Source organism: Desmodus rotundus, chromosome 4 (genome assembly GCF_022682495.2).
Source record: "Desmodus rotundus isolate HL8 chromosome 4, HLdesRot8A.1, whole genome shotgun sequence".
In the NCBI taxonomy this organism is placed as follows: domain Eukaryota; kingdom Metazoa; phylum Chordata; class Mammalia; order Chiroptera; family Phyllostomidae; genus Desmodus; species Desmodus rotundus.
The window spans coordinates 181,299,461-181,362,596 of NC_071390.1; the positions used below are offsets into that span (position 1 = coordinate 181,299,461).

Genomic DNA, 63,136 nt, shown 5'->3' on the forward strand with positions numbered 1-63,136 from the left:
AGAGTGCGGCCGGCCTGGGAGGCAGCAAACGTTCCACACGGGTTATCCCACCCATGGACGACCCAAAACGAGACACGTGGCTCCACTCCAAAAACGAAGCAACTGGAAATGCTGTCGCCGATGAAATGAGATCCACAGCCTCTGTGAGGGTAGCAAGTAATTCTGCTCGTGAGAGACCCCAGGTGGACAGAGACGGGAGCGCCCTTGCTCTGCGTGTACAGAGGCCCTGGGTAGGACTGGGAGTATATGAAGCAGAGTGACCAAGAGCCTCCGTTCCAGTAACTGAGCCCCTGAATAGACTGTGGAGTCTCCCTGCAGCTCAGCAGGGCACTCACTACGGGGACAGCCAAGCTGTGAAAAGCCAGAGAGAAAGAGGGAGTAATGTTATCCAAGCAAGGAAGCATGCGTTCCAATGGAGACTTCCAGTGCCAGTGGAAACGAGCCTCATGATGAGGCAGACAGAGGCCCTCTGGGGGACTGTCACCAACAGACCTCACTCAAGGATGAGACAAAAGGAACTCCCCTGGGATGGAACGTGACCCTCAGGGGCGGCAGGGAGATGGGGAACAGGTGAAAAGCAGAGGAAACCGGACTGTGGGAACCTAGGCAAGGCTGTCAGTATGGTTTTGTTTCTGTTCAGGGAGTGACAGCAAGCACAGCACTGGGAGTGGATGGGGGTGGGGTGGGGTGGGGGGTGGAGTCAAAGCACCTGAGGCCCCGGGAGGCTGCACACAGCAAGCCCCATGCTGTGGTCGCTAGAGCCACCTCCCACCTGAGCTTCCTGGAGCTGAGTTGCTGCTTGAGTTCAGATTGTGAAGAATTCGCTGAGTTACGCACTTTTTCTTTGTGCGTTTTCTGCATTGTAGTTCAATAAAAGTTAGTAAAATTGATAATTAAAATCCCCAAATGTTTCTAAATCAACCAATATACACTTGGGTGGCAGGACTAAGCGAGTAGAAGTTGGAAATTATTTGAAGTGAAGATGAAGAACACACACTGCAGGCGAGGACGGGCACAGAGGGAAGAGCAATGCCCCTGACGTGGGCATTAGGAAGAAAAGGTTGGAAACTGACACTGAGGACCCATCTTAAAGAACAGACTAAAGCCAAAGGGAAAACAGAAGGCAAAATGACAGGGACAACTCACACAATAGAGAGGAAACAAAGATAAATGGAGCCAAAATTAGTTCTTTGAAAATGCTAACAGAAGTCAACAAACACTTGCCCTGACTGGTGTGGCTCAGGGGGTTGGGCTGCCCTGCAAGTGGAAAGATCACCGGTTCGATTCCCGGTCAGGGCACACGCCTGGTTGTGGGCCAGGTCCCCGGTTAGGGGTATACGAGAGGCAGCTGGTTGATGTGTCTCTCCCTCCCTTGCCCTCTCTCTAAAAGTAAAGGAAGAAAATATTTTTAAAAGTCAATAGACACTGGACAAGACTGTTCAAGAAAAAAGAGAGAAGGCGCGATGACCACCAGTGAAACGAAACACAGACGGCGGGCAGGTCTCACCAACGCTGCGCGCCGAGGGCTGCACGCTGCGCGAGAGGACACCCCAGACCCAGACGCAGTGCACGGACTCCCACAAACACACAACCTCCTTGAGCTGGCCCGGGAGAACAGGAACACTGAGCAGTTACGAATCCCCCAAAGCAATTAAATCCCTTGCTAAAAACCTTCCCACCAAAAATCCCTTCTAGGTCCAGGTGGTGTCACCTACGAATTCTACCACACATTTCACGAATGATCCCCATCTCCCAGCGGTGAGAACGAGAAGCACCTGCTCTTGTGAAGCCCACACTGCCCCCGAAGAGAGGGGCCCACAGCCAGGTCCCCGTGGGCTCAGGAGCAAAAAAACATGTAGCTCATCTGGACACGCACTGGGCTGCCTCACCCCGGGTCGGATTTACTCCTGGAAGCTAGTGTGGGTTTAACATTCTAAAAATGAACGCGATTCACCACATTAGCGAAATAAAGTAGAAAGTCAAACGATAACCTCACCAGTGACAGGAAAGCCACTCGATGAAGTCTAACGCCTCTCCTGACAAAAAGCCGTCAGCAGAACGCCTGCAGTGCACACCACACTTCCGAAACACCGCAACCGACCCAGACATCAGGAGAGACAAAGGCCGCTGTGGCCGCTGTCTCCGCTCCACACTGTGCCGGTGTCCAGGCCGCGCAGCCAGAGAAACAAACATTCAGAGTCGGGGAAACCTACAGCCAAGCCAACAGAGTTACCAGGTGAGTTCAGCGAGGCCACTACTCAAGTCACAGACAAAAGCCAATCGCAGTTCTCACACCAGCGACAGGCACTTAGGAGGTGAAGTGCAAACTTCCTGCGGCAGCACCCCAAATTGTCACCTGAGAATAACCTCAGTCCCTGAGGCCAGGGCACATCCCAGTAAGTGGGGGTGTGGGCCAGGCTCACAGACCGGAAGAGCCAGTGTCACACAGATGCCAACTTTACCCGCGTGGTTGATTTTGCATGTGGGAACTGATAATGCTTTCGAAGCTGGCACAGCCCTCACAGGCTAACGGGCGTTCGGTGCTGCCCCAGCGCCCCAGCCTCAGGGGCCTAAGGGGGCATTTGTCTTGCCAGCGCTCAGGGGCGGCCTCCCACGGGGACCAGCCTCCGGTCAGCAGCTCTGCTGTGATGGGTCCTCAGCACCCAGCTGGTGGAGGGGAGTGGGGCTGAAGGCTGTCGAGAAGGTTGTGCTGGGGGCCAGGCCTGGACTGGCCTTTCTCGTGGGAGGCCGGTGGGGAGACTGTTAGCTGCACAAGAAGAGAAGGAGGGGGACTGAAGACAGCCCCCCACCTGGGACTGCCATTTCTAGTTGCTGGTGTCCACTTGTCTCTTCCACCACACAGAAAAGTCACCCTCCACCCGCATGCCCCGTCACTGTGTCCACACCATAGCCCAGGGCCTTGGGTGGTCCGCTCTCTTAAACCTGTGAACTCAGCCCGTCCCCACCATGACCAAAGTCTACTGGAGGGGACAGGGTCGCAACCCTGGCAGCACGAGGACAGGTGAGAGGACGCAGCAGTCAGAAGGACCCCGCAAGTGGGTGTCCTGGGGCTTCTGCCTTGAGCCGTCTTGACTAGGCTGGTTTTTGCTATCCAGGGGAATCTTCTGGCCCACCCCCTCCAGCCCCTGGTTCTGCCTCCTGGTTCTTCCTTGTCTGTGGCTCCCTATGGTCATAGGTGAAGTGGGTGTGAGACAGTGTGTCCTGGTCACTCCAGACCTTCTCAGGGGTCATCTCCGTCCAGAAGCACTGGGCTCCTCACTCTGTGGGCACCTCCCTCCTCACTGCAGTCATCCCATTCATCTACCTCTGTGAAGAGCCAGCCAGTCCTGGCCTGGACGCCACCCCCTGCCTGCCCAGCACCTGCACCGGAGGCTCACTGGAGGCCTGCACTGGAGGCCCCTGGGCTCCCGTCACAACTGCCCTGTTCCCTTGCCACCTGCCACCTGACAGGTAAGGTGGTGTGATACTTCGTAATGATGCACAGATCAACAAATACATGTACGCCACATGGTAGCCACACTGTGCAGCAAAGGAGTGGGTGCAGGCAGAGGAAGCGGTAGAGGCGCACTTCCCAAGCAGCGCCTGGGAGATTGGCTTAGCCTGTCACAAGGTGCTTTGTTTCAGTGAAAGAAAACCACTCAGAATAGAAGCTGTCAGGGGCACTGCTTTTAGCAAGGGTAAGTGTTGTTTTGTGAAACTTTCCTCATGCGTGTGCACACACTGTGTGCAAAGGTTGAAGCAGCCACTGCCACACAGAACAGGGCAGAGATCAGGGCCTGGCTCCAGGTGCAGCGACAGGTCAGAGTTGCTGGCCTGGGACCAGGCACCCACCAGAAGCCAGGCCACAGCTGAGGGCAGGGCGGGCCTGAGTTTCACCCCTGGAAAGCTGGGACCCGTGACCCGCGTTTACGCAGATTCCTCTGGCTGCAGGCTTCCCACTCTGGAAATTTATGCTACGCAACTATTCGTACAAGGATACAGTGATATTGTTCAAAAATGTTCACTGTAAGGTTGTTTGAAATAGTATAAAACTGACAAAAAAACTCCAAAGGTTTACCAGATGAAAATATCAAAAGGCTATGCAGTCATCTTTAGAGAGTGTGGCTGTGCCCCTAAATATGTCGACTGAGAAAGCCCCGTTTTTGTGAGAAGACAAAGCACAGCAGCCACACCGAGCAGGGGCTGCACTCCTGGTGGCTGTCTTTGGGAGACAGCATGGGGGAACGCCGCACCCTCCACTGTGATCTTCCGTATCAGAGTCTGCATGATGTGTGACTTTGTGGTACACTTGTAATCAGGAAAAGCAACTGTTACAGATTGAAACATCAGATCAAACACACATCTTGGAGCCTAAGTGTAACAAGAACAATTATTTGTAACCAAATTTAAACCAAACAGGTTAAACTGATGTACTTTATAGAAAGAACAAAAGGCATTCTTTTAAGCTACTGCAATAGCAATCAATTCTAAACCTACTTTCCTCTCACCCTCTGAACTGGATAGGACCCCGAACTCCATCACCTTCTTAAGGAGCTTGTATTGTACTGAAGAAATCTATTCAACACAGTTTCATTTTCAGGAACACAGACAGCAAACTTACAGGTAGGCCCATCTACAGTTAAGAAAGTCATATGAGGTATTCAAAACCAAACTCGAATTGTACTGGCACTACTCAGAAATCCTGTGAGCTCTTTAGGCACCACGAATGACCAAAAATTGAGTCTGAAATTTAAAAGGAAACACTGTGATCAATATTCAGATGCTACAGATTTCAACTTACATGTTTTGAAAGTAAAACTGTACGGCAAGGAACTTTACAAATCAAGCATTCGTCCTTTTTACCTATAAAAGAAAAGCAAATGTTATATTATTGCGAGGAATGCTTTTAAATATACAGGATTATGGCACCTTCAAACAGTGGCAGAGACTGTGGGTATGGATATAGTTGAAAAGATTCATACTATAATTCCTTTCAGGATTCATACTAAGATTCCTTTTTTTCTGTTTTGCAAATATGCCTCCAAACAGTGACCATAGATCAGTAATACTTACACTTGTCTATCCCAGATATTTCTTATAATTTTATACCCATATCTTAATTTGCAAATAGCTCCTCCCACCCCACCTAACAGATAAAATAAGTTTGGCTCTACGCTCTCAGCCTCACTTCTGCAACACCAGGGACAGCTCACGTCGACTCTCTAAGCACGCACTGAGCTCCTGCTCCCTGTACTGCAGCGCCAGCCCCTAAGGATGACAGGTCCATGTGCCCCACCTGCTGGCAGCGAGCTAACGCTCTGCCCCCCTCCGGTCTTTGCTCCAAATCCTATTGCACCATGTTCCCCCCTGAAATTCCGGCTCCCCCTGCACGTGGCTGGCGCTAACACCCGCCGGCACCTCCTCGCCTGCATGTGGAGCCCGGGCGCGGGTGTCATCTGGCACAAGGGCCCCAGCGCGGCCAGCAGGCCTGTGGTCCCGGCCCCACACCACCTCCTCCGCCAGCTTTGCTTCCTCGCCCAACGCGCGAGGGCCCTGCGTCCCTTGTGCCCAGGGCTGCACACCCGGCACAAATCCAGCTGTCGTGTCCCCTGGCCTGATCCCCACGCTGAGAGACCCAGGCCAGCCACCGCCCAGCTGAGACGTGGATCCCAAAGCCACGGGCTCTGCAGCTGTGCAGGCACGCCCCATTCTTCCTGGGTGTCTGTCCCCTCATTCCCCCCTCAGGGTTCGCACAGACTGAGAAAGGCGGGGCCCCCGTTGTGGCCAGTGTCAGAGGTCCCCTTCCTCTCTGTCCCCGCACGGCCCGCTCCCCACCCCCAGGCCCCCGGCGCTCCTCCCACCTCTGCTCAGGCACCCGTCGCAGTACACGTGGCCGCAGCTGGTCAGGCTGAAGCGCGCTGTCCGTGAGGGCGGCTGGAAACAGCGATTACAGAACACCCAGCTAGCCATGGTGCGCGCCCGCCGCTCCTCTGTGACGCCCCTGAGACGCCCACGTGATGCCCACACGAGGCCGCCAAAGGGCCTCCAGGAGTCCTCCCCGGCGCGGGAGTCTGCGCCTGCGCACATGGGAGCGCAGCCCGGCGCCTGCGCACCAGAGCACACGCCGCTCCCGCCAAAACCTGGCAGCCACAGTGCCCGCGGGCGAACGCACGGCGTGAGGTCGCTGTGTCCCCGCGGGCTGCTTCGGCTCCACGTCTGAGGGAAGGAAAACACACCGAGGACCTGCCATCCTCATTCCATCGCTGTGGGCCCGGTGAGTCTCCTGTGGGGCAGTGCGTCGCAGTCCAGGCCCCGGAGAGTGTGCCCCGTCGAGTGTGCCCCGTCAGCGGCCGGGCTCCGGGAGGCAGCCGCGGAGTCAGGTGAGGCTGCCACCGCCAGGACACGGGGCACACTGGCCTGGGTGGGCCCCGTGGCCCTGCCTCCGTCTGTCCGTAACTGTGGGTGGCCTGGCAGACCGGGAGGGGACTCGGGGTGCCCGGAGGGCCTGCGGGGGGTGGGGAGCTGGGGTTGGTGACCCAGCCTGAGGACCAGGTGGGCGGCCCCGGGCTGCCTCCTCCGATGTGCTCGTGGTAGGGCCGGAGCCGGGCGGGGCTCGGGCCCACACCGTGTCCGTCTCGGCCTCGGGGCACCGGGGAGGCGGCCTGCGGGCTGAGGGAGCTCCGGGCGGGGCGCGGGCGGGGAGGTGCCGGGCGTGGGGGGGGGTGGCGACGACGCGCGCGCTTCCGGCCGCGGCTGGAAACGGGAGCGCGCTGCCGGTTCTGTGCCGACTGCGCGTCACGGTGGCCACGCTTTCCGTGTGACGGGCTGCATGCAGGTCAGGGCCGATTTCACCGCTTTTTAAACCCTGCTCCCTCGGCCCCAGAAAGCCTCGCCGCGCGCACGTGGCCGACGCTCTGCTTCCGTAGGACTGTTGCTGCTCCTGCGGCCGCCGCCCCGCTAGGTGGGGACCCCGAGGGGGGCCGTCCGTGTGCGCGTGCGCAGGGACGGTGAGTGGGACCAGAGCAGCGCTTTCCGGCCTGCGGGTCCCGCAGGGCGCCCGCGCCGCGCTCGCACCGGGACAGCGTGGGCGCGGCGGGGCTCAGCATCGGGGTGCGGAGGGGAACACGCGCGCGGGGAGAGCGTGGGCATTCCCCAGCCGGGGGTCCCAGAGGGGAAATGGCTTTTCCATCGAAGCTCCGACAACGAGACATGGGACAGAACGACGACACTCAGTGATCTGCGGGGGGACACACTCACGAGTGCGCTTTCGTTTATTGACTCAGCCGTTCTGCTAGTTACAGGTAGTTCCGTGGCCTTGCTGATACCCTAAACGAGCTTCTTAGCGATGAAGAAGTGCTGGAGGTGCTTCATTTGTAGGACTCCGACCGAGATGAGGGTCAGCGTCTGTGCGAAAGCCCAGCGTAACACGTTGCTGTTGGTGTCCTCGCTGGTCGCTCGGAACTTTTCCTCGCGGTCCTGCGCAGGAGAGAAACGGGCAGGGTGGGCTCCTGCAGCGTGGGCGGGAGGGGCAGCGCTGTGGGCGTTCGAGGTGCTCAGCGGGCCCCAGCTGGCGTCTTACACCCAAGTCCCCTCTGGTTTTCTGAGCCAGGCGTGGTGTTAGCACAGACGGGGGAAGAACCAACCCTGCGAACCGTTTCTGTGTTTCGGGCTCAACGTACCGGGTAATTGACCTGTTACCTTGTGCGTTTGTCGCTTTTCAGCAAAGTGAACATTACCCAGTTGTGGTAGATTTTCCTGGTTTGAATTCCTCGGTTACTTTCAGCTAAGCCCTGTGTCAGGCACCTGCCCTCATCCTATTTTTCAGATGAGGAAACTTCAGCCCAGAGATGACACAGGGCTAGTGAGTGGGGGAGCATATCTGAGCCCACGTATGACCGGAACCCACTGAGAGCAGTGACCCCGAAAACAGATAATGTCACGGGAACAAAATGGTGATTTGGGAAGTAAGCATACCGAGCCTCTTCGACTACAGGGGTGTGTTTGGAAGCATTTATTTATTCGTTCCGTAAGCTCACACCCCAATAGTGAATGGGCCACGGCCTCCTGTCCTAGAGGAGCCTGTGGTCCAGTGGGCAGCGTGCAGGGCTGCGCTTTCACCACACCCCCGCGTCCGCACAGCCTGCGTGTCTGGCTCAGGGAGAAAGACCAAGGAACAGGCAGATTATTCTTTTTCTCGGTTCAGGAACTTTGTCTGCAGAATTAGATTCCTGGCAGGAAGAGATAAAATAAGCTGAACAGGCAAACTGACCCTTTGATAGTTTTGTTCTTTGACTATTTGCTCAATTTGCTCAGTTAGATGTTCAAGCTTGAAGCTAACTTCATTAACTTTGTCCTTGGCTTGAGCGATGGCAGCACCGAGGTCGTGTTCTCCAACGCGAATGTCCAAGTGGACCCGCTGTGCAAACAGTGAAGAGGAAGAAACATGTTTTTAAAACGGCTCCCCTCTCTCCTTCATTTTCCCTCTTCGTGGCCTCATCTCCTCTCCCCTTCCCTTCCCCTTTACAAGAGCAGGCCGGCCCTGGTTTTCCGTGTCCCTTGGCCCCTCGCTGCCACTCTGGTCCTTCTGTTGTTCGGCTGTCTTTGCAGGAATGTCCGAAACGGTGACGCCCTGACACGAGAGCACTCACACCGTCCCAAACGTCAGATTCCCTATCAGGCAAGTGTGATTGGTCCTGAGAATCCGATCACTCTCAGGAAAGTTTCTTACACACAGCTGAGTTTCTGATGCTAGAGTACAAATTCTCCTGGTTCATTCTCAGCACATTTACACAATAGCCAGTCACCATCTACCGTGAAGCGTCCTACTTATTGGAATTCCATCATTAGTTCACCCTCAGCCCTCACTTGTTTTCAAGCCTGAATAATCACAGCCCTTTTAACCTTCCCTCACAGTTCTTATTTTTCAAGCCCTTTAATCAACTTTGTGGCGCTCCTTTGAACCTCTTCCAAGCTCTCCAGCTCCCTCTTTGCTTGCTGTGCTGAGAGCTGGGTGCAGGACTTGAATAACTTTCTAACCAGTCTGCGTGGCGTGGCTCTGCATACCAATGTCACGCTCGAACAGTGCTGCCACTGTGTTCATTAACAGGGACGTGGAGGCAGGTACTTACCAGCTTACTCCCTCCGAAGGACACAAGCCTCGTAGAATTAGATTCTAAACAAATGATGTGCTCTCCAGGTGAATGGGAGGTAAAATGGAATGTTCCTTGCGGGCCATACAACTTTGACAACAATACCTAGGATGGAGGATTTCCATAGTTAAAGTTTGTTATTTTCTAGTTTCTGTTCTTAAAAATAAATCTCTCCTATATATCTAGTAAAAATTATGCAATTCCTAAAGAAGATATCAAGTGGCCAATAAATGTGAAAAATATTCAGACTTGCTAATAATAAAAAAAATACAAACCACAGTAGGATATCTCTTGTTTGTTGCCGGGTCAGCAAAGATTTCGAAGTACCCAAGGATAGTATTGAGGAGTACTACCTCCAAACACTGTTTTGGGGTTGCAAATGGAACAACCATGCTGGAGAGCAATTTGGCAATATGTGTTGAAAATTAAAATGTACATAACCATTGACCAGCAAGCAATTCTACCTGCAGATATTTATCCTATAGAAATGTGCAAGTAGATAAAGTTATATGTAAAAGGATATCCAGTGTGATGTTTTTTTGTAATAGCAAAATTGCATTTTTTAAATAATGTTAATACCTTTCAGTTGGGAGTACCGTATTTTTTGGACTATAAGACGCATTAGACCATAAGGTGTACCTAGGTTTTAGAGGAGGAAAATAGGAAAAAAAAAAACAAAACCCCTGCTCCACTGCCCCCTGCCCACAGCGAGCCAGGTAAGCTACATTTGGACTATAAGACGCACCCCCACCCTCACCCCAATTTGGGGAATGCGTCTTATAGTCCAAAAAATGCGGTAATTAAATTAAGGCAAAGCCAAATAAAGACACATTACACGGCAATAAAAGAGAATATTATACCCATTTCTCTACTGAAGGTGTTCCTCATATCCTCTGGTAGAACATCTGTATAGGATCCTCTTTTTTTTTTAATAAGTATCATTTATGAAAGTGTGGATGCACATAACATGTTTCTGTATGCTTACAAGAAGATTCTAAAGAACATATATCAAACTGTTAGTTGGTTATATTTGTTGGGATTTTAAAAACAGGTAAAGGACTTCCAAGTCTGGCATATAAGAGTTTAGAAGTCACTCTGTGGTCCTCTTTCCGCCTGAATCCTCAACGCGGGTGAGGCGCCGCCACGCAGGAGGTGCTGCTTGGAAGCAAGCACCGGGGGCGCCCGGTGAGCCCAGTGCGTGCGCAGGGAGGGTCCGCCTTAGAGGCGTGGAGACTGTGCCACATCTTTAGGCGAGAGAATTATTTCTCTGAAAAAACTTTTGCTGTTGGAATTAAAAAGAAGAGGGGGCTATGGTAGCGTCTGATATCTACACTCTTTTTTTCTTTAATGCAAAATATTATTTTTATTAAAATATTTTACCAAAGACTACATGTTCTAATGGTTCTCTGAAAATGAAACATTTTGAAGATAGGTTTTTAAAATATTTTTTCAACTTTACATATTATAAATATAACTGTGAAACAATAAAATGCACATATTTCAAGAGAAAAAAAAAAGAAGTCACTCTGTCCAAACAGTAAATAAAAAGCTGAACAGAAAGAAATCACTTTTTCTTTGATCTGTCAGAGAATTGAGATCATGGCACACTGCTGCCTCCAAGTAAATAAGCAAATACAAAGAACCCAACTTACGAGAGAAGCAGCTCTGTGGGAACCAGTACTGGGCTCCTTTTACCAAGTCCATTATGTCCAGCTCTTAAGAACCACCATTACAAGGCTCACTATAAAGCTAGAAGACACAGTTTGAGGAGACAGAGCCAGCATCAGAACCCGGTTCAGACTTGCCGGGACATTGGAATTACCAGAGCAGGAATTCAGGAGAACTGTGATTAACACACTAAAGGCTCTAATGGAAAAAGTAGACACAATTCTGGAACAGATGGGCTCTGTAAGCAGAGAGATGGAGATCCTAAGAAGGAATCAAAAAGAAACACTAGAGGTAAAAATGCTGCAGCAGAAACGAATGCCTTCCATGGGCTCCTGGGTAGACTGGACATTGAGGTAAGAATCTCTGAGCTTGAGGGTAGGTCAACAGAAACTTCCCAAACTGAAAAGCAAAGAGAAAAAAGACTGAAAAAATAAATGGGAAAGCATATCTAAGAATCATGGGACAACTAGAGAAGGCGTAACACACACACATAACTGGAATACCAGAAGGAGAAGAAAGACAGAGGAACAGCAGAAAAATATGTATTCATTCATTCATTTCTTTATTTTTAGAGAGAGGAGACGGGAAGGAGAAAGAGAGGGAGAGATACATCAATCGGTTGCCTCTCATGCATCCCCTATTGGGGACCTGACTGGCAACCCAGGCATGTACCTGACTGGGAATTGAACCAGTGACCCGTTGCTTTGCAGGCCTGTGCTCAATCCACTGAGCTACACCAGCCAGGGCAGAAGAAAAACACTTAAAGCAACAACGACTCAACTTCCTCCAAATTCATGTCAGATGCCAAGCCACAGAGCCAGAGAAAACCAAGCAACATAAATGCCAAAAACTACACCTAAGCATTTCATATTGAAACTGGATATCAAAGATAAAATCATGAAAGAAGCCAGAGGAAAAAACTCTTAGCTGTAGAGGAGCAAAAATAAGAATTACATTGCACTTCTCCTCAGCAACCATCAAGCATGAAGAGAGTGGAGTGAAATAGTTTTGGGGAGGGGATAGAGAAACCTTGCCAACATAGAATTCTGTATCCTGCAAAATTCTCCTTCAAAAGTGAAGGAGAAATAGAGATTTTCTCAGACAAACAAAAATTGAGGGAATTTGTCACTGATATACCTGCCATGCAACAAAAGTTAGAAGAGTTTTTCAGAAAGAAAACAATATAGGTCAGAAACTTGAATCTACATAAAGAACAGAAGAGTATTAGAGGAGGAATAAGTAAAAGTACAGTTAAAATTTTTATTTGTCTTTACTGATTTAACACATAATAGTCTGTTCAAAATAACAGCAACAGTGTATTTGATGATTGTACAATAGTTTATGTGTAAGTGAGATGAAGGGCAGCAATGATGCAAGGGATGGGAGGGAAGGATTGGAAATAAGGCACTTGCTGTATCTGTGAAGTGGTAGGATGTTGTTTGAAAGTAGACTTGGATTAGTTGCAAATATATATGGCAAACACTAAAAAAGTTTAAAAAATGAAGCATAACTGATATGCTAAGAAAGGAGATAATGTAGAATCACAAAATACTCTATTCAAACCACAGAAGATAAAGAGTTGGAGACAAAAACAAGGACAGAGAACAAGGGCAGTGAATAGAAAACAGTAACAGATGTGGTAGATGTTAATCCAACTGTATCAATACTTGCTTTGAATATCAATGGACTAAATGCACCAATGAAAAGATAGACTATAAGCTCTGACCAGTGTGGCTCAGTTGGTTGGGCATCATCCTGCAAAGCAAAGGGTCGCCAGTTCAATTCCCAGTCAAAGACACATACCTGGGTTGTGGGTTCGGTTCCCAGTCAGGGCATGTGTGAAAGGCAACTGATTAATATTTCTCTCTCACATTGATGTTTCTCTCCCTCTCTTTTTCCCTCCCTTCCCCCTCTCTCTAAATAAATAAATAAATAATCTTTTTAAAAAAGACTGTCAGAGCAGATAAAAGAAAACAAGACAACTATATACTGTCTACAAGAAACCTACTTTAAATATAGAGACACAGACGGATGAAAAGTTGAGGGTGGGCAAGGGTGTACGTGCTAACTTGAAGCTCATCTCATCCAGAAGGAAGCTAGAGCAGCTTTTCTGACTTCCAAACAAGGGAAGCCCCCGGGATAATGGAGTCGTGTAACATTCATTACACAGTCTGTTTTCCAAGGAGATGAGACAGTCTTTAGCGTGTGTGCACCTAACAAGAGAGCATCACACCATGCGGGGCAGAAACTGCTGGAACTGTGAGGAGAAACGACTCCACTATCATGGTCGGAGACTCCAGCACTCCTCCGTCAGACCCAGCAGGCAGCAGGCCAGCGAGGACGTGGTTGAACTCAACAGCCGCACCAGCCAACCACATGCACCTGGCGCCTGCAGACCACTTCGTCCAGCAGCAGCGGACACGCATCCTTCCCAGGCTCCCACGAGACCTTCACCAAGGCAGACCCCGCTCCGGGCCATAAAGCAGCCGTGACACACTGAATGTAATCAAAACACACAGTTCCCAGAGCAGAATGGAATGCAAGTCGGGCTCAGTGACAGAAAGGTAGCTGGGAAGTCCTGAAATGCCTAGATATTGAAAGCATACTTCTAAATAGCACATGGGTAAAGAAATAAGAAGTTTTAAAATATTTTGAATTAGGAGAGGATTCTGACAAGATGGTGGAGTACAAAGCACCAGAAATATGTCTCCCCGTCTAGACACAACTACAAAGACAGTCTTTTCTACAAATGGTGCTGGAGCAACTGGACATCCACATGCAAAGAAATGAATGTAGACACAGACCTTACACCTTTTACGAAAATTAACTCAAAATGCATCATAGGTATAAATGTAAAACAAAACTATAAAACTAGAAGATTACATAGGAGAAAATCTAGATGACCTTGGGTTTGGTTATGACTTCTTACATACAACACCAAAGGCATGATCCAGGAAAGAAAGAATTGAGAAACTGGACTTCCTTAGAATTTAAAACTTCTGCTCTGCAAAACACACAGTCAAGGGAATAACAAGACAGGTGGAAATATTCGTAAAAGACATCCAAAAAAGTACTGTTACTCAAAGTATACAAAAAACTCTGAAAACCACAGTAAGGAAATGAACAAATCAATTTAAAAATGGGCAAAAGACCTGAATATCCTCATTAATGAAGACATACAGGGGCAAACAAGCATAGGAAAAGGTGCTCCCCATCACATGTCATAAGGGAATTGCAAACTCAAAGTGAGATACCTGTGAGAATGGCAGAAGTCTGAAACAGTGCCAGTGCCAGGTGCGGGTGAGGATGTGGAGCAGCAGGAACTCATCCATTGCTGGTGGTAATCAAAATGGTGCAGTGACTTTGGAAGACATTTTGGTGGTTTCTTATAAAACCAAACTTACTCTCAGCGTATGATCCTGCAAATATGCTATTTATTTACCCAAATAAAATGGAATTTAGGTCCACACAAAATATCTGCGCATGAATGTTTATAGGAGCTTTATTCATAATTGCCAAAATTTAGAAGCGACCAAGATGTCCCTCACTAGACAGACGGACACACACACTGTGACCCATCCAGAAAACAGAATGTTACTCAGCACTAAGAGGACGTGAGCTACCAAGTTACGAAAAGACATGGCGGACACTCGAGGGCTTACTGCTAGGTGAAAGAAGCCAGACTGAAAAGGCTCCACACTGCATGTTTCCACCTATGTGACATCCTGAAAAAGGCAAAATTATGGAGACAGAGAGAAGATCAGTGGTTGTCAAAGGCTAGCAGGAGAGAGGGACGAGTAGGTGAAGCACAGAGGATTTTTAGGGCAATGAAACCACTCTGTGTAACACTATAACGGAAACCCATAGAACGTGCAGCACCACGAGTGAACTTCAGTGTAAGCCTGTGGGGGGTGGTGATGTGTCAGCGCAGCGAATGCACCCCTGGTGCTGCTGGGGGCGGGGGGTCTGTAACAAATGCACCATCGGTTCTGGCAGTGGGGGAGGCGCTGTTTCGGGGGGGTGAAGAGCATACGGCAGCTCTGTACATTCTGCCGAATTTTGCTGTGAACCTAAAACTGCTCTAAAAATAGTCTATTTAATCATTGAAACTCAGGTGTTCATTACACATTGAAAAATTCAATAAATATCCTTTTTTAAGTCTTTCAATTTTGATTTGCAGAAAGTTAAAGGACTATGCCCCATACTAAAATTCCTTTAACAGACTGTTGATTGGGAAATTTTATTAAATAAGACTGCATTCAAGGGTCAGATTTTACAATTTTTAAAAATTTTAAATGAATAACTAAGACCTGTCCTCTGAAAAAATATTTAGTGACTACGTGTTACCTATTAAATTGTTTCTGAGCTTTAGTTTCATATCAAGGCTCTGCATGGCCTACTTCCAGCGTCTGTTTTAGTCAGCACACATGTTTTTAATGCCTACTAGTGTAGTGTATTGGGAAAAAAAGCACGTAAAGTTAAATCTGTATTGCCACTTGCTGACAGTGAGGTCTTGTATGTCATTTAACCTCTCAGAACCACCATTTCTGAGGACATGGAATAGTGGAAAACAGGGCACAGAATGCACGTTTGTGTGGTACATACGTGTTGTTAATATGGTCTACCCTGACTCTCCTACCAGCTTGTTGTTCCCTTGGGCTATCAGTCACATGCAGAGAAATGGACACATGATCAGGGGACAACTTAGAGTGCCCCATGTCCCCAGGCACACTGGCCCAAGGAGTTTCCAATTCCTTTGCTAACTCCCACAGAGACAGACCCAGAGGCTGCTGAGTACTAGAGAAAGCCTCGCCAGGACTGGAAGGGGAGGTGGCCTGTCTGGTCCTCATGCTGTGAGGGGGGGAGTCGTGGTGCCAGCAGAGCAGATGAAACCTGGTCCCTGCAGAATCACTGGGACACCTTGGCCCTGTGGGTCCCCCTGTGGGTCCTCTCTGCCCAGCAGGACCAGCAAACCTCAGTTTGTATTGTTTTCAAACTTTCTCTGTCCAGCATCATCTGGACGAGGCTCTCAGGAGGCAGGCACCTTCTTCGTCTTCGTGCAGTGCCTGTGTTCAGGGGTCCATGCACTAAGAATTTAAAGACTGGTTCATGAGTTCTTACACAGAGATTTTAAAAGTTTGTGGGGTACATGACATGGGAATTTCAGCAAATGAAAACTTTTAGTAACAAAACATAAAAGAATGTTTTACCTCCTCATTATAAGTTGTAACAGTCACAAACAGCCCCAAACCAGGAGCAGATTCAAGGAAATCATGTCTGACCATGTCCCATTGCTGTATCTTGAAAGTCCCTGTTCCAAAAGTATAAAATAAGACACATTGTAAAATAAGTGCAGGAAATAGTTATACACAATTACTGATAATGAGCTTATATTATTCAGTATACCCAAATCACAAAATTTTGCTTTTGAATGGTTTACACCTTAGGTGTTAGGTCACGTAGCAGAATTGGAAAGCTGGAATATGCAGGAAGATAAGAGCTCTTTGCCCTGTCTCACTCTGATCTGTGTGTTACTTCACTGCTCTGAGCCTCAGTTTCCTGTGCAGAAAAGGGGACTGTTCTTGTCCCTCTGAAGTCTCAGAGCTGTGAGGACTGTGGAAGAAGATAAGATAATCCCATGAAAGCTTTCCACCCTGATGTTACTCCACGTGGGTGTGGCCAAGACCTCCTCTAGCACCTCCTCAGTAGTTCTGCCTCCAGTTTCTCCCTCCTGTGACTTATCCTGAGCGCTTCCTGCAAAATTCCTTCCTAAAGCTTAGGTGTATTCATGTCTAACCCTCCCATCGTCTCCAGAGGCTCCTGCTAAAGTTTGGATTGCTGAAAGGGCCCCCACCATCTCCCTTTGGGACCTGATAAGCATCATAGGGCTCACCTTTCTCCTTGTTGCCTCCAGAAGTACAGTTAGAATGAAAAAATAGCTAATGTTTATTGAAAAATATCTAATAGTACCATATGTAGGCCAGGTACTGTGTTAAGCATTTAACATTCATTATCTCATTTATTCTCAAAAACATGTTCTTAGGAAAGCATTTTTATTCATTCATTCATTCACCCAGTCATTTGACATGTACATAATGAGCCCTTTCCTTGGCAGGGGCACTGTTCTAGAAGCTGAGGACAGAAGTGAACAAAATAGACAATGTCTTTGTCCCATGGAGCTTTCCTACAGACAGAAGCAGACAACAAGCAAACACATATATAATGTTGGAGACGTTAAGGCTAAAAGAAGCAGGCAACAGATTGTGCTAGGGGATTCGAGTACCATGTGGGGAGTTAGGAGGGTTCACTGACATTTGAGAAAAGACCTGAAGGAACGGGGGGAAAATACACAATTTTATAATATTTATACTTAAAAATGTCATATATAAAAGTTACCTCTCACATTCAGTGCCAATTATATGCCAAGCACCATTCTAATGAATTTACACATATAATCTGAATTTTGGTGACAACATTATGTAGGTGGATACTGTCTTTATGATGATCTCACATGTGATGAAACTGAAGCACAGAAAAAGTATTGAATAATTTGCAGAAGGTCACATTCCTAGCTTGTGGCAGAGTCAGGGCTCAGACCCGGCAGTGTGTGCCTTTTCCCTCAGCACCATGTGATGTTGTCTCCACTGGGGAAAGGTCCTTCTACACAGGAGCATGTGCAGACATCCTGGGGCAGGAGCATCCTTGGCTGTTTTAGGAACAGCAGAGTGGCTGGGGTGAGGTTAGCAGGGAGAGAATCTTTGATGGGGTTGCAGGCATAGCATGGGCCAGCCCAGGGGGAGCCTACAGGTCTGTAGTAACGATTTGGGGAAGCAATTGGTTGGATGAGTGAAATAATGTGGTTTTCATTTTGAAATTTTAATTGTGTGGAGGAAAAAAAGGAGGAGGATTAAGAGTAGAAGTGGTGAAGCTATAGTTGTAATCGAGGTGGCCATGTGCTAGTAGTGGAGGCTGTAAAAGGTATTAAATTCTGTGTTATTTCTACTTCACAAGTTGTGAACTGAGTATCAGAGAGATAAAGTCACAGCCCAGAGTCACCTAGTAATAAGTTGTAGTGGCAGAATTACCACCGAAGTCACCTGCTTCCAAAGCCCAGAACTATATCCAGTACACAGCGACTCCCTGGGAGGAGAGAGGACAGCCCCTGACAGGGACCTCAGATGGGAGCTGCATCCTTACACTGACAGGGCAGCCTTGGAAAGTGAGGGACTCTTTGAGGGACACCGAGAGAATATTTCTTGGGGCAGAAGGCTGCAACAAACTCTGAAGCCTGCCTTCACCCTGAGTGACTGCAGCCATAAGCATCTTTCGAATGGACCTGGCCTCTTCCCATCAGAAACTTGCTGACTATACTTTTTAGGATGGTCCACCTCAAGGTCTTTTAAAAGTATCATTGATGATTCTGGAAAAGACGGAGCAAGTCTATTCTACTTTATTCCTCCTGCTAATTACAACTAAAAGCTTTGTGCAGCTGTCAGAAGACTCTGAAAGGCAGACAAACAGACTCCCTGGCTAAGGACCCCTTGACTCAGAGCATGACCCAGCAGTGCCTCTTCCTTTGCCCCACACCTGTGTGTCCTCGCCTGGGGGTTGGTGCAGTCTGCAACTGCAGGCCAAAGTGAGATAGAGGAAAAAGGAAGAGAACTCAAGAAACGTCTCTCTAGCCAAAGGGTCTGGAATAGGGTGACCCTGCAGGATGGAACCCTCTAAGTATACCTGCCCTGCTCCAGGTGAAAGACACTGCACCCGTCCCCACTGGACACTTCACATGGGAGACGGGTGGAGCCTGTCGAGATGCCTGCCTTGCACTAAGAGGACAGTTAAGAGGCAGCATTCCTCGTCAACCCTAGAGACCTAAGGGAGGATCATAGACAGGAGGGAGCTGGTGAAAGGGATCTTTTTTGTTTTTTTAAAGATTTTATTTATTTATTTTTACAGAGTGGGCAGGGAGGGCCAAGAGGGATAGAAACCTCAATGTGCAAGAGATGCATCGATCACTTGCCTCTTGCACACCCCCAAATGGGGACCTGGCCTGCAACCCAGGCATGTGCCCTGACTGGGAATTGAACCTGCAACCTTCCAGTTGCCAGGCTGGCACCCAGTCCACTGAGCAACACCAGCCAGGGTTGAAAGGGATCCTTAAGACCATGTCTGAAGTCCTGCACACACTTCTGAGCAGCTTGTGCATGTAACCAACCAGAATCAACATGGAAGAACCTTGGAGTCCCCACCTGTGGTACAGAATACTGCCCAGGTTTCAGGTTGGCCAACATGAGACACGCAAGCAGGGTAGACCAAGACAGTAGTGCAAAGTCTTGGAAAACTAAATTAATATTAGGGTGTGTTCTGAGTATACATGGGTTGACTGCCTACTGAAACAAAATAATTAAATAGGATTCAGAGTCATACATAATACTCAGAATGTCCAGGATACATTACAGAATTACTCACCATACCAAGAACCAGGACTGTCTCATCTTCAATGAGAAAAGACAGTTAACAGACACCAACATCACAATGACATCATGGTTGGGATTATGTGACAAGAAATTTAAACAGCCATAATGAAAGTGCAGCAACTAGAAGTTGGATCATCCTTAAAATAATGAAAAAGTAGGATAGAAAATCTTAGCAAAACCATAGAAAGTATAAAAAGAAAAAAAAAGGACGCATTAGGACAGGAAAAATTCAATATTTGAAATTGAAAACTTACTGAATAGACTCAATAAGAAAATGGAGATGACAGAGAAAAGTCAATGAACTTGAAATTAGATCAATTGAAGTAATCAAATATATTCAATGGAAAGAAAAAAGATGGGGGAAAATGAGCCTCAAACAGAGTCTCAGGAACCTGTGGGGCAGTAATCAAAGGTCTACAGTTTGCAAGTCCGAGAGGAGGAGGACAGTCACGCCTGGAGATGCTGCAGGAGAAGGCCAGGCCCCCGCAGTAAAGGGAGCAGCATGAACCTTCTGGTGTCCCAGTGCATGTGAAAGTTACGTGTACTGACATCCAAGTGTATAATAGCATTACATTTAAAAAGCAGTGTGCCTACCTTAATATACATTATCACTAACCAACGTTAACACCATCTGAGCCTCTAGTGAGTTGTAATCTTTTTCTGGTGAAAAGTTTTACCTTCTATTTCTAAAACATGCGACATCTCTGAAGTAGCAAAGCTCAACAAAGTGAGGTGTGCCTGTATAGGGATAAATAAACATTGGAAGAATTGATGGCTGAAAACTTTAAAAACTTTTTTTAAAGGTTTAAAAATTTTTTTTTAATTTTATTTTTAGAGAAAAGAGAAGGGAGGGAGAAAGAGGGAGAGAAACATCTGTGTGTGGTTGCCTCCTGCGCGCCCCCAACTGGGGACCTGGCCCGCCACCCAGGCATGTGCCCTGACTGGGAATCAAACCGTCAACCCTTTGGTTTGCAGGCTGGTGCTCAATCCACTGAGGCCCACCAGCCAGGGCTGAAAATTTCCTAAATTTTTTAAAAGAAAAAAGCCTATAGATTTAAGAAGCTAAGTGATCCCCCAAATCCATTACCAGATACATCATGATCAAATTTCTGAGAATTAAAGACAAAAAATATATATGTGGAAAGTAGAGCAGAACGGTGCAGTGTTGGCAGAATAGCAATTTGAGTGACAGCAGATTCTCATCAGAACACATGGAAGCTAGAAAGAAGTGGCAAATTTTTTCAAGTGTTGAGAGAAAATTGCCAAACAGAATTTTACATCTACCAAACATATCCTTCAGAATAAAGACAAAATATTCTTAGATTAAGGGAAACTCAGAATTTTTTTTACTAGAATACCTGCTTTAAAATAATGGCTAGAGGAAGTTCTTCAAACAGAAAGAAAAGGATAAGGAAACTTGGAATATCAGAATGAAGAGAACAATGGAAAGGGTGAATATCTTGGGAAACTGCAATAGAGTATTCTCTTTTTAAAAAGTTGTTTGACAGTTTTTAAGTGTTTGATCATTGAAAGCAAAAAAAATACAACATCCAGTGTGATTCTCAAAGTGAACAGACATGATATTTAAAACCATTATTGTAAAGGGTGGGAGGGCACATAGTGGTAAGGTTCTACATTCTGCCAGAAGTGGTAAAATATTGACCCTCCTAGACTGTGATAAGTCAGATATGTGTGTTGTAATCCCAAGAGCAACCACGAATAACAACTGTGCAAAGAGATGAAGCGAAAAACACTACAGATGATGCAAAATGCAATGTTACAAAATGTTCAAGTGACCAGCAGGAAGGCAGGGAGTGGAAAATGGGAGCAGAAACCAGACCTAAATCCTGTATATCAATAATCACATTCTATGTAACTGGTCTAAACAGAGGTTAGACAACGATGGTAGAATAGGTGTTGATCCAATATTGCAGTCTACAAGAAAGTCACTTTGCATGTAATGCTATAGGCAGGTTAAAAGTAAAGTAAAAAGGTCCACCATTCTGACGAGTCAAAAGAAAGCTTGAGTGGCTTTATAGTAATCAGATAAATGAAATGTCAGAGCAAAGAAAATTACCAATGACAAAGATTATCATCATAATTACATACAGATATAGGGGTCAGTCCATTAGGAAGATATGCATCACCATCCTAAAGGCATCAAACAACAGAGATTCAAAACACATGAAGTAAAACAGTGGAAAAGAAAAATGGATGATGGTAGCCGGGGTTTCAGCGCCCCCCGGTAACAGACAGAAACACTAGGCAAAGTCGGCAGGGAAACTGAAGGACAAGCAGCGTGACCAGCAGGACCAACAGCAGAACACATGGAGCACCCCTGGCTCACCCTGGTGGGCACCTTGGCTGAAGCAGCTGAATGTTCTGGGGAAAAGCACACAGCCACCCGCACTGGTGGCTTCCCAGAGATGTGGCCTCCTGGAAGCCTCGGTTGTGTTTTCCCACTCTCCCAACAGCTGGGAGCCCCTCCTGCAGCCCACCCCCACCTCTGACATGGTTACCTTGCCTCCTACAGAGACAGCATCTTTCCGCCAGCCAGTGTGCTAACCTGTGCAACTCACTCCCCCGCCCCCCCACCTGCCTCTGGCTGGAAAGGTTGGGATATCCCTGCTCCGCCAGTGGCCACCCTCCCACTTCTCAGGGACTTGGCTCTTGTCACTCTCCCACACTTGCCCACACCTGGCGCCTATTGTGGTGCCTGCCAGCTGTCGTGGTCGTCATCCCACATCTGTACTCTGAATGTTCTGCGGCACCAGGGACATGCCATGTCTGCTTTCCTAGGCCCTGGGGCCTGGCAGTAAGCTGAGGGCCCTGTAGGCTCCACAGAAGAGGTTCCATAAGGATGTCTGCGGTGAGTGGAAGTGCCCCTCAGTACATGTTCAGGAAGGGTTTGAATGAGTGTCACTGGGCCCATGGTTAAAATGCCAGTGTCCTTGGTGCACTACCTGAATTATCAGACCATCATCCCCAGCCCTAAGCCCCCCACCCCATCCTGGGCCCCTCCATGTCATGCCCCACAGCTACCACCAGATGGCAGAAGAGAAGCACTGCTCAGGCACAGTCTGAGAGCCCACGGTCAGGGTGTGGGTGGAGCAGCGCTGGTACAGAGCAGGGTCAGGCTGCCTCTTCAGGCTTCCCAGGGGTTGGCGACACACCGGCAGGGATTCTGGCTAGAAATAGATACTTGGGCAAGTCACTGAAGTGCATGCCTCAGTTTCCCCATGGGTAAAACTGGAATAGTAAAGTTATATCTCTTAGGGTACAAAAAGTGAGTTAATATTTGACTTGGCACATTGTAAGCACTATGCAAGCACTTGATCAAGAATTCTTGACATTATTGTGGGCTTTCGCTGCAGTGTTTCCTGTCAGTTCCCACTGACTCCCACAAGCCTGCCAAGCTGGTACAACAACCCCCACTGTCACAGAGGAGGAGCCTGCGACCCCAGGGTCTGAGTGACTTCACTGGAACCATCCAGACAATAAAAGGCTGAGCAGGATTAGAACTTAGCTTGGTTCCCTAATCAAAGGCCCCGTGCCCTCACTACAAAGTACACTCACCCCACAGCCGGGGACTGTTGTGTGCTTCAAAACAAGTGTGGATCTTACACAGCTTGCGGGCCAGCCTCCCTACCCAGGGGCCCTTCCTCTGGAGTGTCCATTCAGTGAGAGCTGTGTACCAGAAGGCCAGTTGCCCCAGGCACACAGACGCCCTCTCCCAGCGCTTGGACTTGCCTCTCCTGGTCTCCCTGGGCCTGGTATAGGCGCTGCTCAGGCACTCAGCCCTGCCCTGTGACCTTAATGTGCTTGTCCCTTCTGCTCCTGACCCTGAGTCCTGGAGGCTGGAACCATGGGCCATTTGAGCTGATACTAGAAAAATAAAATGCACTCACTGAAGGAATTTTAGAAAGTAAAAATCCCCTGTAGGAGTTTTCTGTATTCGGTATGATCCTTTCAGACTTTTTTTTCTGTAAAGGATCCGTAAGGATTCTGTAAATGCTTTATAAAAACTGAGGTCATACAGCACGTCCAATCTGTAAGTTTTCCACCCAGTTTTTTGTGACCATCTTCCTATGTCCCTAAACATTGGTCTATAACCTGAATTGAAGTCTGTTCAGAGCTGAAGAAAGGTCCAGAGCTGAGTGCAGAACTTTCTAGACATGAATGGGGTGCCTGCTGTTTGACAAGTGAGTGAAAGAAACAAGGGGTGGGTGGCCCTGCAGTGTGGAGTCAAAGGACCTTTCGTCTGGTTGACCCCTGCAGTGACCTGGGCAGGGAAAGCAATTGCTGTGAACACAGAGTGATCCCTTCTAGAACGCTCTGGGTACCCCCAAGGACCCCTGGTTTCCCTACAACGTGTGAATCTTTCTGAGACCCCATGTAGGGGAGGACAGCAAGGTGTAGTGTGACTGAGAGGCGGTGCATGTACGCATCACGCTTCATACATACCCCGTCAGTGGGTAGCTCAGCCAGTTATCACAGCCAGATCACCCTGGATCCATCATACACGATCAGCACCCCAAACACCCTTCCACTCACAGTCACTCTCCTCCAACTTTTCCAAGGCAGCTACCACTTCGACTTGTGAAGACAGGCTCTTTCTGTCTTTGAACCTCTGGAACTTGTGTAAGTATGTGAGTGCTTATGTTGGTGTCTAACCAGCCTGGATTTGTGAGGCCCCTCTGCTGCAGGCCTCTGCACAGGTGACCAGGTGACTTTTATTTTACATTTGACTATTGATGGGCATTGGGCAGGGTCCAGTGTTTCAGCCATGGCAAATAGTGCCACCAGGAAGGTTCTCATGCCCATGAGCACATGTATGCGTTTCTGCTGGGAATCGGCTGTGTTTCCCTAGGTCCCAAGTGTGCGTGTGTTCAGCTCCCCCAGTGGAAGTCCAGGGCCTGAGCATGCGAAGGTTGCGTGTGCTTGTGCACTTGCTGCTTTCAGTCCTTTTCATTTTGCATTCACTGGTGTGTGTGTGTGTGTCATTGGGCTTTGCTCACATTCCCCTGATGACTCATAAAGCTGAGCCCTTTTCTGTCTGCTTCCTGGCTACTTGGGTCTCTTCTCTAGTGAAGCATCTGCTATTTTTTGCCCAATTTTCTGTCCCAGCCACATGGGATAGTCCTCTGTGCTGGTGTGTTGCGTCACATTCATTCTCAGGTTCTTATCACGTTTTCACTGACAGATGGTTGAAGTGCAGGCACTTCTCCCAAAGCAGCGACATTAGAAACCATGGGTGTTTGCAGGCGAGGGGTTAGGAGACTGAGCAACCTCCCAGGTGCAGAAGCACTTTATGGCCAGGGAGGAACAACAGCCAAGATGTGTGTTCACACGGCCATGGTGGTCACTGTGTGTGCCCCACATCACATGCTTGCTGGGACCTGCAACCTGCCCCTGCGGGAAGCCAGTGAAATGTGAGGGGCAGATGCCCAACTCCTTTGCCTGGAGGGAGGACAAACTCTGTGGGTATCTCATCCAACTGTTTTTTAATGTTTTAAAAAATCTTGGTAAAATATACATAACAAAGTTGAACTTAACCATTTCAAATGTGCAGCTCAGGTGCATCAAGCATAGTCACATTGTTGTGTGGCTGCCGCCATTGTCTTCAGGACTTTTCCATCACCCTAACCAGAAACTTGTCCCCACTGAAGTGTTACCTCCTACCTCCCCCAGCTCCAGGCAAGCTCTAGTCTATTTTTTTCTTTTCTTTTTTAATCTTCTTCACTTGAGGGCATTTTTTCATTACTTTTAGAGAGAGAGGAAGGGAAAGAGAAACATCAATGCAAGAGAGATGCATCAGTTAGCTGCGCCCCATACATGCCTAGACCAGGGATCATACACGCCTGGACTGGGGGTCAAGCCCGCATCCTAGGCCTGTGCTCTGACCAGGAATTGCACTCACAATCTTCCAGCTACGGGCAATGCTCCGACCCACTGAGCCACACCAGCCAGGGCTACTTGTTGTTTTGGGGATTTTCCTGTGGTAGGGATCTCATGTAAGTGGAATCACACAGTATGTGTCTTTAGTGACTGGCTTATTTCACTAGGAATAATGTCCTCAGTGTTCATCCATGTCGAACGAAGTGTCAGAATTCCTTTCTTTTAAGGCTGAATAATGTTTCCTCATATTGTGTTTATCTGTTCATATGTCCATGTCCACTCCTCCTTTTGGCCTCTGTGGGCAGTGCTGCTGTGACATGAGCGTGCCAACATCTGAGGCTTTGCTCTCACTTTTTCTGGGCACCTACTCAGAGCACAAGTGCTGGGTTGTATGTCTGCACTACTATTCTATGTTCCTGAGGGTCCTGGGCTTGGTCTGAGTCTGGGCTTCACCAGAAATCTCACCTCCCCTGGCTTCTTTCCCTCTGGTTCCTGAGAGCACTTTCTTAATGACTCATTTGTACTTGACTCCTTTTCTCGGAGCCGCTCCAGAGAGCACCTGGCTTTAGACACCCTGAGGTGTGGTGTGGTCTTCTGTGAGGGCACAAATGAGGGTGATGAAGGATGACACTCAAATTTAACTTCTGTCTCCTAGTCCCTAATAAATTTTGCTCTGAAGAAAAAAATGGCAGCAACCCAGGTACCTGGCAGAGTGTAAGAGCCATATCTGGGACTTTTGAAAGGGAGCAACCAAGAGCAAACTCATTGGTTCAGAATTCTAATTTTTTTTTTAAGATTTTATCTATTTTTACAGAGGGGAAAGTAAGTAGAAAGAGAGGGAGAGAAACATCAATGTGTGGTTGCCTCTTGCGCAGTACCTACTGGGGAATTGGCCTGCAACCCAGGCATGTGCCCTGACTGGGAACTGGACAGGCCACCCTGTGGTTCACAGGCCAGCACTCAATCCACTGAGCCCCACCAGCCAGGGCAGCATTCTAATTATTTTCTTTTTAATGGTCACTGTGCTCCATGACACCTCTCCGTTTCTCTCAATGCCTGCTGTTTACAAGAGACTAGCAACCTTGTTTTTTTAAAAAAAGTATCTACAAGGACCAGCAAGTAGTTTTAAAACTCAGGCTAGCGCCGGAAGTTACACTGTGGCCTCTTTAGAGTTCCCTCCCTGCTCCTCCTCTCCCTGAAAGACCTCTCTCCCATTTTTAAAAAAAAGGTTTTATTTATTTATTTTTATAGAGAGAGGGGAAGGGAGGGGCAAAGAAAGGGAGGGAAACATCAATGTGTGGTTGCCTCTTACATGTCCCCCTATTGGGGACCTGGCCCACAACCCAGGCATGTGCCCTGACTAGGAATCGAACTGGCTCTCCCTTTTTTTCAGTCAAGACAACCTGGAATTAGTTATTAAAGAACATTACTAAAAGAGTAGAGAGAAACACGATATTTGACTTGAAGCTTCTAAGCAAGTTCTCATTCTAGGTTTGGCCACAGTGCCCAGGCCAGTGCAGTTCTTGGGCACCCAGGTCCTGTTTAATCGTCTCCTTCTCAGCCCCCAGCAGGGGAACGCTGGCTGCTTCTCTGCTTCTCAGGAATTTACTTCATTTGGGGAGGGGGGAGCTTAGGGCAGACACTGGGAGGCCAAGTGACAAAATTGGAGACAGAGTCCAAGAGGGTGGGAACTGATTTGATAAACACCTGAAGCTAGTTACCTCTGTGCCAGGTGTAGCTTTGGGCAGGTGTAGCTTCAATTTACAGATAAGGAAACAGCTCAGTCACCTGCTTTGGGCAACAGAAGGAGGTGCAAAGCATGCCTTGTTGACTCCAAAAGCAGGTTTCTGTCTCCTGTGGCCTATGAGCTGCCTCCGAGGGGGGTGAGAGGAGGCAAGAGGCCAAGCCCTTGAGTTCCTTGGAATCTGTTTTTAGTCCCGATGAGAAAAATTACACTTTCAGGTAGATTTTGTTGTCTGGCTCTGAGGTCAGCCTCTGGAACTTTTTAGAGGGGTGTGTTTCATTGGACGCCACTGGACCTCAGAGCTCTGAAGAGAGAATGAGTAGCTGGTGTGTGCTCTTCCTGGATGAGGGGTATCAGGCACAGTATCAGGTCCCCACAGGTGCCCAGAAAAAGTCTGGCATTCATTGTAAGGGGGACCTAAAAATTAAATATAAGCATATTCTGGATTAGCACTTAACCATGTGTGTTTGACACGTGTGTTCACAATCAAGTGTGCACTAAGGGAAAGTTGGGGATCTCATAGGTGGGGAAGGTTCTTCGATGAATCAGTGAGGTTGCGGGGGCGGTGTGGAGCCCTGTCCTGGTGCAGGTGGCACAGGTGGCCGAGCTCCTGGCCCGCAGCAGTCAGGAGCTTGTCCTCACTGCAAGCAGGGAGCCAGACCATGGTCCCAGCCTCAGACATAGGGCCTTGCAACCTGCAGTGAACACGGCGTGCAGTAAATATGAAATGAAATTTTTTTCAAAAAAGGGACTTTTAAAGGAAATGTTTAAGAATTGTATCTTGTGCACACTATGATATTTGGGCTAATTATTAAAGCCATGAATTGTAGTTCAAGAAAATAATGACAAGAGTAGAGACTTAACGGATGGTCAGTGTGCTCAAATTCCTTTAGGAGAGGCTCACTGGAGTCCAGTGGGAAACACGTCTGGACGTCTTTCTCTTACTGAAGCCAGCAGCGGTGACTTCTGCGTCCTTCTGACTCCAGCAGTTTTCTTGAAGTGTGCTGGACACCCACTTGCCTTCAGTTCATATGTCCATGTCTGTCTTTCCATTCTTTTACTTCCAACCTTTCCTTACATTAATGGTTCATTTGGAAACAGTATACACCTACTTTGTTTTTAAATCCAGCCAACCTTTGTCTTTTCCTTGGAGCTTTGTCCACTTACACTCAGTGGTATGAACTGCTACTGCGCTCACACCTGCTTCCTGCTACTTGTCTTCTGTCTGTCCTCTTTATCCCTCCTTCTTGCCTTTTTTTCTGTTTTTCTCAATTAGCATATTATACATTCTGGGACTTCAGGACCACATTCTCTTTTAAAGAGAAATTTAAACATGTGCACTGACATGTTTCCAAACTGTCCCTATAGCTGCAGTAGGCTTTAGAAGCTGAGCTCTGAACCTACGTAATTGCATGGGGTGGCCTGACTTATGCGGCTCAGTTGGCTGGGCATCAGCCTGCAAAGCGAAAGGTCACTGGTTCAGGGCACATGCCTGGGTTGCGGTTTGGTGCACAAGAGGCGGCCAATCAATATTTCTCTCCCTTTCTTTCTCCTTCCCTTCCCCCCTCTCTAAGTAAATAAATAAAATCTTTAGAAAAACAATTGCACGGGGGTGATGACTACGTAGACCACAGAGTGGAGAGAACCGAGATGGCGGCTTGAGGGGGCAGGTAGAGGTAGGGAAGGACCAGAGCAGGACAAGGGGTAGACTCAATGTTCATGGGGACAAGGACTAAGAGAGGCTCCTGACTGGGGACGAGGGGCTGGGCAGACTGAGGTCTGTCTTTCTCACAGCTAGTGAACACCGTCTGGCAGCATTTGCCTCCTGCCTCAGACCCTCTAGTTGGCCAGGTGATTCTCGGGCTCACTGCCAGTGAGTGTGTCCCAAGCCAAGTCCATCCAGCTGGTGGACCTCCAGGCAGCAGGTGGGCGGGGGGCAAGCTACTCCTATTTCTCTTAACTCCTCCACCATCCTTTCAAATGCAGGCAGAAAAGTTCACAGGTTACTAGAAAAATGACCACCTGACACAGAGCCGCATGCCTGGGGATCAGAATACCCCTGAGAGGAAAGGCTGGGGTCAGAGACACAAGCAAACCCTTAAAGTACACTCTGCGCGTCTGGCTGGGTCCTACGGGCTTGACGAACATTGATTCAGTCATTATCACCACCAAAAGAAACAGGCGTCATTACTAATTTATCCTGTTTTGCAGATGAAGCAGAGTGATTGAGTCGCTTACCCAAGGCCACACAGTTATTAGGTGGCAGGCTGGGACCTGGACCTGGGTGGCCATGTTTGCACTCTGAAGTCCCAAACACAGCCTCTTGCCGCAGTGACTGTGCCAGCAGTGAGGAGGCACCGACACCACCCAGTGCTTCTCTGTGTGTGTTCCTCGCAGTCTTCGCCACCCCAAGGTCCGTCTCACGTTGCAGTCTTTTCCTTTGCCTCCTCTCATGATGCGATATTCGACTTTTTGCAGGGTGGGCATTAGTCTTTGCAGAACTCTCTAGTGTGGCGGCCAGGATACACAGAAGGGAGCTGGGCACCCTCTGTGAGATTGAACTTGCCATACGAGTCCCCTCTCGGCACTGATAGACAGCGACTGGGTTTACATCCTGCCCCTTTCCTTCCCTTTGTTGTATAAAAATCAGGGCATTTAATGTTGACTCTGACTAGAATGTTGCACACTGGATTTTCTATGCAGTTCTGAGGCACCGGCACTTGCTTCTTTCTCAGTGGGCCTGTGAAGCTAGCTCACCATGTGGGGCGACTGGGTGGAGAGTGGGAAGGAGCAGAAGTCACCGTAATGGTGGCAGGTGTTGTGTGAAGCTGGCTCAGGCAGCAGTGTCAGGCTTGCACACGCATGGCCCCTCAGCACCCCAGCCTGCGGGACCTGGACACTCAGAGGGTGCAACAACGTCTGCCTTACTGGACCCGTCTAGAACATTCATCTTTGCAGAATTCAACCACGCTTGGCAGAATGAACGGCATCGGAATCTTTTACTGAAGGAAACCTGACGGCCGGAAAAACAAGTCAAGCCTGGGGTCTGTGGTGTTGCATCTGGGTTTCCTGTTTATGAATTATGCAACTCACTCTAAAGGCCATTTTCATGTTGCGTTTGCATGACTTGATAACCTCTCTCAAGAGGAAACCACACAGCCTGATACCCACTGACAAACAACATATACATTGTGGTTGGCATGAGACCACAGCATGGCTTCCTCAGTTCCACACTCAGAAGAGCACATCGCACCTACCTGTGATCAGTGTGTCACTCGGAATGTCTTCTATGATGCATTTCTCCTCTCGTTCCCCCGTGTGGAAATAAAAAGCAGTTGTAAGTGAAAAACAGAAACTTAAGAGAAATGTTGGCACTTGCATTTCTGTTGCTTTAGCCACCCCTGGGCACTTGCTTTGAAATGGATCAGTTGCAAGTGATGCTGCTTCTTGAGTGTTTGTATTTCACTGGCTAAGATTGTACATTGATTTTTGTGGGACGTGACATGTGGCAGCTGCCCTGGGCAGGTATTGCAGCAAGTCTCAGGGAACAGGACATCTGGGCCTTGGGGCCTTTCGAGTCATGCTGATATCAGAGCGCCAATGGAGTGAAAGACGATGCGGGCCTGGGGCGACCTGCAAAGGGCCAAGCCCAGCAGATGCCCGGCGACCAAACCCACATGGCCGACTGGTCTCCATGGCTTGGCAGGAGGTGGGGAGGAGGAAGTGAAGGCTAATTCCTGGGCGTGAGAAATGAGAGGGAGGTGGGTGTGGAAGTGCGGCCAAGGAGCAAGCAGGTTGCCAAGACTGGGCATGCTGGACTGGGAGGCACTGACAGCCCGGGTTAACCGAGGCCTCGCCTTGAATGAGACTCTCCGATTCCCAGTTTCCTCCTTTTAGAAAAAGGAGTTGAACTCACCCGGTGTGATCCATTGGGTCCTTTTAGTCTAGGCAGCCAACATATTTTTTAAGGCTTTCATTTTTTAATATTTATAGACTCACAAAAAGCTGCAGGAACAGTACAGAGAGGTCCCAGGTGCCCAGCGCCCAGCTGCCCCCAGTGGCAACATTTCTCGAAACCGAGAGGCCATGAAACGGCATCGTGGGAGCAGAGGTGGACATTGCACTCTGTGCGTCTGTAAAGACGGATTCTGTCGAGCAGCTCTGCCATTAGACCTTTCTCAGGGACAGCTTTCTTAAGTTATTTTTTTGTGTGAATAGTCCACACTTTACTATTTCTTTGTAGCCCTGTGATTTTTTGTTGTTGTTGAACACTGGACATTGGAATCCAATGATGTATCTCTGGAAATCACCCTCTCCCCCTTCCCGGGGTTTGCTGTTCTGTGTTATTGCTGTGCAGTTGTCGTTGTCGTAGGTTGTCTCAGTGGAGCACCACCAGAGGGGTAAACCCGAGGCCTTCTGAGTCCTTTCCTGAGATATTCCCTGGGCCTGCAGTCACTTTCTAGTGCTCCCTGGATGTGCGGTTGTTTTCGAATACCTTCCTGTGAATGTTTGGCTCTGAAAGGGATAAAAGTGAGAAATTAAGGGGGAAGGGGAAGGGTGCCAACTTTTTAAATCTTCTGCAAGTCACTTCAGCTGGAGCAGGCGGGGCTTGCAGGGGGTTGGGGGGAGGCTGGAGGTGCAGCAACAACGGCTGCTCCCCCTTTGTCTACATCTCTGTGATTAGGAGCAGCAACCACCATCAGCTCACAGGTCCCTAATACTTGGAACACAGGGTTCTGTTTGCCCACCTTGGTTCCTGCGAGCTGTGTGTGGGCTGCTCCAGACGCATGTGCCCAGCTGCAGCCCCTGGGCTGAGTGGGGGATGGGTAGCTGCTGCTCTACTAGGAGCTGATGTTGACCCTCCTAGTCTTCCTCAGAAGTTGCAAGCCTTCCACAGACTCCAGAGTCCCAAATAGTTCTGTCAGATAGAGCGGGCAGTTGTCTAGGTGGACACAGGTGCTCCCTGCTCCGTCATCTGCCCCTTGTCTTGGCTCCTTTGACAGAAGAACATAAAGGGTGTTTATTTCCACTGGGTGGTCTTCGCCTTCAAGCTTTTCTGGAGGACAGAGAGGAGGTACTCTTGTGCTGAAGCACATCCTCAAAAGGTGCTTCAGGGTAGTCATCTTGGTATTAAATTCAGTTTTTGTTCACCGAAAATGTGTAAAGCTTTCATCCTTGAGAGGTAGTGTTGAGCTCACAACCCTGTCTGGGTCAGTAGTCCCTCCCCATGTGTGCAGAATGCCAACAGCCTTCTAACTGCTTTGGCTGGTGCTGCGACATGGCTGTCCTCCCAACAGATGCTCCTCTGGGGGCGATCTGCCCCGCCTCTGGGCCCTTCAGAGGTCTCCTCTCACATTGGTGCTCAGCAGTCTCATGTCACACGCACAGGTGTGGGGCCTTTATCTGCCCTGTGTGGCATATCGTGTGCATTCTGGTTCCGAAGACACCTTTTTATTTTAGCCAGTTCTGTGACTTTGGCACTGTATTCTCTTTAAATATTCCCTTCTCTCTCCATTATCGCTATTAAATCCTCAGAGTACCCAATTTAAAACATTTTAACACTGCTCATTTCATCCCTGATATCTTCCTGAAGTATCTTGCCTTTTTGCTTCTCTCTGGGCTGTGCTCTAGGCAAAGCCCCGTAATTCTCCCTGCAGCAGTGAGAGAGGCCTGTCCATGCACAGTCTTCCTTCCCAAACGCGCCCGTCTGTTTCTGATGTCCCTTGCTGACTGGCCACTGTTGTGCCTGCTGCACTTCTGGCAATTTTCTTATCTCGGGCCTCTGAATCTGCTGGGTTTTTTCTTCGGGAATTCAATCCATTATAGTGGCTTGTTTTCTTGTTTAACTAGTGACTTTTGGGTTGCACTAATTGCTCGATTTTGATTGGTAGGAGGCCTGAGTCCCACATTGAGAGTTGAAAAAGCTTCCTCCAGAGAGAACTGCATCTCTTCTTCCCCAATATCAAGGGACACCACTGTCCTTGAGGGCCTGCTCAGCAAGGGGGCGCCAGCTTGTCTTCTGGACTCTGCTGCTGGCCCCTGCTCAGCCACAGCCCCCAGGGAGCCCTGTCTTTCCCAGCTGCTCGCATAGTTGGGCCTTACCCCAGCTCCACTTTACTCCAGCCCCAGTTCAGCTTTTTTGTTTGCTTATTTTTGGAAGTTGGAGGAGGAAGTGAGAGTTCATCTCTACCTCTTATGGAAAGGGCAGCGTCTCAGATGGGGTTTCCACCCAGAGCTGAGGGTCTGGCTGGGTGTGTGGAAGAGGACTCCAGGGCAGACGTAATGTCCGAAGCAGTCATCTGGGTATGCCCTCCAAACAGCCTTTTCTATAGCTTCCGTGGGGTTCAGGCAGAAGTGGGGTGAGGTGGGAGTGTGCAGTCCACCATCTCTGCCAGGAGGCCCCTCCCATTACTTCTCAATGTCCTACCCTTTCCCTTCCCCCGTCCCAGTGCCACTAGCTGCTCAGCCCTGCCCCCAGTCTTGTGCTTGGGGTTGCTGAACACAGTGGACCATTCCCGAGGTCACCCTCCTCCAGGACTGGCCCTGCAGACCACTGCCACTGCCTCTGCAACACGCTGGCTCTGGGTCCTGCCAATGCCAGGACCAGCCGTCACCCCTGGAAACACTGAGTGCATGTTTCCAGCCTGTATGAGAGAGCGCAGGTGAGTGTAGGTGCTAGAACAACCTCATCTGTCCAAAGACTCCTCATTGACTCAGTGTATGGTGGCTCCACACAGCCCACCAGAGTCCCCGGAATGGGCCTGTCCCCACTCGTCCCCTCACTCTCCCTGGGCTGACCAAGATGGCCAGAACCTTCCTGAACTGGATGCTCTGAACAGGGCAGCTTCGACTTCTCTGAAGTCATGTTAGACACCAGTCTGCGAGTGTCTGGATGGCCTTTGGGCAGCCTGAACTCAGAACCCATTCACTTCTACTGCTGTCCTTGTACCTGTAGGAGCCTTGCTCCTCTGTGAATTAGTGCCCTGGCTTCTAACTCGCTCGGTCTCCCTGCCTCCGCCCCTGCACTCAGCTCTCAGAACGATGGCTGACGCTCTATACTGTGCATTCAGGAGCTGTCACTCTCACTCAGCCCTGCCACGACACCACCCCACTCCTCACCTCACTGGAGCAGAAGCTCGTAGCCCGTCTGACCAGGCCTCCTGCTGGCCGCCCCCACTCTGTGCCGGTCACACAGATCTCTGAGCTGTCCCCACAACAGAGTAGGGCCTCTGCTTCTGGCTGTTCCCCCTCCTGGGATGCTTATCACCAGAGAGAGACTCACCTCTTCTCGTTCAGAGCTCTGCTCAGAGGTGGGCTCATCAGTGAGGTGACCCTAGCCCTTCCTGAAAGAGCGTGCTGCACCACCACCTTCATCATCAGCAGCACCTTCATCAGCAGCACCACCACAAAGGTGGTTTCTAACTGGGCTAAGGTCTTAGGTACTCTCCAGGGTGGGTGTCTCAGAGTGGTGGCTCCAGGTGGCTTCTGTGGAGGCACCTCCCTGTTGACATGTGCTTTGGGGTCTGGAGTGTCTCATATGAGCAGTAAATGTTTTGGCACCAAATAGTACTTGTCACTTCAGCCCCTGCCCAGGGCCCCACCCACCCCTTGTTCCAGGAAGGAGGGGACAGTGGACACGGGTGTCCACAGGAGTCTCCACTTCAGTGTCTGTGGTCCTGTGTCATTTGACTGGAGTGCGTAGTCTGTGTGATCTGGTTCGAGCGCATGCTATGCTGGGCTCTGGGGGCTGGGTAACACAGCGCATGCTCAGTCACGCCCTACACACCGTGACTGTGGCTTCGTGGGTCTGACTTTGTAGTTTGCCGTTTCCTCTGATTTGGGGGTGTCCTGCTGATTCCCTTGTGTGTTGGTGGGTTTTGATTGTGAGTTCATGTCACGGTGGAAATCTCTGAGTCCTAAATCCATGTGGGGTCTCCAGGGAGGACTTAACCATCATTTCTTCCAGGGCCCTCGAGGTGTCACCAGCCCAGAAATTTTCAAGCAAAACTTTTAACTAGGGGCTTTCAGATCTCATGCTTGTGTGAGCATGGGCTTGCATGCAGGAATTTTCAAGGACTATTTTTTTCTTCTCTGCAGAGCTAAGTGCAAGAGAGGCCATACCCTTATAGGATCAGCTGTTTGCACACTCTCACACTGGGCGGTGGTGCCTGCGAGGTGAGGGCCTCCGATACCCCAGGTCAGTGGGGCATCCAGGGTGGAATCTGGCTCCTGCATGTACCACTTACCCAGTGGCTACTTGTTGTTTTGGCCTTGGAGAAACTCCCCACCTTCTGCCACATCATCAATACATTATTTATTTAAAAAAAGAGGATATATCTCATGTTATCTAGTATCTTAGGTGCTCATTGTCAGGGGTCCTGCAAACAGATGAAGAGTGTTGAGTTTCTTGCTTATTCAGCAAATATTTGCTGTGTCTGCCACATGCCTGAGTTGTGCTGTGTGGCTGTCACCACGTGTGTGCCCTGCACCCCAAAGCCACTCAGTGGGATCCTTCAAGGCTCACTCCTCGGGCAGGGGTGCCCATGAGCAGACAGACCCAGCGCAGTGCTTTGCTGGACAGCAGGGGCCATGCACCTCGAGCTCAGGCTCTTCCTGGGCTCTCCTAGTACTGTGCCCCAAGATTACATGCCCAGAACATTCCACAGAAAAGTCCCTTCCTCTGGTGAAACGCCTGCCACCAGTCTGTTTAGCAGTAAGTCCAGGCAGCAGTGTTTTTAAGGTGCTCATTGGGCCTTCACCATCCCCCTCCCGCAATGGGTGAAATGGTCACAGGCAGCTGCTTTCAATCCTTCCTTCGCAAGGCCAAGGGTCAAAGTAGCCATTGGGGATGTGAATCTGTTGGGCAGAGAGGAATGGGACCAACGAGGGAGCATCTGTAGCAGATGGAGGAGTCTGAGTTTGCAGGGAGGTGTGTCAGGGAGGGGAAGGGTATCACCCAGCCAGTGGGGGGATGGGCGGGGGCCTGGGGGCCAAAGAAACTTGATGCGTCAGGTAGGGGAGCCGAAAATCCTGTTTCTGAGAGGGTTAGAAAGATGGGCAAGGCACATGGCCCTGGTGCGGTGATGCAGGGGGCCACTGGGCCCTCGACAGCATGAAGGAGGGGCCTGTGTGGAGGGCAGAGGCTGGAACCAGGATGTGGGGAACCTTTTCCAGGCATGTTATTGCAGGATGGACAAGGAAGCAGGGCCTGCAGGGCAAGGGAGGGCAGTGGATCTGATTCTGCAGGAGTCCAAGCAGGAGGAAGAATGGCCTGACAGTGTCCCATCTCCCACTGTCCTCTGAGAGCCCAGTCCGGCCTCCGCTCCGCTCACACAGGAGCCCCTGAAGGGTCCATACTGGTAGCAAGAGGTTGCGAACCCCAACCTCAGATAAGGGCCAGGACCGTCTGTGAGGTTGGGGCCTTGGTGCTCCACAGCGTTGGGTGCTGTCTGTACTCCCTGATCTTGTCCCGTCAGCAGCCGCCAGGTGTGCTGGGTGTGTGCAGTGGGTCTGCACACCATTTTTACGCTATTCTGACACGTGTCATGTGCTCTTCTGTCAAGTCTGTGGGAAGACCCTACAATGGGGGCCGGTGGGCAGCCCTGTGTCTGCTCACTCTGCCCTTACCCAGTGCCCATCCAGGAAATGCAAGATGATGGCCACTGACGTCAGGAAACAGACAGTCTTTATTCAAGTGCACAGATCAGTCGCGTGACAATGCCAGGTGAGGTGTCCCAGCCTGCCCCCTTTATTTATCTCCCATGGTGTCACCTGCTTGGATGCCAGGAGCAGTGGGTGTCTGGTGGCAGCCTCGCTTCAAGCAGCAGGTGTGGGTGCAGGGTGCCTGTGCCAGTGGCCACCTGGGCACCAGGACCGAGGTATTTCATAGCCAGTGCAAGGGGCGAGGAGCTCCTGGGCCTGGGGTGCGTGGCTGTCTTGCAGGGCACCCCAACAGGCTCTGTGCTCATATCTTCTGCATGGAGGATAGTGGCCTGCATGGTGGTAAATACACCAGACCTGACGTAGAGCAAACTTGTGAGTCTCCACGAGGGCGGACCTTAGGACGAGGGGCCCCGAGGGACAACTTGCAGAAAGGAAGCGCCTGTTCATGACATCCCCTCCGGCCCGTGGGTGTGTCTATGCAGAGGGTCGGTCAGCAGTGGAGCTCAGAGGTGATGAAGCTGCTGGCTTGGCCAGCTCACTGTGTGGCCCCAACACCATGACTGGGCCTGTGGGGCCCGGGCTCACACACAGTTGTCAGGAATGCACTCCACCTCCTCTTCAAGCTCGGGGCAGGGTGCCCCGTGGTTGGCAGGCTGTACACGGACATAGCGCGTCCTGGTCTTGGCTCCCAGCTTCCCACACGGACCTCTGCACAGCCCCCAGGATGACCAAAGGGAGACCTCGCAGTCCAGTGGCGTTTCTGGAACTGGACCAAGCACAGAAGAGACCCGTGAGTCATGTGGAAAAGGAGCTGGTGGCAGAGAGGACCCCTAGATTGTGTTCATGCCATGAGACCGGCTCCAGACTTCGAAGTGGAGAGGAAACACTTGCTTTTCTCAGTGTGGTGCAGAGTTGACTACAAGAAGATGCCACCAAACTCACCTCCTAAGGAACCACTAAAATGACCTGAGTTAATGTTTCGATGCCAAGAGCCTGATGCTGTGCTCAAGTCTCCACTCCGTGAGGCTTTGGGGACCAGCTCTGACACCGTGGTGGGGGTGCCCCAGGGGACTCTGAGCCGTGTTCACACACCCAGAGGAGCGAGGGGAGCACTCCTGTTGTGAAATGCACTGCAGCGAGGCCCACACTGAGGGCCTCGCCCTCCTGCTACGAATCCGGCCGCTGGGTGCTTCGGAGCTGTCCATGCCGGGAGCTCAGCCCCTGTGCTCTCCTAGTACCTGGCACACAAGTTCCCACCCTGGTGGGCAGTGCTCCTTTGACTAACACCCCCACCATCCTCTTTGCCACAGAGGGCACAGAGATCCACTTAGTGAAGTCCTTCCTGTCAGCTGTGACACAGGCCATGTGGGCACACTTCTGATGGGCGACTGGGGCCTCCTTCCCACCTCACTTCTGGACTATAGATGTGTAAAAACCTTTCATTTAGAAGTGTTGGGTAAGAGTTTAATCTTTAGTTTACAGTTTGAATCAACCAACTACCAAATCTCCCAGAATTCTAGTCATCCTCACAAAATGCTCTGAACCCCTAGAGCCCACATCATCTTGTACAGCTTGAATCCCCAGAACCTCCGAGGTGTTGCACCAAACCCATTTTTGAAGTTGCTCAGAGACACAGGTTCAGTGGCCCCAGGCTGTCTGAGCACCAGTGGCCTCTCCCTGGTTTGACTCCCTTCCTGACACCTGGTGTGCCAGGTGGCCTGGCCCAGCCTGGTAGTGGACATGTCACACTCAAGAGCCTGGCTTAGAATTGGGTGATCTCAATTACAAGTTGGAGCTGTGACAGGGGAGCACTGTGGGGCCGGTGACGGGACCTGGTGTCTGGACCATTGCCCCTTGTGGGGTCACATGTGGGCCACTGGCTTGGCCTCCAGGAGACTGGCAGATGTCAGGTGTCATTACTGCCACTTCACAGATGGTCCCTCTTGGGACACTCCCTTTCAGCGTTATTCTAAGGGTAGGAGATAAGAGCCTGGTGCAGGGGACTGGGGATCAGTAGCTGCCCATAGCAGTGGAGGCTGAACATGTGCCATGATATACACTGACCAGTGGCGGACTTGGCGGCTTCCTTGAGCCTGAGTGCTTAGCCTAGGAACTGTTGAGGGTGGGGAACTTGGCATGGGGACCTGGGCTTACCTGAGAGGCTGTCCACGATCTCATTGCTCCTGCCTGTCAGGTCTATGGCTGGTGGAACGTAGGCTCTGGGGCTCTGCCGGAGCCGCACCAGGGTCACCCTGGCGATGGGGGGCAGGGCCTTCAGCCGTGGGTAATAGAAGGAGTTTGCCGGGTGGCTAGGAGAGGAGGATGTTATCTGGAAGGGGGGGTTGGGGGAAGGGGTGTCAGCATGGGCTAGGAACCCAGGAGACCACCTGCACCTGCTATGTGCTTGGCCCAGGTGGGAGCTAGTGGAGGCCAGTAGGGCAGTGTGGAGACATCCCGGCCTGGACCTTTGCGTGCATGGGGTGCCTGGCCCACAGCCTGGTAAAGGGACCAGCCTTCTCCAGGCCACCACTGCACCCCCCCATCCTATAGCGCAGCCAGCTCCCTCCTTGGCAGGGCCTCACCCATGCTCACTGGGACCCTAGGGAAGGGCTGCCGTCCAAACAAGGGACAAAGCTGGGCAACGGGAGCTGCCCTGAGTGGCCTTTCCATTGTCCCCTCACCTTGGTCACTGTGTCCTGCGGGATGGTTGCAAAGTTGGGGGAGGAGAAGGTAAAGCCGCTGTCTGTCCCGGCGTCATGTGGATAAAGGTCCACAGTGACCTGGTCCCTCCAGCGGTCCCCGTCACAGAGGTCCAAACTGTCGACGCCCACGAACCAGTCAGGGCTGGGCACGATCCGGACCACAAAGGACACCTGGGGAGCCGGGCGATCAGCAAGGTGGCCAGTATGGCCCGCACCTCTGCCCACCCTCCCACCATCTGCCACTCACGAGCGAGTGCCTGGCGTGGGCCTCAAACTCCGTGGAGGTCTGTCCTGTGCCGCTGGGCACAGCGGGCGCCGAGAACACCTCGTGCACACTCTGTAGCTTCTCCCCAGCTGCCTCGATCTCCTTCATCAGGGCCCAGGCCTCGCCCCGCTCTGCGAAGTCCCTCAGCCCGTTGCTGGCATACTGGCTCTCCCGCCACATGCTGTAGTCAGAGCTGTGTGCTGCCCCTGTGGGCCCCTAGCCGTGTGAGCAGCCGCCCCAAGTGGATGCACCCCTCCTCCCCACCCATTACATGTGGACGTCCTGTGGCCTCATGCTGCCCAGGCATCTTGCTGATGTGACCAGTGTTCAGCAGCCTTCCCCACGACTCTGGCATCCTTCCCCCCACATCCCCAGAGCCCAGGTCATCAGTGACCAGCATGCAGTAGGTGCCTAGCAAATATTTCTTGCACTGAAGTGAATTGGATAAGAGGGCCCTCCAAACTGTGAAGTGCAGTGCAGCTGTCAGGTGACTGTGCCATCCCAGGTGGACACCAGGAACAGGTGGCAGAGGCTGTGCTTACCCAGCAGGGAAGACCACTGTGCAGGTGGCCGGAAGAGCGGGTACTGCTTGGGAAAGGCTGTCTGGCTCCATTTGCCCATGAAGGTGATGCTGTACTTGGCCAGGGCCCGGGCTGTACACATGGAGTCTCCCCTCAGTGGCTGGCCAGCCACAGAGCCAAGTGTGGCCAGGAGGAGAGCCCAGAGGGCCCTGCTCTGGGTGGAGGCCAGGGTCTGAGTTCCCATCACCTAGGAGAGGAGGGAGAGGGCTATGTTCTGGCACCACTGGTCCCCAGACACCCTGCAGTGTGCCTGCCAGACAGGGACCTAGGGGACAGCCCCTGAATATCCCTTCCCTGCTCCACCTCTGGGCTCAGGCTGGGCCTGATCCTCATTCTGGAAAGTGGAGCTGGTCAGGTTACAGCTGGACTTGCAGGAGTGTCTCTAGGAACCCAGGGTGCCCAGCAGATTTAAGGGCCTTGGCACCCAGGAACAGCATCCCCAATAGCACACCTCTGGCACTGCCATCCAAGGGAACCCAGAATCTGGAGGGCAAACTTATGGACCCACTACGCCCAGGACTACAAGGTTTCTTGGTGGGCAAAGTGCCAGAAGGCCCAGATGGCATGGGGGTTGGGGACAGAGGTGCACACACAGTACTCACCCAGTGGGAGCAGCAGGAAGGCAGGCAGCTGGGCTGTGGCCTGGGATGGTCCCAGCAAGAGCCCAGAGCTCTAGTTTATGCTGAGGATGGCACCCAGCTGGTCAAGGAGGCTCCAGATCCTCCACTGTGGCCTGCGGAGAGCGGATGGTAGGATGTGGAGGAGAGAAAGGGACTTCGGTGCCCTGGAGCTGCCCGGCCGCCCTGCGTCTGAGGCTGAGCAGAGGCTTCTCCAGCGCTGAGGTCACTCTCCTCCCTGGTCGGGTGTCTGCCAGCCGCCGCACCCCTTTCTTTGTCTTTCCTCCCTCCCGCCCACGCCTCCCTCTCCTCTCCCTCCTGCTTTGCTTTCCCATCAGGCCTTCCTAGTGTCTCCCTGGAGGTGGTGCCAAAGCCAGCGGGTTACAGCCACAGTCACAGCCTGACGGTAGCGTGAGTGTTGGAGCCCAGCTGGGAAGTGGGGCCTCAGGGCTCTCTGGTTGCTTCAAACACAGCTGCCTCCTTCACAGCACAAAGCTGCACAGAGACGTGCTAGCCACACTGCTGGCCAGGGCCGCCGCCCTCTGAGGGGGTCCGAACCCTGAGGCCAGTGCTCAGGGATAAGCCACAGAAAGGCTACCCCACCCCACCCAACTTGCTCCTGAAAGACTGCCAGGCTCCCTCAGAGCAGGAGGCCACTGTCCTCTACCCACTTCCCTCTGAGGCACACAGTGTCGAGAGTGCTTGGCACGCAGGACACTGCTGACAGATCCTGCAGGCTGTCACTGCTCACTGTCAGGAACATGTTCCTAGAACCCGAGTCACGAGGTCTGGGAACTAGGAGGGAGGACAGAGGATGGTCTTGCTCTTCAGAACCCCCCGGCGAGGCATTACACAGAAGCATTCTGGCTTTTGGAGCCGTGTTTGTGTCTCGTGTTTTCAAAACCAGAGAGAAAATAAATAGAATCAACCAGAGTAGAATGCAAACAAAGCAAGTGCTGTCACCTGTGTTTCAGATCAGCAACACAGGCTCAGAGAAGTGACTGGGGGGCATGTTGACTACAGGCCCTCGGACAAACACAGCCTGACACGAGGCTCTCAGACACGGACTCAGGACCCTCACGCCCAGAGCCTCTGTTTGTGTGGGTTAGGCAGCATCGTCCAGAATACTTAACTCACTTAAAAATAACGAAAGCAAACCTGCCACATGGGAACAGAAATAGCATGTTTTACAAAAACAAATACATTTTCCAAAAAGAAGACTTTTGTGAGAAAAGTGGCCTGGCTCTGGCTGCGTGCCCCTCTCTCCCTTCTGCCCTGGCGACTGTCGGACAGGTATGTCCTGCTGGTCACCATCTGTGCGGTGCTCTCTGGAGAAGAGCCGTGCTCTCTCGGCCTGGTAGATCATGTGGATGCGCCCCCAGCTCTGGGAAACCCCGCACACGGGCGGGAGTGCGAACAAGCAGCAGATGGTGTCTTCCAGCTCTTATGTCTTATTCTCTTTGGAGAAGTGGCGGTCCTGGGTTTGAGGACAGAAGTAGGGGTGCCTGGCACACCTCGTTCCCTCTCCCTGTGTTCGCTCAGGCTCCACCCAGGTCTCACCTGCTGCTCAGTGGCTTGCCCTGTTTTATAGGAGGCCCAGGACAGCAGGAAGGCAGCCCAACATCATCAGGAGGCAGCTCTGCCAGCCTCCCACACCCACGTGGAAAGGCTCTGCAGCTCTGCGGAGCCCCACCTGGGATGTGCTGCCAGTGGGGACCAAAGGCCAAGAGAGAGGTCTGGGCTCAGGCGGAGAGGGACCTAAGAGGAGGGTGGCCAGGGCTTCCTTTCCTGATAGAATGCCTCTCCTCAAGGTCATGCCTAAGAGGGATCTTGGGACACAATGGGATAGGGAAGGGACCCAATTATTCACCACGCTCAGAGAGGGATACAGAGAAAGACCCTGGGACAGGTGACCTGTGGCCTTCTGGTCTGGGCCTCAGGTGGGGAGCCCGGCTGGTGGGAAACAGGCTTACTCTGTGAGTCCTGGACGCTGCTGCAGACCTCTGACCCTTGGGCTCCCCTTTGCAAACCAGGGTGCTACATCTTGCTCCTGCTGAGGATTAAGTGTTGAGCACCTTTTGGGCTTGAGTAGTGTGGACACAGAAGTGAGCTCAGTAGACAAAAGCCCTGCTCCCCAAGGCTTTGGGTGAAGGAGCTGTGGATGGACAGCATGCGTTCTGTAAGTTGAATTCTGTTATTCAATCAGTACATTGTGAACTGGTCGACACTGATGCCAGGTCCTTTCCTGTAAGTCACTCTGTGGTCAGTCGCCCCGGAGGTGTTTTTAGGGGAATGAGGCTCAGGGGTGTGGCTGTAGGCCAGGACTCCCCACCCCAACTCTCCCTATCTACACCGCTCTCCCATGGCTCCAATGGCTGCAGCAGGCATCCCCTTCTCCCCGGACTCCGGACCCCAGCACCTACTGTAGCTCACATGAGTATGAGCACAGGGTGAGCACTGTGGGCCCTACCTCAAAGGACATGGTGGGCTTGGGGCAGTTGTAAAGTCCTTCCCAATGGAGGAAGTGGGATTTGTGCTGCTCAGACGGTCCACTGGGCTGTGTGGCATCCAGGAGCCCGAGTCTGTGAGTTGCTGAGGAGGGGCCTGCCATACAGGGAGCTCTGGGAGAGCTCTGTGTCATCCTCCTCTGTCCCTGTTGTGGCCCTGCCATGGGGCCCAGGACCCAGGATGCTCCCGTGGGCTCCACTTCCAGCTGGACCAGGGAAACCTTGCTCACCTCTCCGTTTGGGTTCTGGCCGAAGGGCCTTCTAGGCCTGGCTAACAAGGGCTCTTTTCAGGGTGCTCCCTGAGCCTGGCTTGGGCAAGGGGACAGGCTGGCTCCTCCTAAGCACACAGACTCAGGCCTGGTGTCTGGCTTCCCAGGGGGACCTGCCAGCCACACAGGCACCCATTTGTCTGCTCACTCACCCACTCAGCAGACATTTACCAGGGGGTGTTCCTGCCAGACACCACAGACGGCACACAGCTTTCCCCGGACTGCTGCAGTCTTGGCCTTAGCCCACCCCTCCATCTTAACACCTCTTCCTGTGACCGTGGGGCTGAGGCAATCCCAGTTTCCTCACCCAAAGGAGTCTCCACTGCATTCTTCCTCACAGGTCTCAGGGAGCCCTCCTGAGCTCCCGGCCAGAGGAGTACCTGGTCATACTAGGAGCTCTCCTAGAGTAGGCAGAGGTGTTTGCCTCAAGTGTAAGCCGCTTATAGAGTTGTGAGGGCTGGACAGACTGGGCTGAGCTTCCAAAGCTGCCAGCTGCCTGGGAACCTGCCCACCTCCCTCCAGCTCCCAGCTCAGCTCCACTGGACCCAGGTTTCTCTGAGTACTTCTGACCCATCGGGAATCCTGGGTCCTGGGCTTAGCTTTGTAGCCTCTGCCGTCCAGGATCAGGGAGGTGCTGAGCAAGGGGCCCCACACCCATGGCACCCACACTCCCGCTCCTCTCAATCCAGAGTTCATGCCCAGTGGGGGCCTTACCTGCAAGATCACTCTGTAAGCATGACCCCTCCAACCATGCTGGGGTCAGAGGACCCAGGACTCTGGCCAAGCATGGCGCTGACCTCCAGCTCCACTTTTCTAAAGAGGCCAGGCCACACTGCAGAGCCGCAGACTTGGGCCATGTGCCTCTCTGGCTGTGCATGCAGATCCGCCTGCCTCTGTGCAATGGTCGGCCACCCAGGAACACAGGGCCATCTCTCTCTGGTCGCCTTTACCACAGTATCTTCACCTGCATTAAGGAGCCAGGACATCTGAAAATGCTATCCTTCATAAAAGAGGAAACAAGCAAAAATAATTAAAACAAACTTTTTCAGTATAGCGAGTCCTCAATGTCACCATAGGTTCTGCAGGTTTAAGCAAAGATGAAACTAGTTGTACCCCAGGCTCGTTGATGTTAAACAAGGGTGAGTTCACAGGCATGTCATCAATATTCTAAGAAAACAACTTTAACAACCAACCTTGACCCAGGACCAGCCGTATATGATTAACCAAAGACTTGCTGCGTTTTTAGAGAGGATTTTTGGTTTTTACCAAGAAAACTGTCTGAATCTTGCTAAGAACAGAGCAGCAAGTTATGAGGTGTTTTTGTTTGTTTTCCTTCACCAGGTTAACCATTTCCAAGTGCACAGCTCGGTGGTGTTCAATACATCCATACTTTTGTGCAGCCGTCCCCACCATCCATCCTCCAGTCTTCATCTTGTGAAACTGAAACTGCCCCCACTGAACACTCACCCCTCTCTTCCCCCAGCCCCTGGCTCCCACCATCCTTTCTTTGCGAAGCTGAGCACCCTAGAGGCTTCGTTTAAGTGGAATCGTAACAGTGTTTGTCCTTTGTGACTGGAAGCCTTAGAGTAATGTCTTCAGGGTTCACCCATGTGGTAGCATGTGCCAGAGTTTCCTTCCTTTCTGAGGCTGAATGATATTTCATTGTAGGACGGACCACATCTTGCTTATCTGTTCGTTTGCCCACTGACACGTGGGTGGATTCCATGTGTTGTCTGTTGTGAATAGCGCTGCTGTGAGCATGGGTGTGTAGATACCTGCTTGAGTCCCTGCTTTCCGTCCTTTTGGTGAGTACCCGGAAGTGGAATTGCTGGGTGATACAGCATTGCACTTTTAGTTTTCTGAGGACCCTGCACACTTTTCCACAGTGACTGCGCCGTCGCACATTCTCACCCACAGTGCACAGGGGTCCAGTTTCTCCACATCCTCACCAGCTATGAGGTGTTTGAATTTACCCTATGCTCACCCTCACTCTCCAGCTCTGCAGAAGCCTTGAAAAATCCACAGCACACTTTCACAGTGAAAACCAACAGCCTGTCAGTCCCTGCCTGGAACAGAATTGGGCTGGAACTTTCAAAGAAGCTGTCCCGGAAAGTTGTCGCTCTGGCCTGTCTGGCGGTTTCCAGGAAGACCCCACGTGCACGCCTGCCTGTATGTTGACTCGATTCAGAGCTCACCCAGTATGGAAGCTTTTTCCTGAGAGAAGACAACCAGGGCGGCATGGACCACTTTCAAGACACGGCCTTGGAGGAGGGGCAGCCACTTCCCCCGTTCTTCACCGTTTCACCTTCTGGCAGGCCAGGCAGGGTGTTTCTGAACCCCTGGAGGTGGAGGGGTGGTGGGTGGTGGGCACTGCCCCTGAGCCGTGGGGGCAGAGCAACTTCTGGGTGCAGGAACGAGGGATGCCTCTGGCCTTGGCATCTCCGTATCGCTGGGGCTGCTGGCAGAGGGCACCTCTGCCCTCACTGCACAGTCACTGCTGTGCATGCGTGTCTTTGCTGCTTCACTTTTCTGGGGGCCTGGTGCCAGAGGACTGGGAAGTTACTCATGTCTGTATATTCATCTTGTGCCAGATTTTCTCATTGATTTTTAGTGTTTCTTAATTAGGGTGAAGGGATGTCTCTAGATTTGCAATCATGCCATCAGCACCAAAAACTTTATCTATTATTTCTTGATGTTTATGTCATTTATTTGATTTCCTTGGAACAGTTTTGTGTTTCTGTGTAGAAGGACCTTGGCCCTGTCGTGTGCAGAGTCACTTCTTTTTCTGTTTCAGTTCATGTTACTCATTACAGTTGCTGAATTTTGTCACATTTCTTGTCAGTACCTACTGATTTGGTTCTCGGAGTCTTCTGTGCTACTTCTGAAATCATGTCAGTCCGTCATGGAGCCGCCCTTGGACCTGTGCAGACCTGTCGAGTCTTGACCGGCAGTCCTGCAAGTTTCTCCCTGGTTCTCTTTGCTCATCTCGTACTTACATTTTTCCTTGTCTTCATTTCTTTTTTTTTTAAATATATTTATTGATTATGCTATTACAGTTGTCCCATTTCCCCCCCACACTCCACTCCATCCTGCCCACCCCCCTCCCTCCCACATTCCCCCCCCATAGTTCATGTCCATGGGTCATACTTATACGTTCTTTGGCTTCTACATTTCCTACACTATTTTTACCCTCCCCCTGTCTATTTTCCACCTATCATCTATGCTACTTATTCTCTGTACCTTTACCCCTCTCCCCCTCCCACTCCCTTATTGACAACCCTCATGTTCTAGTTGTTTGCCTAGTTTGCTCTCTTTTTTGTTTTATGTGTGGCCGTTAATAACTGTGAATTTGCTGTCATTTTTACTGTTCCTATTTTTGATCTTCTTTTTCTTAGGTAACTCCCTTTAACATTTCATATAATAAGGGCTTGGTGATGATGAGCTTCTTTAACTTGACCTTATCTGAGAAGCACTTTATCTTCCCTTCCATTCTAAATGATAGCTTTGCTGGATACAGTAATCTTGGATGTAGGTCCTTGCGTTTAATCTTGGGTAATGTAATTATCATGTGCCTTGTTGTGTTCCTCCTTGGGTCCAGCTTCTTTGGGACTCTCTGAGCTTCCTGGACTTCCTGGAAGTCTATTTCCTTTGTCAGCTTGGGGAAGTTCTCCATTATTTGTTCAAATAAGTTTTCAATTTTTTGTTCTTCCTCTTCTCCTTCTGGCACCCCTATAGTTCGGATGTTGGAACGTTTCAAGGTGTCCTGGAGGTTCCTAAGCCTCTCCTCATTTTTCCAAGTTCTTGTTTCTTCATTCTTTTCTGGTTGGATGTTTCTTTCTTCCTTCTGGTCCATACCATTGATTTGAGTCCCAGTTTCCTTCTCATCACTATTGGTTCCCTGTACATTTTCCTTTGTTTCTCTTAGCATAGGCTTCATTTTTTCATCTGTTTTTCGAACAGATTCAACCAAGTCTGTGAGCATCTTGATAACCAGTGCTTTGAACTGTGCATCCGATAGGTTGGCTATCTCTTTGTCGCTTAGTTGTATTTTTTCTGGAGCTTTGAAGTGTTCTGTCATTTGGGCCATTTTTTGTTTGTTTGTTTGTTTGTCTTGGTGCGTCTGTTACTTTAAGGGGCGGAGCCTTAGGTGTTCGCCGGGGCTGGGTAATGCTGGTCACTGCGCTGTGATGCTGTACGTGGGGGAGGGGCCAAGTGGGAGCAATGGTGCCCGCCTCACTCTCCTCCGGATTTCAATCTTTCACTCCGCTACCCACAATCAAACTGGGCCACTCTGGTGCTGGTTCCCGAGTAAGTAGGCCTCTCCAACAACCTCTCCTGTGAGGCTGGGAGTCTCTCCTGCTGCCGCCCCAACCCCCAGGGGCGCTTTCAATCAGAGGTTTGAGGCTTTATTTCCCCGAGCTGGAGCCCTGGGTTGCACGGTCTGCTTTGCTGCCCGCTGTTCGTCCGGTTTATCTGTGGGCGAATGTGGTGCCGCAGGGTGCTACCCGCCACTCTGCCTGCCCCACTCTCCGCCACTCTGAGTCCGGCCCTCTGGGTTTATCTGTGCAAATGTGGGGCCGCAGGGTCTGCTAGTGCTCGGACTGCCTCCGCCATTTGTCTCACACTCCGCCAGTCTCAGTCCCGCCACAGCCACGCGAGTCCTCTCCACCCCGGTGCGTGTCTCCGCCCCTCCTACCAGTCTGGATGAATGATTATTTTCTATTTCCTTGGTGTTGGTCCCCCTTGCTGTTCGATTCTCTGTCAGTTCTGGTTGTGCGAGGAGACGCAGTGTGTCTACCTACGCCGCCATCTTGGTTTCCCCCTTGTCTTCATTTCTAAGTGATACTTATCTATAGTTTCTTTTTGTGGTGCATCAGGTTTTTGTATTAAATTATACTGGTTTCCTGAGATGAATTACAAAGTATTTTTTTTTAATTTGTCTTGGAAAAGTTAAAATAACACTGGAATAACTTCTCTTCCAATTTAGGGTTAGATCATCACCTTAAGTTGTAAACATCTGCTCTCGGAGCTTTCCTTTATTCGTCCACCGTCAGTCACCTTTACGGTTTCTTGTGTTTGCCTATTCATGTTTCCCCTATTTTGTTATTTTGGTCATTTATATTCACTAGAAAATTACCTGTTTACCCCTGATTTTCAAGCGGCTGCCCCAGGTTTGCAAGCTGTGGCACCGTAGCATTCTCTCTGTCCTTTTTCTCCATGGGCATTTGTTGTTCCTAATCGCAGGTGGGCCTCCCAATTCCAGCACACACAGATTCTCAGTAGAGACTGCCGCTTCTTAACCACCCACAGCAGGGCGAGGGGCGTCTCTTTGATTTGCTTTTAGAAGGAACACTATCATTTCTCCTTTTAGTTTAATTGCTGGTTTTGTCTTTATTATTCCCTCTTTCTACTTTTTAAAACTTTTTTTTATTGTCCTCATTCTGACTTCCTACAGTGGGCACACTGTCTCTTCCTGCTGCTCCTTTCCCTGAGCTTCTGAGAATGTGTCATCTAGCCCCTGGCTCAGCTGAGACGTGTTTACATTTTTGTGGCTTTTCGGGAAATTTGTGTGTTCAGATTTGGTTTCCTGTTTTATCAAAGGGTTAGTGAGGAATGTGTCCCTTAGTTACCAACTGTTAACATGGGGGATATATGTGCGACATTTTTTGTTATTTATTTAAAATTTTATTGGATTAGAATAAAATCATTTTCATTAATATACTTTTTTAGATTAAGTACCTAACATCGTGGCCTAATAGAAGATACTATGTTTTCTCTCTGAGTAATGTGAAGATCAATATCTGCATCCATATCCCTTTGTGTTTCTGTGTTTCTCAGTTGCCAGGAGCCTGGCTGTGAGGAGACCCAGGGAGAGTCCCTGGGTCTGCACTGATTGGCTCTGGTCTGACCTTCACCTTGGCTTTATGCACGTGGCGTCTGTGTTTGGCACACAGACGTTCGTGACCCACAGCTCAGCCGTTAACTATTTCACACACAGATTAGCACATGCTCCTCACCCGCCTGTTTCCTCGGCTCTTAGTCTCACCTTGACGTCAGCTCGCTGGCCTCTTCCTAGTATTCTCCTGGTACTCTGCCTGGTGGACGTGGGGGACGTGGGGGACGTGAGCACTAATTCCTCCGTGCTGCCAGTGGCTGCTGCTGGGCTGGGCTGCCTGGGGCTGAGTGCCCCTCTGGCCCATGGATGGCACTGCACAGTCCTCTGGCCAGGGTTTCAGATGAGAACTCCAGGCCTTGTTAATGTTTTCTTTCTTGGAGTAACACACTCTTTCCATCAGCAAGTGCTAGTTTTTCCCTGGCCTGGCTGCCCTGTGTACCCAGAGAGCTCATGAGCTCATGAGGTTGTGAGGGGGAGGGGGAGGGGGAGGGGAGAGCGGAGGTCCATGTGCAGGCACTTGAAACTTCGCCTCCTGCAGCCCGCCTCGGGCTTTCACAGGCACATCCGGTTAGTCACGTGGTGGGACACAGCCTGTGGCTGCTTTCTCAGTGTAACAGCAGACGTTGAGAAGTTGAGACAGCCCACACGGCCCGTTAGAGACTTGTTGTCAGACCCATGCTGCCAGAGAAGGAGAAGCCAAGGCCCAGAGAGGCCAAGTAATCTCCTAAGGCCACACAGCTGGTGAGTTAGGAGCTAGAATCTCCTGGCCTCTCTGACCCCGAGTAGAAGAAGGCTACTCCTTCCCTGGACAGCCCCAGCCAAGCCTTTGCTTGGCACCAGGCACTTGTCTACATGTGCTTCATGGTCTGGAATTGAAAAGGCAGAGGTTGTGTTGGGGCTGAGCATAGTGGGTAAGTGGGAGGGTGGGTAGCCTCAACCTCCATGGGCCTCCGAAGCAGGGAGGGCAGGATCTGCAGAGTCGGGCAGAGCCAGGAAAAGGGAGCCAGGACAGTGCCACCCTGCGGAGGCCCCAGGGAAGCTGGGCCATGCTCCTTCTACATGGCAGCCAGAGTGATCTGTCCACCCACATCTCCGTTTGCATCCAGCCAGCTCCAGGCCCATGCAGCCAACCTCAAGGACTTGTTGGCAGGTCTTCACACAGCGACTCACATGTCAGCACAAGGGCACGGCCTCTGACCTGCCTGCTAGGAGGATGGACTTCCCTTGCTCCCGTGGGAATCCTGACCAAACCAGCCTCAATCCAGGCATGAAAGTGGACAGACAGGCCCCAACGCAGGAACTGACCAGCACCCCTCGAACCACCAGAGACTGTGGGTCTGCAGAGACATGGTTGCGATGCAGCATGGGCCGTGAAGGGGTGGAGGGGCACGAGCAGGAAGGCCAGAGAAATCTGGATGAGGGCTGCACCTGGTAGCGCAGGTGTCAGCTTTAATGTCCTGGATTTGACGTCTGGGCGGGGGTGGGGGTAGATAAAGTATTATGTTAGAGGAATCTGGGTGGAGGGTATAAGGGGTGCTACCGTTTTTGCAGCTTTTCTGAAAGGGTAAAATTAGTTCAGGAACTGGTTTTGTGCATGTGTGTCTTGGCAATAGAATTGGTGGGAGCAAGACATGTGATCTGCCTGAGGCTGCCCTTTCCCCCATCCCCCCAGGCCAACCCTGCCTAGAGTTCTGCCCAGGGGACACTGAGTTTGCCTGGTCAGAGGATGCCCTGCACTCCTACCCCCCCACTCCTGTCCCAACACAGGCCCCCAGGACCCCGAGGTCGGCTCCACAGCCCTGCCCCACCATTTCACTGGCCAGATGAGACGGTGCTGGAAGCTCCCTCACTCTTCCCTTTTACTTGTAGGTGGTTGCGAGGAGCTAACCCTTTATTTTTATTTTAATCAGGGGTATCAAACTCATTTTCACTGGGGGCCACATCAGCCTCGCGGTTGCCTTCAAAGGGCTGAATGTAATATCAACTCCTTAACGGTTAAGGAGTAGTTACATTTACACAGTCCTAAAATTATTTCGGCCCTTTGAAGGCAACCGTGAGGCTGATGTGGCCCCGGTGAAAGTGAGTTTGACACCCTTGATTTAAATCATTCACAGCAAGACCTACTTCCTTTGCTTTAAGACAGCCTTCAGCCTTTGGGAATTCCTAGGAGGAAGGGAAGTGGGCACTTCACAAAGGGCAGCCAGGCAGTGTTGGCTCCTGCTGTGTCTTGGCTCTGCGCCACCAGGCAGCTTTCCACTGTGGCAGGTGCAACTCCAGGGTGCTCTCCGGGAGTCCGAGCACTTGGCCCTTCAGTATTGGGGCCCAGGAGCATTGGGGTGCCTGGGCAAGCCAGAGTGAAGGTGCCAGTCTTGGGTGCTATGGGTGAGGGGCCCTCTGGGTCAGCCCAGGTAGGTATGGCTTATGGGGGTGAAGTGGACTGGGGAAAATGTGGTGCTTGCCTTTGGTGAAAAGCCAGCCAGACCAAGTGTCTGATGGAGTCACAGCAGGAAAATGTGAATGAGGGGCCCTGGCCAGGTACCTGGGGGATCTCAAGAGTCTCATGTGCCAGGTTCCCTCCCTCTGGCTGAACAGTGAGGAAGTGGTGGCTGGGGCAGGGGCTCCACTGGGGTGGAGTGGCCCCTGTGGGGCTGGGGCCCCCCAGGCAGCCTGGCTTCGCGTGCTTCCTTCCACTAGCTCTGGCCTTGGGCCAGATGAGCTAACGCTGACCCACATTTCCACTGCACCCGGTATAAAGTAGGCCATGGCGAGGCTTGGAGCTGGGCCGTGTGGCCACAAGGCTCTGGGGCTGCCAGCATCCGCTCAGACTTTCCAGGCTCAGAAGTGGGTCCTGATGGCGGGGAGGAAAGCGTTTCCCTGGTCCTCCTGGAGGTGCTGGCCTTGCTGGGCTTGGGGAGGGGCAGAGCCCTGCCAGGAGGGAGTGGGGGCTGGAGTGGGGGCTGTGCTGGGTCACTCCAGTTTAGGCTGGGAGCCCAACCCGCCCTCTTCCATGTGCCCCTCTGCTCCCTCTCACCAGAGCCAGCCCTCCTGGCTGCTAGGTGTCCCCTGGAGGGTGTTTTTCCTGTGGAAATGCAGCTCCTGCTTCTGTGCTCATCAGAACACAGCTGTGTGGGAACAAGAGAAAGAAAACTATCAGGAAGAAGAGAATGAGAATTAAAGCATAAACCCCCAATCTCAGGTCCCCTTCCCAGGAGCCACCGTCAGGCCTGCTGGCCCCGGGAAGGCTGCCAGCGCCGCCAATCTGACTCAGAGCTTGAACTTACTTCCAGCAGAGCTGCTGGGCTGCCTGTAGGTCACGTGGGAAGGGGTCATCTCCAATGAAGCATGTGGGGGTGGAGGAGCCAAGGGCTAGGGCCATCTGTGAGCCTGTCCCATCCCACGCTCTGCAGAGGGGAAAGGAAGCTTCGGGAGGGCATGGACACACAGGGCCAGGCCACGGGAGCCAAGGAAAGGCCTGTGTTGTGTAGAACCCTCGGCCTGACTCTGGCTCAGGGCTCCCTCTGCCTGGCCTTGCCGAGAAGGAGGGGAGGGGGCCTCAAAGGCCCTGAGAATCTGTTGCTCCCTCAGAGCCCAGGAGTACCTGGGAAGGGGACCTGCGACCTATGGGGCCCAGAAGGAAGGGGGCTGGCTGTGCCAGGAGCCCCTGTACTGCTCATCCACTCTGATCTCAACACCGCTGGGATCACGAGCAGAGAGGCCATGCACGTGGAAGTCCCCGTGTGCCCTCTGGGCAGTCCGCACACAGTCACACTGCCCCTGCTGCGCCCCAGTGGCACTGCTGCCCCCCAGACCGTCCCTGTGGCATCAGCTCTGTGGAGGGGTCCCAGAGGGGCAATGTGCAATGCAGATTACCTCTGGCCACCCCTCATGCTCTCACAGGTGTCTGCTGGTGAACAGACATCTAAGTATCATCACCCCAATCTGGCGTTCTCCTCTCATGGGGACATTTCTGCAGAGTGAGGGCAACCTCAGAGCCAGCTGGGCCAGGCCCTGGCCTAAGCCTCTGGCCCCAGCCCAAGCATTTGGCCCCACGCTACCTGGGACACAGGTGCCTCCTGGCCCATGAATGTTACCTGGGACATGGGTGCTACCTGAGAGCTCTGCCCTGCCAGCATAGGGAGGTCATTGTTGTCTCAGAAGGGGCTGAGCATGGTGAGCAGCTGTCTCCTCAGTAACAGAAGCTGTAAAGTCTTTGACAAGAAAGACGCACACTGGACACGAGAAGAAGCAAACAGGAAGCCCTGGCCTTGGTTCTGCCAGCTCCTAAGGGTCGTGGGTGCCTGCACTTCCTGTTGGACCCCAAATTTTCAAATTGGGTGCAGCAACCTCCAAGTCACTGCAGAAGAACAGTGCCCGGCATGTGGAAGGAAAGAAGAGGAGGGACCTGTCCAAATCCTGACAGTGCCAGTGGTCAGCTGCTTGACCCTGGCACCGACTGAGCCTCTCTGTGCCTCGGTTTCCACATCTGTCAAATGGGGCAGTGGTGCAGGTGAGCATGTGAGAGGTGTCTGCAGCAGCAGCTGGTTCCCCGCGAGCTCTGGGTAAAGATCGGCTCACGTTAATAGTCCTCTTTGTAAGTCCAACCTCTGCACCCTTCACACTGAGGGCAGATCGTCCAGTGCCCCGGAAAGAGTACAGACCTGGCCTCTGGACCCTGTAAGAGGCCCCTGAATGAGAAACGCAGGCAAATGGTGGTTTTGATTGAGACCTAAAGATAACATTTAGAGGGATGGAGCGAGGAGGTCTTTCAGGAATGGGTTGGGGCTTGGATTAGTGGCAAGGCTGGGGGAGGAGCTGGGACCCTGCCCAGGATAAGGGCTGTGGCCACCATGGGGAGGGGGTGTGGCCTGAAGAGGGGGTTCTAGGCACCCATGAGGTGTCCACCCACATGACATGCTCAGGCTGCCGAGAATGTGTCCACTGTGAGCCCCCCATCAGAGCCACGCTGACCAGCCTGGCTCTGGCTAACCCTTGTTTTCCAGCAGGCAGTCGAGGCTGCATCACTGTAGGCCAGGTGAGGACACTCCTCCCACCAGTACCCCTGCTGAAGGCAGGTCTGTGGGCGGGCAGACAGGGTGGGGTACAGGCAGAGACTAGGTATGCCACACTCTCTTCCTCGTGACGTTACCAGGCTGTGGTGTAGATGGGGGAGGGCTGGTAACTGTATCGAGGGCCCTTGGCCACAGGACACAGGGCAGCCTGTGTCCCTGCCAAGTAGTCTTGGGCACCCAGACCTGGGTGGATGGACACCTCCTCCAGACCACTGGCTGGAAAGCATTCCAGCTCCCTGCTGGGTCCCACCAGTCACAGTCTATAGGTAAGGACATTCTAGGTGGTTCAGACCCTCCTGTGTGCCCTGACTCAGCCCTGCAGGGGATTTCCCCTCAAACTCAGGGCCTGGTCCCTGTCCAGCTCCCTGGTCGGCTCCCCTGCACAAGCCCAGGGCCGAGCCCTTTGTGCTTGAGTCCTGTGCATTGCCTCCTCCCAACTCTGTGAGGTCTGCGGGGGGCCCTCTGGGTGCACCTTCCCTGGGCATCCCCACCTTCCCACATCTGGCTGGGCTGAGTCCTCTGCTCCCTCAGTCCTACCCCATGTGGGCTGTGGCCAGTGGACAAATGGTGAGGCTCCCCCCCAGGGCAAAGGGCAGCACCAACTCAAGCTAGGATGAGCGGGTTTCCCTTGCTCCCCCACTGGATGTTCTGGGCTGGAACATGTTCTTTGGGATGGGGGCATGCTCTCTGCCCTGCTGACCTCTCCTCAGCCTACAGTGTGGGGCCAGCCCTTTTCTGCCCAGAACATCCCCTGATGGGCCTTGCCAGGCTCCGGAGCTCACCCCTCTGGATGGTGTGGGGCCCTACCATGGGCCAGGCCTGTGCCCAGATGTCCAGGTATTGTGCGTGGCCAGGTCACCCTTAGGGAGGACAAAGAGGAGGCACCCTTCCTGGGAGAAGGCAGAGGGACATTGCATACAGCAGAACCACGTACTGTATGGGCTCCTGCATCCGCTCTCTCTGACTTCACATCGTGTTTTCAAGGTGTGCCCGTGTGCATACACGCATCAGCACTTTACTCCTCTTTGTGGCTGAATAGTGCTCTGTTACGTGGGTCGATCCCTCAGCTACCGCGACTGACACTGCTGTGAACCTGCGTGTGCTCGTGTTTGTGTGGACACACCTTCGAGGTGCTCGGGGCATGTGCACAGGCGTGGCGCTGCTGGGCAGCATGGGAACGCCACGTGTAGCATCCTGAAGTCTGTCCCTCCACACCCTTGCTGGCAGCTGTCCTTGTCCGGTTTTCGACTCTGGCCTCTCGGTAGGTGTGACATGCTGGCTCATTTGACTGGCACCTCCATGGGGACTTGTGATGCTGAGCATCTTTTCACATGTCTGTTGACCATGTGTGTCCTCTTTGGAGAAATGTCTGTTCAGGTCCTCTGCCCATTCTTTAATTCAGTTATTTACCTTCTTATTGTTGAGTTCTTTTTTAAAAAAATGTTTTATTTATTTTTAGACAGAGGGGAAGGGAGAGAGGACGAGAGAGAAACATCAGTGTGTGGTTGCCGCTTGCACACCCCCTTCTGGGGACCTGGCCTGCAACCCAGGCATGTGCCCTGACTGGGAATCAAACCGGCGACCTTGTTGCTCTCAGGCCAGCACTCAATCCACTGAGCCACACCAGCCAGGGTATTAGCGTTGAGTTCTAGGAGTTCTTCAGCACATTGATTTTTAAATGCCTCACCCTGGAGGTGACACACATGAGTTCTGCTCCTGTCCTTGGCCAGAAACAGCCCACGACCTCAACCTAGCTTGACGACAGGTGCTGCACGGTGGGAACCTGAGAGTGGGGTGCCACAGTAAGAAGCGAGGGAAATTCCTTGACAAGTGGAGTAAGGGAAACGACAAACTAACAAACCAGGCCCAATGATTTGAACAATTTACAGCCAGCTGATGAACCACAAGGCTTTATCTTCCCTAACCAACGACTCGGGAGCCAATGGTTTCCACATTCTAGACTGCCTTGGGTCAGACTGGCCTCCGTCCAGGTCCCTCCTCAGTGACGTTCTTGATGACCTTCTTTGAAAAAAAAACTGACCAGAAAATAACCCTGACTCCTCTATACACACATTCTGGTGAGTCAACATATCAGAGGACACACCTGAAAAGCTAATGAAGACACTCCTCTGAGACCTCCCGTAGAGTTCCCGCTGTCACCAGAGAAAGATAAAAAGCTTTAAGACAGAGGACCCATTGCATACTCTCCCTAGGGCACATCCACACTGCCCCGTTATCTTCATTTTGCTCCTCCTAAGCTCCAACAGTCCCCAAGAAACTTGGGACCAGGGGAGCAGTGGGCAGTGGCAGTTCATCCTGGGCTAACCCCTGAACCTGATTTCCAAGGCCCTTTTTTCTGTCTCTTGTTGCTTCTTCTACCTGAAGCCCTTCCTTGTCTCACTGTTCCCAGCTTTCATAACTGCATCCTCACAGTCACCGGCACTCATGTTGTGAAGTCTTTCCTGCACAAAGTCAAGAACCCACACTACCCGCCCCGGCCTGGTCCCCAGGCGGTGACCAGAGCGCGGCCTGACAACCCTAACTACTCCCCTGGCTCCCACTGGTCGGCCCCCTTTCCCGAAGGCTGGCTCCTTGTGTGTTTAGCTCCACTTCACTCCATCTGGTGACAGAGACCTGGCTGTTCGTACACCAGCACCACACAGTGCTGCCGGTTGTGGCCAAGAATGCGTGTTGATGTCAGGTCCCCATGGCTCTCTTGCTGGTCTTCAATCCAGAGTTTTCTTAGCCCTTCTTGTTTGTTTTTCATCATCAACCTTCCCATTGACTTCCCTAGTGATAGAGAAAGTCTTTGGTGCCACTTCAATGAGCTCAGGATGAGGTGGCATCTTTGTGAGGCTGGGCCTGCTGTCCCAGACAGGTGCCCTTCCTCAGGTGGACTGCATCCTCGGTGGCTTTCAGGGCTCTACCACACATGCCTGGCACACGTGTGTGTGTTCAGCTGTTGTGAGCGGTGCCTTCCCTTTCTCTTCTCCTCCACATGAACACTCATTGGTGTACAGCTGCCTCCTGAATTCACCTGTGTCTTCCGACAGTGTTCCTGGCTGTCCCTGGGTCTGCATGAAGTTTCAGGTTGGGGAGGGGGTGTCCTGGGTTCTTTCTGGCTCCCGGCCAGCTGAGTCATGGCCCAGCAGTAGCCGAGGCAGCAGCCCTGACAAGCCCTGCCCCTGTGCTCCGTGCTGCCTGCCTAGCTGGGGGCACATTGGCAAGACAAATGGAGGCCTGGGGCCCCTTGAGTCAGGAGTGAGGCTAGCATCACCTTGGGAGGTCCTGCAGGCCACGGACCTTTCTCTCAGCAGCTGCACTGGGACGAATGCCCGTGACCCTGCTCCTCACTTCCCTGTCTGCACAAGAGCTGGGTGGTGCCTGCAGAGCTATAGTCTTTGTCAAGAGGGTGCAGTGCCTAGCATGGGGTGGGGGGCTCGATGGGCATTAGAATTTAGGGCCACAAAAGGAAGCCCATATGTCGCTTGGTGGGGCCAAGCCTCAGCCCGGCACCCACCATCCCAAGGGCCCCACTGGGAGCCTGCTGTGCTCTTCTCACCTGGCCGCATGTCCTGACATGTCCACCAGCAGCCCCTCTGGGGGTGGCAGCTTCAGAGACAGAGACAGTGGGTGGCTGCAGGGAGCTGGACGTCATCTGGTGCTGATCAGGCCAGAGGCACCAGGCCTCCTCCCGGCATGCCTGTCCTCACTCACCCAGACACCCCACCCACAAATGCCTGGGCTGCCTGCCACTGCCCAAATCCCCACTCAATGTTCCCACCCAGGGGGGCCTACTAGACAGCTCCCCCTCTGAAGCTGGACGGGCTTTAGCTGGGTGGGGAGGCACAGGGCTCAGTGGACAAGCAGGGATTGGGGTCTTTGAGGCCCCAGGACCCAGGGGACTGGGGCAGCAGAAAGCAACCTCATCGCTGACCCATGACCTTGAGCTCTCTTAAGGACACCAGGTGGACATGGAGACCTGCTATGGCCTCTGTCTCTCCCCAACCCCCATCCCTACAAGGAAGGGGCTAGGAGCAGGAGTAGGGAGTAGAAGCCCCCAGCCAGTCCCTCTCCTACTGACCAGCTAGGGCCAGGGGAATGGCCAGCCCAGCATGTGGACTTCCTGTAAGTGTGACTGCTCCTTCTGTGGGGTTCTTCCCCCCAGCCTACTGGGCTATACCCACAGTGTACCCACCCCTCCAGGCTCCAGCGGCCCTGGGCTGGGGCCACGGGAGCCTAGAACCGCCAATGGGAGTTGGAGGTGATGCTACAATGGGAAGAGGTGGGATGATGGAGCTGGAGGGGCTGGGACACAGCAGGTGTGCTGGGCCCTGCCCAGGCCTGGAGCCCCTGCCCTGTGGGAGGGCAAGTCTGCTCGGTGGAGGGCCCAGCAGGCCACAGGCACCGGCCACCTCCTGGGTTGGAGGTGCCCTGAGGCCCAGTCACAGCAATGGGCCCAGCACACATCTACAGCACCCGCAGAATAGAAGGAGGCTCCCCCAGGCTCAGTACAGGGACTCCTTGAGGGAGAGCAGGCCTTGCTCTGGGGGTGTCGATCAGGGCTCGGAAGAGTGAGGAGCATGCCGAGGGGCTGTGCTTTGAGCACCCTGCCAGGAGCATAAACAGCAAACCAACCCAAGCCTAGCCACTGGGTGTGTATGGGGGAGAGCAGGCGAGGAGACAGGTGAGGAGTGGGCATGTGAAGGGAGCAGGTGAGGGTGCAGTCCTCAACTGAGGGCCCCACCAAGGCCTCCTGAGCCTGCCCATCACCTGCCCCGTCCACCCCGCACCCTCTTCTGTGACCCAGGGAGCTGAGGGCCGCTGCTCCCCCTTCACCATCACTGTCTTGGCCAAGTCTGGCTGTGCCCCAGGCCTGGTTTTTCCCCAGCAATTTCCAGGATCTTCCATTTGCTAAACACTACTTTCATTGGAAAGCTGGCCCCCAGCCGTGGGCCTGGGCTGCCCATCCTGGCTTCCAGGGTGACTGCAGGGGACTGCACTGGGCAGACCACAGGGCCATGGAGGCAAAGACCACCCACCGCTCGGATAGGGAGCTGGATTCCCACCAATAAGTTGGAGGGGGCCTCTCTCCCTGGCTTCACATTTGCCTGCCTAGGCCTTTGCCCCACATGCTTGCCTGGCCCCCACTCCCTGAGTACGTCCTCTGCCTGCCTTGCTGTCCCAGCCCCCCTCCTCCCTGTGCCTGGGCAGCAGGGGCGAGGCCAGCTCTGTCCTGGTCCCTACCAAGCTGCAGCACCCAGGGGACAAAGGCCTAGCTCACACCAGATGTAAGGGTCAGGAGCAGGCGAGGGGGAGGGACTGGAAAGGGCCGATTCCTGGAGCGGGGCCTCCCCAGAGACTCACAGCTAGGGAGGGGGACCTTCCCCCTCTATGGGGGGGACACTGTGGGGGGGCTTGGGGATCCCTGGAACAACCAGGAAGTACAAGGCAGGTGGGGGGCCTGGCAGCGCTCAGAGTTGGCCTGGCTGCTGTGGGGGACCCGTCAGTGCCTGCCAATATGAAATGAGCCGAGAAAAATGCATTTGACCCTCAAGGACGGAGTGGAGCCACTGGCCCCGTCCCTATCTCTGGCGGTGGGACAGCTGCATCTCCCAGATATAAGCCCCATACACAGGCCCAACCAGCCCTTGGCCATTGGTTGGTTTGGGATGGTTTTACTCCATGGGGAATTCTAGCTTCTGGGCCCAGTTAGAACTGTCAGACATTAGCTGCCTTGGAACAAGTCCCTTGGCCCCTAACAGAGCAAGGAGGGAGCCTGTCTCCCATGCAGGGGACTCCTGGAGGGTGCTCTTCCCTCCTGACCACCCAAGGGGCACCCCAGCCTCTGTGTCTGGGCCTTGCCCTGGCCTCCACTCCCAGCAGACTCTGCAGTATTGAGAGGTGCTGGACATGGCAGGGTCCATCCCAGCTGTGCCTGAATCTGGGTGGGGTGGTCTTCAGGAAGCCGTGTGCGTGGGGGTGTTCTGCTTGGCCACCAGCCACTCTGTGTCCGCCCAGGGCTGGCCGTCCCGTGCCAGAGAAGGATGATAAATGTGCATGTAAACAATGATGTAGACAGCAAATGAATTGTATTTACAACTCATATCACAGACAAAATGTCTTTAATACATACAGCTTTTAAAAACCAACGAGAAAAAGCCCAGCTATGATTTCCCAAACAGAAAATACACATTTGAACAGTGATGCTTGGGGCGTGGGGACACAGGCAGCATGCAGCTTCTCTGGCACCAGGAGAGACCTGCTGCCTTCCTCCCCCATCACGCCCTGTGAACACCACGGCTGGGTCGCACACGGCCCTGGGGCCTGTGGGGGCCAAGCTCTCGCACAAGCTGCTAGGCTGCAAATGCCTACAGCTCACGTGGTAGAAATGTGACCCCAGATTGACCCGGGAACAAGCCACAGGCTGACCCACTGCTTGTATGGGGCTGGCTACATCACGTTTTTTCTGTGCATTGGCTCCAGTAGTACTTAGCTGCCTTTAACTTCGTTAGAAACAATTTTGTTAGATTGTATTGTGACAGCTGTCATATCCGCATACATTAAAAAAAGGCATCAAAATTGGTGAATTTTTGTGCAGCCACTTTAATATTGAAGATGGAAGAAAATACATGACATTTTTGGTATATTATGCTTTATTATTTCAAGAAAGGTAAAAATGCAACTGAAATGAAGAAAAAAAGATTGTGTATGTATAGAGAAAGTGCTGTGACTGATCGAATGTGTCGGAAGTAGTTTGCGAAGTTTCTTGGTACTGTTGACATTTTGGCCAAACAATCCTTTGCTGTGGGGCTGTCTATGCCCTGGAGGATGTTCAGCAGCACCCCCCACCCCCGCCTCTCCCCACTAGAAGCCAATAGTGGGAGATCACCAACATATTCAAAATACATAAATCAATAAAGCTATTGGTGAAAATGAAAAATATGTCTTTCATTTTAAGGAAAAAACTAAACAGGCTTTTTAGCCTACCCTGTACAAGCAAGGATGGGAAGGCACGAGGAGGGGCAGGTAGGTTAGCAGTGGTTCCTGACCACAGCGTGTCCCACAGACACCCAGGACCAAGACTGCCAGTGGTGACTTACACAGAGGAACCGAGTCTGCCACCCTATGGGAGAGAAGTGGGTGGTTTGTGCACTGTGTCCGTGAACACACGGCAAGGAGCTGCCCTGGGTACCTGGGGGTGCAGCTCCTGGGCAGGGCTGTGTGAGCCATGGGGTCCTTTTGCACTTCCTGGATGCTGGTCCAGGGGTCCAAGTGTTCTGGCAGAGACCCCTGAGGGTCTGTGAGGACTGTAGGGGCAGCAGGCAGCTAGGGCCATCCAGGAGGGGAGAGCAAACTACTGCTCGGGCCTCGGCGCACCAGGTCTGATGGGTGGAGACACTGACTGGCCAATGCATTCCTGCCAGGTTCACTGGGTGAAGTGGCCAGGCTCAGTGCCTGTGACCCAGGCTGGCCTAAACACCAAGTGCCAAGAGGGAGGCTGCAAGGCTGGTCACAGGTCCCAAGGTCCTCCTCCAGGCACCGGGCGCTGGCCCAGCACACCAGATGGTTGTCTTCACGCAGGAGCGCTGGCCACCAGGGCGGAAAGCCCAGCAGAGCTGTGTAGCTGCCCTCCGTCTCAGCTCTTCTCCCTGACGTTGCTTTTCCTGGAAGACAATTCTGCAAACCCCATGGGCCCTGGCCAAGAGCAGCGGGGGTGCAGCAGTGGGCGCAGTAGTGGGAGCCGTGGCAGACTTAGACTCGACACCCCCTGCCTGCCTCCTCTGAGCCTCTTCAGGGCGAAGGCAGGGAAGCGGGGGATTGAAGGGGTCCTGGTCTGAGTGGAGGCCGAGGTCACAGGGAGAAAACCTGTCTTCTTGCTGCCAAGTTCCCTGCTCAGGACTGTCCCCCAGCTTCCTGCCCAGGGCCTAGCTGGTACCCACTAAGTGTCCCTAAGGCCCTGAACCCCTAGAGCAGTGCCTAGATGGAGGGGAGAGGGCTGAGGACAGAGGCTGCTGGGTTCCTCAAATAACCACATGGGGGCAGCCTGGTGGAGGTGGGGTGGCCAGAGCCTGTGTTCTGACGCCTCCCTGCTGGCACACTGCCCCCCACCCACCCCCACCCCTGGCTCCTTGCACCAGGCCAGAGGAGCTGCCTCTTCACTCCGCACCAGGCTTCCCATTTTGTCCTTGAGGACGGCAGGACTGTGAGCAGGGGTGCCCACAACTATGAGACGGTCGGCAGTCTCAGCCCACTGTGCCCACGGGGAGCTGCCTTGGGCCCAGTGAGCTCCACCATGTCACCTGCTAATGGCACATCCTTCTCCACTGACTTGTGCGCATCTCCTGGATCACATCTTCAGTGTGCATGCGCATGCACTTGCACACTCAAGCACACATGCAACCACATGCTCCCAACCAGCTCTCTCGGGGTCTGTCTTCTGTGGAGACCCCACCTGTCTCTTGTCCCTCTGTTGCTATGTCTGCTTTTTAATGTGCCCTTAAGTCTTATTACCCCAAATTCACAGAACTTTGTTAGTCTATCTAAATTTGGGGGCAAGATTCTTGAATTTGCTGCAAACAGCTAGCATTTTGCCTGGGATCACAGTGAACTTCCATGTTAATTTGGGAG

The 63,136-nt window shown here is 52.0% G+C and overlaps 1 protein-coding gene and 1 non-coding gene across 2 annotated transcripts; both read right to left on the minus strand.

Annotated features, from left to right (window-relative positions):
• Positions 1-7,259: 7,259 nt before the first annotated feature.
• LOC112316925 (uncharacterized) lies at positions 7,260-30,380 on the minus strand. Its single transcript, XR_011651077.1, has 5 exons — positions 30,194-30,380; positions 16,028-16,128; positions 9,129-9,254; positions 8,270-8,416; positions 7,260-7,476 (listed from the first exon to the last, which is right to left on the minus strand). It is a non-coding gene; the product is annotated as an uncharacterized protein (transcript).
• Positions 30,381-36,611: 6,231 nt separating this feature from the next.
• Positions 36,612-41,003, minus strand: SPON2 (spondin 2). Its single transcript, XM_024573822.3, has 6 exons — positions 40,750-41,003; positions 40,109-40,334; positions 39,549-39,772; positions 39,281-39,472; positions 38,754-38,928; positions 36,612-37,365 (listed from the first exon to the last, which is right to left on the minus strand). The coding sequence occupies exons 2-6, from the start codon at positions 40,329-40,331 to the stop codon at positions 37,181-37,183; spliced, it is 999 nt and encodes a 332-aa protein (XP_024429590.1). The 5' UTR covers positions 40,332-40,334; positions 40,750-41,003; the 3' UTR covers positions 36,612-37,180.
• Between the last annotated feature and the right edge of the window lie 22,133 nt (positions 41,004-63,136).

Coding starts and splice junctions, on each gene's coding strand:
- SPON2 (XM_024573822.3), bottom strand. CDS start 40,331: ATGGGAACTCAGACCCTGGCCTCCACCCAGAGCAGGGCCCTCTGGGCT. Junction 39,473..39,548: donor CCCACGCCAGGCACTCGCTC/GTGAGTGGCAGA, acceptor CCGGCTCCCCAG/GTGTCCTTTGTGGTCCGGAT. Junction 37,366..38,753: donor GATCGTGGACAGCCTCTCAG/GTAAGCCCAGGT, acceptor TGCTTGGTCCAG/TTCCAGAAACGCCACTGGAC.